This window comes from Thermobia domestica, chromosome 6, assembly GCF_964235325.1.
Source record: "Thermobia domestica chromosome 6, izTheDome1.hap1.1, whole genome shotgun sequence".
Classification (NCBI taxonomy): domain Eukaryota; kingdom Metazoa; phylum Arthropoda; class Insecta; order Zygentoma; family Lepismatidae; genus Thermobia; species Thermobia domestica.
In genome coordinates, this window is record NC_137459.1 from 34575383 (window position 1) to 34647471 (window position 72089).

The 72089-nt window shown below is 35.2% G+C and overlaps 2 protein-coding genes across 2 annotated transcripts; one reads left to right on the forward strand and one right to left on the reverse strand.

The window, feature by feature from the left end:
- Nucleotides 1–11597: 11597 nt before the first annotated feature.
- Nucleotides 11598–36101, reverse strand: LOC145687926 (transmembrane reductase CYB561D2-like). The gene is made up of 2 exons (XM_081761487.1): nucleotides 35889–36101; nucleotides 11598–12419 (listed from the first exon to the last, which is right to left on the reverse strand). The coding sequence occupies exons 1-2, from the start codon at nucleotides 36081–36083 to the stop codon at nucleotides 11916–11918; spliced, it is 699 nt and encodes a 232-aa protein (XP_081617613.1). The 5' UTR covers nucleotides 36084–36101; the 3' UTR covers nucleotides 11598–11915.
- A 10686-nt stretch (nucleotides 36102–46787) lies between these two features.
- Nucleotides 46788–48235, forward strand: LOC145687653 (uncharacterized). The gene is made up of 2 exons (XM_081761113.1): nucleotides 46788–47320; nucleotides 47649–48235. The coding sequence occupies exons 1-2, from the start codon at nucleotides 47250–47252 to the stop codon at nucleotides 47986–47988; spliced, it is 411 nt and encodes a 136-aa protein (XP_081617239.1). The 5' UTR covers nucleotides 46788–47249; the 3' UTR covers nucleotides 47989–48235.
- Nucleotides 48236–72089: the final 23854 nt, after the last annotated feature.

Here is a 72089-nt window from a genome sequence, read left to right on the forward strand (position 1 = left end):
GCAAAGTAAATTGACTCTTATCTATATTGTTACAGATGGGGCTATATATTCCCCTATATTTGAGCATTAGTTCTTTGTAATCTTACTAGAATATATGCAGTTAACAATTAGTTTCAACTTTAATAATAAAATGGTGTCTCATGGAAAAATGCCAGACAGAATGTTGGCCATTAACCCGGAGTGTTCGGGATTACATCATGGTGTGAAATACATTATCAAAAAATATATAGATAAGAGGCAGAAAGGGACCACATTCATGTACAAAAGCATTGCAATTAGTGAACTGAAATTCTTTGGATAGAGATTCTATTCTGCCTTCTTTATAAAGTATAAATGAATCTCTTACACATGACTTCGTCTTCGTAGATTTCCTGTTTACATGATTTTTGGGATTCGTGAGTTTTGTGTCTCTAACCAAGATTCGAGTTTGTATAATAATATCTGTTTATAAACATATATTATCTTTACCTTGGAAGAACGTAAATCACTTACTGTAATGAGAATATTGAGAAGTAACCTCCGTATGACAAATAGCTGCAAATAACTATATAACATATTTATTGCTTTGATATTATTTTCTTAATTTGTATTTAACATTCTCATATATAATGCCGACGCGACGTACTGTAAACACCTATGTCAGATGTTATATTTTAAACATAATAATTACTATGTTCTGCAATGATTACATTTATATATGTATATATACACACAACTGATGTCTTTTAATGTGATTATTTTATATAATTTGTCACGCATTGCGGAAAATAGAATTTCATAAAAAAGCATTGACCCAGATGGGAATCGAACTCTCAACCTTACCATTTGAAATCCAACGGCTTCCCACTGAGCTAACACAAGCACTCTTCGGAACATGGTTCTAGCAATGAAGAGCGACTCTCAAGTTAATTATGACATTCATATCCACTGCAAACGCTGTTTTTGTTCTACTTCGACTTTTATTTTAGTACTCAGGCGATAATTATGTTCTATGTCTTAACTTTGAGCATTCTTTTACATGTGGAAAGATTCCTTTATACTGTTTGTAGACGATCCAAGAAAGCTTGAACAAAAGTCTTGTTCAAGACCATTCAAAACTACTTGATGAAAAAGACGTCAGCACTGACGTCATTTTTGTCTTCAGTTCAATAGTTTCGTTCAAGAAATTTCGTTTCGGTCCTGTTCTAAACAATCCAATTCAAGAGCGTTAATAGCCAATCAGCGCTCGAGTTGAGTGCAGGAAAATACAAAAGAACTATGATGGCGTCGTGACAGAACGGCAGTTGTTGAATAAATATCTTTCCATTACTTTCTTCTATAATTATCTGATGTTCAAAGTGTGCTTATAATAATAAACGAAGTCTAAAATCTGCGCTGGAAGATATTGTTAGTATTTTTGTCGATAATATACACGATTTATGTATATTACAGTGCTTGCAAGCGCATAACAATTGTTTGATTGATTGATCTTGAGTTTTACGTCCCGTTCATCAGCGAGGCTATATGAGACGTGGACCTACTGATTAACGTGGAATCCAAACCACATGAGCTCCCGCCGGGAATCGAACCCGTCTCCCGCGCCAAAGACACGTACGCTAACCGCCTAGCCACGATGGAGCTCCATAACAACTGTTAAATTTTGTGGCAATGATATAAGTATTTATTTGAGAATTTAGTATACAAGAATATCTGGTGTAGATTGAGAAAGAAGAGTCCATCAAATGAAAAACATATATCTGAATTTTCTTGTTTTAATCAAACGTTTTGTACTGTTATTAATCTGGGATAATTAAAAAATAATTGCGTATAGATTCATTATATGCTCGCAAACTGAAGTACCGTGTAAATGATTACATGTTATCCTATTATAAGACTACAATTATTTTATTACGGAATTCACACGTAGTATTTCAGAAGTTATTTCTTAAGATAGGATTTGCTTTCATGCGTGCAGGTGAATTTTACGAGGACTTTCCCGTAAGGTACTACCATGAGCAAAATAAATGACGCGTCTCTTTATTCTGAAGTTTTTTGAAAATATCTCCATTTTCTTTATATGTTCGAAATTTCGGAAGGTTTCCCCAGCAGGACAGGTTAATAACAAACCCGTTTTTAATATTTGTGTTAGATATTAGCTTAAAATAAATAAATTAGAAGCAAAAAACATTAAATCGACAGAAATCTCGAGAATTACCAATTGTGCTAAAGTGGGAAATTTTCAAGAACGCGAGGGAATTCTGCAGTTCAACACGAAGCAGCGACACCTATGTCATTGAGAGAGACGTGGGTTAGATCTACAAACGAAACTTTTAACGAAACATTTCTAATGTGTCTTATTACATGCATTATCAGCGAACTCCAAATATATGAATCTATGCTAAGTATTAACGTATAGATAGAGCAAATAGTGGAAATTACCTATGGAAAAAGACGAATTCTTAGCACAATCGTAATGAAAACTCGTCTTTACCGTAGAACAGGTTCAGTTCACGTAAGAAAACAAGTAGCTCAGTTAATTAAAGCAACTAGTCTGTATGCCGAAGGTATTGGGTTCGAATCCAGATGGAAGTGCCGTTGTAATTTTTATTACTGTGGTTATTTTATTTATTTTTTATGTGGGAAAAAATCAAATTGTAACATATGTGTAAAACTCATGACGATACCAAAAAAAAAATGCCGTTCTCGCACTTGCATTAGTGTCTCTAATTTTTGTTTGCAAACAGTTTCGTAATAATTTCCCCTGTGCTCACTACTCACTACATGCTCACTGGTGCATAACGAATGTTTTCCAGTAAATGTTAATTCTAATTTGGAGAATTTGATAAAGTTTCACAATGTTTCTCGCTTGATAGTCTTCTATCTACTTTTTTGGACACTTTGATAACAGATTTCCCTATTAAATGTTTAATTTCCCCTATATATATTTAATTACAGAAAAGTTTTACATGTATTTGTCTTAAAGTGAAATTGTTTTGAATTTACCACATGAGGTAAATAGCCCGAAGTAGGAGAACTAAAGTAACTGATATTCTACGTAAACGCAACCTATTGTAGAATTATTATGCTTCTTAACTTCAGCAGATAATCTTTACGTTGGTCAGACAGAGAAAAATCCTGTTTTTTCCTCTCCTACGACCACTCATCTTAAAGCTCTACATGTAATGATTCGTGTCACATAATTTCGGCTCTCCAAAGACATTTATTATTATTATTATTATTATTATTATTCCTGAATATGCCACCCTTACATAATGTAACTTTAGATATCTTGGTTTAAAGTGCTTTTTTTAGTAATAATTTGAGCAACCATGTAACAAAATTTAAAATGTATGAGGGGGCACGAACTTTTATTCCCCCCTCTCTTTTCAGCACCGTCCCAACAGAAAGTATATAATTTCTGACAAGCAGAGTAGACAAAATGAATAAGAAATATATTTAAAGTAACCTTTCCTTCTTCGTGAATGGAATATCACGTAACATTTTTTATTCTACTGAAGACGACCCTAGGCCGTTATGGTTAAGTAACAAAAGTTGCTGTGACCAACTGAGTTTCGATTTCTTACGCGAAAGAAGTCTGTTATATTACGAGGCATGCTTTTCATTAGCAAAACTGTTCGAATACGAACATGGCTCAAGAACAGAGACGGAACTGAATTACCACTCGATTGACCTTGAGGCCAAATCACCACAGAGTAGCTATAAACGTAAGTTCAGCATGCATTTCTGTGGAGTTCTGTTCAGTATTCCTATCTGCCAATCACGCTTGTTTGTAAGAGTAATATTTTACAAACCTAACCTTTCGATAGAGCACAATAGCAAAAGAATAAAAGGGAAGGAATTCTTGCCCTTGTAAACGTTGGATACCACCATGTGCAATAAAACTGTCGCGTCTCCTTGAAGTGATATTTTATCGAAAATAACTCTTTTCCCTTTATATATCCGAAGTTTTTGAGGGTTTCAAAATGAGGAAACGTTACTGACAAACAAGGACGCATTTAGGGGTGGGTACAGAGGGGTCCGGACCCCCTCTGAAATCCCAACTTTTCTGTAAATTTAGCCTAATTTTTGGGATTATCTTTTAAAATTTTATTATAATTTATCCTAATATTGAAGTCGGGCTCCTTCCGAAATAAATTACTGTATACGTGCCTGCTGACAATTTTCAATATATTCGTTAAATAATAAAGCAAAATAATTAATTTAGGAGCAAAAAGCTTCAACACGGGCTAACTTTTGTCCACTGCCAATATTAGAAAGGATATTAATAGCAAAAACTGCTAGTCAATGCTGAACCTTGAAACTTCACCCCGAACAGCAAGCCTATTATTGAGAACTACATATGAAACATTTTATCAAAACTTATCTAGCATGAAATTATTATATACACTAAAATGCACTATCCTAAAATGTGTATCTAAACATTGCTCTACGTATCTACGAAGCAATGAAAATGTTTTATCGAAATATTTGGGCAGGAAACTCTAACAGCCAGCCATTTTATTTAAATCGTAATAAACCCTGTAACCGTGCGTTAACGTGAAGACAAAGCTTGGTCCATTGGTAATGTGTTTGAAGAATGAAATTTTAATGTTCGTAGGTTCGAATTTATCCACTCACCAGAACATTTTATTCTTATGTGTAACGATGAAATAAGAAAGAAAAAATGTATAGGCGTTAAGACAAAACTTCAACCAAGTCTGAAGAGAACAATACTAAAATAGTAACACAATGACGTCAACCAAGAATTATTTCATGTAGCGTTTGGACGAAATTACAACTGTCAACAATTGCAGAAGTAAAAACAGGCTGATAGGCGTAATGTAATCTAGACTTCTGAATGCATTTACTTCCTCAAAACTTCCGTCTCGTCATTGGTATGCCGTTAGTCATGGTAAAACCTTTCAATTGGAAGCGAAATGACAAACTAAAACAGTTTTAAATCAATAAATGTCTATGTGTAAAAGTAGGTGTCTCTTATCTGTAGTTCTGAGTTCCTTTTACTTTGAAGTGACAAATGACAATATAATATCTCCCGATAGACGAAAGACAAATCCTAACATAGTCACGGGCGTCTCACGAAGTTCTACCGAATGTTACATTAAAGCACAATAACAACATCGCCGCAATTCCACTGCCTCGACAAATTCGCAAGGCTCCCGTGATCGCTCTCGAGCTCCTAAGACGACGAAATATAGCGATGTTATTCTGCCTTCTGGTAAAACCCGTCCGGATCCACTACTTCCATTGTACTATTATGGACTGTTAATTGACCGAATCAACTCCTCCTATTGTTGCTATACTGTTCATGAATTTACCTCAAGATTTCAAGCACTCCAAAATTTTCTCGCAGAAAGTACTTCGACATTGTGCTCGTGAGAATATCGAATAATACCCCCATGCCGTAAGCGTCGGTGGACCACCGATAGGCAACTAACGACCGACATTTCATCAAAGGTTACCGACGATCCGCATGCCCCCCTTTCATTTTAAAAATTATACCACCAGCGGCAGAGACGTGACGAAACGCCAATGAACCACAAAATTACTCAATCAAAATACGTTAAATTGCCTATATGCCTGATTTGTTTACATTAAGATGAGTCTAAAAAAACACTTAAAAAACGTACCCAGGAGCGGGCACGAACCACCAACCTTATAATTACTAGCCGCGTGATTTTCCGACTTCGACACGTAGGCGATAAAGAAAACTTCGCTTATAGAGGGATAAATCGTTGAGGTATTTTTAATTTGGCCAATCAGAGTGCTCCTTTAACCGTGTAGATTCGACGATAACCACATGCGATCAGGTAAAATGCGTTCACCATGTAATTTTACAAAGAAATGACGCGCACCCATTTACTTTATTTCATATTCTCCCATATTCACTTTCTACTGATCGGCGACAGTTCCCATCTACATTCATACAATTATACGCACTCATCTCAAGATTTTCCCCTACATTATGTAGGAGGGGTTACTCTTGACCCCCAGTGCTCACTCTAAGAACAATTCGTCAGGAAAAAAATATATATAATAATAACGGCATGCACATGACTGGCGATAGTTCGTGTTAGTCCCTTCGCGACGAATCGAAGGAGCGCGGACCAAAATGAAGTCTTCGCTGCTACACGGTGGTAACTTCAACACCCCGACTCTAGATATATCTTTCGACTCGACGAAACTCTGCCGCCAATGGCACACTAGCGGCAATCCTTCGACGCATCGCTATATCGCCGATCGACATTTACCGGCAAGTAGGCCACTAGCTGTTGGCGAAGTTTAGGGCATGGGGACCTACATAAAAGGCATCATTTTGAAAATTAAGATATCCTACACTTTATAACCATCTCTGTTTTAAAATAGGTAGAACATCCTTCGGTCCAATTACCCCAATGCAAAAGCTAAAATCATCCTCAGCAAAAATTCAACTACCTCTACGACGAACTCTTCTTCCCTCAGTTGTCATTTGTGGAGTCGATCATTGGCACTCATTTGAAAATCTGGATGATCAACCATCATCATTTAACATTGATATGTATAAAGAATTCCACATAAAGGTTTGTGATGTATTAAGTTCATTGTATAATTTAGTCAAATATTGAACTACGTAAAAGTGTGATTCAACCGTTAATATCGGAAGGAGGCAAACGCGACTTGTGTATAAGCGCTGAAACTTACCGGTTCATTCAAATAAACTGCGTTGACGAGAAAGAAAAGTATGGTAGTTCTTTCTGAATTTTATAAAATTTACATACTCTAATTATCAGACATTGCTCTAGCTCTGTAGCGTATATCCAAGAGCCATATCTAGAAAGTTTAGCACTTTATTGAAAAGGATATGAAGAATTTAAATTTTGTGTTCATTTATAGCAGCATTTTCCAATCTTACTGATGTCGCAGTCCTCTCGTAGCAACTGTTCATTCTCCGCGGCCCCTCATAAAATCACGAATATTTTTTTAACAACAATTTTAGGAATGATCCAAACAATGGATAATAAGATTGCTATCCGGGCCGAGACTTTTAGGAATGATAAAAAAAAGTGCACCAAAAAATTGCGATCTTGGCCAATAACACTAGTCAACAAAGTTTTTGCCACATGAAAGAAGAATGCTGATCTTTAAGGAACTTTGGCTGCTGAATTCGAATCTGTAATCCGTTTTTCTCTATCACGCACAGTTTTCCCGTGACAGATTTTCGGGAAATTTCCCCCAAAATTTCCCTTTTTCTTCATTTTTGTACCTCTAGCTCGGGTACCCTTAGGCATATAAACATACAAATTATATTTTCGGTTAGCTTGATTTATACATAGTAAACCCTATAAGTTTCATCTGAGTCGCATCATTCTTCATTGAGAAATAAGTATATTTCTATAAATATATGCTATGTGTACTGTCCATTTTACCATATACAATAGGTGCAGAAAAATCACATGTAACTTCCACGGGAATCACAATATAAGCAAGGTTTATATTTCATTGGATTTGTAATGAAATATACTTTACAATGATGTATACACCATGTCCGCCATTTTTATAAGAGGGAAATTCTAGAGGGATTTTTCGGGAAATTCCCTAAAAAGTAGATTTTTGCCTCATGTTACTCTTCATATAGTGATACGGAAACGGGAATTGCGCCAGATTAATCCTATTGAAAAACTGATCTTTAACTCCAAAAGTATACAACAAAATTCTTAGTTTCCACGCCTTTTAAACGTTATTCAAGATAGTAAACAAAAAAATAATATTGACCTACAAAAACAAATAACTCACAATGGATCAAATGCACAACTGCTTTACAAAGTATGAAAATAAAACATTTGTACTTACAATTAATTCTTCCCTTTGTAGTGCCAGTCACTTTCTCTAACTAAAAACCAGCAGTAGTCGCCCATCATATGAGGATCCCATTTACCTTGATAACGTTGCTCCATTTTTTGAATGTCCTGATGGAATCGTTCCCCTTGTTCGTCACTTACAGCTCCTAAATTCTCGGGGAAAAATTCCAAGTGGGAATGAAGAAAGTGAATTTTCAGGGACATTCTACATCCTAACCTTTGATAGTTATCCAAAAGCTCTTGAACCAATTGACGGTAATTTTCTGCCTTATGATTTCCCAAAAATCCATACACCACTTTACTGAAAGCTCTCCAGGCGGATAAATCATCATTATTTAACTTTGTCTCAAAGATGTCCATTAATAGTTTCCGAATTTGGGGCCCGACGAATATCCCCCCTTTTACTTTCGCGTCACTAAGTTTTGGAAACTGACTACTAAGGTACGCAAAACCTCCATTCTTGTCCATGGCCTTAAGAAAGTTTTTCATTAAGCCTATTTTTATATGTAAAGGCGGCAGCAGAATTTTTTCTGAATTAACTAAGGGAGAGTTCTTAACATTGTGTTTCCCTGGCATATATGTTTCTCTTGGGGACCATTCTTTTTGGACGTAGTGTGATTCAGTTGCCCTACTGTCCCACAAGCAAACAAAACAACAGTATTTCGTAAATCCTCCCTGAAGCCCCAGTAATATAGCAATGACCTTTAAATCACCACAAATTTGCCAATAGTACTTGTTATAATGTATCACAGCTGAAAACACAAACAAACTTTCATAAGTTTCCTTCATATCTACGGAATATGCCATTGGAATTGATGGTTTAGTGTTCCCATTATGTAGCAAAACGGCCTTAAGGCTTGTTTTAGAGGAGTCGATAAACAACCTCCATTCTTCAGGGATGTGTTGGAAACCTAGTGCATCCATTAAACCATCTATATTTGTCCATGCACAGAGGGAATTTTGCATTATATAGTAACCTGAAAATTGTTCATGTCGGTTTCTGAAAATTGAAATTCTGGGGGTAGGAGCCAGTAAATTCCATTCTTGAAGTCTCGATCCGAGCAACTCAGCTTGTTGCTTACTCAGATTTAGATCCCTCACTAAGTCATTCAGTCTGGACTGGTTAACAAGAAGAGGTGTGTTTTTGGTTGGGCTATAGATTGGATCAAAGGAAGTTGATGGTTCGGGCAACTCATCTACTTGCTCTTCTGCTGGAGAAGATTCTTCTGACTGTGCGTATGGATCAGGGATTGGGAGTTCAGGTCCATGTGGTATGGGTTTTAGAGCGGATGAAACATTTGGGTACTCAATATTAAATTTTGTTCGTTTAGAATGACCCCAAATTTTTGTTAGACAGAAATAACAGTCTTCAGCATGACTGGTTGGTTCTCGCCAGACCATTGGCACCGCAAAAGGCAGAGCTCGAGTTTTATCGCCACTTTTCCACTTAATAAGAGTAGAATAGCATGTTACACAGCACACATGGGGAGCTCACACTTTGGCTTGATCACCCACATGACACCTAAAATAGCTATAGTAAGCTTGTTTTAACGTTTCTCTTAATGCACGGCGCTTACTTTTCACAGTATATTTTCCACACACGTAACACAAAGTGTTCGGTGAGTTTATACACGCACGCCGCGATCTCTTCATAGCGGAGAAAGAAAACAAACACGCACACGCACTTACGACCACTTGTCACAGGTAAATCCAAATTAAAACTAAACCTACAATATTCATGCAGTTATACAATATTTCCTTATCTATTTGCCATGGACCTGACAATTTATCAGTAGAGTCCGATTTTGCGCAGCTTTATTGCATCAGCTAAACACGTGTTGTACAGCTGTATCAATGCAATCACATGGCATGTGGTAGAAAACCACAGACCTCTTACTCCATATCGTATACTCTCATTTTTCGTATTTGTGCCTGTATGGGTAAATGAAATTGTGTTTATTTCTTTCGGTGCAAAGAACGCAACATCACGTCTTAAAATAAGTAGTACAAACAACATACATGCACCTATATTTATTTCTCTAGAAATAATAATGCGATTGTTCTGAAACTTGCGAGGTTTCTTAAGTATAAATCAAAGTTTTATATGGTGTCATTTTTGTATTTATATTTCAAGGGCCAGTCGTACAAAAATTTGGAAAAAAAGGTATATTTTGAGGGAATTTCTCAGCCCCCTCCCCTTGTCACGCAAAAAACTGTGGGTGATGGAGAAAAACGGATTGCACTTTCGAATTCAGCGACCAAAGTTCCTTTAGGACAGGGGCGTCATTTAAGGGGGGCAGGAGGGGGCAATTGCTCCCCCTAAGAGTTTGAGGAATACTTATACTGTAATCGATTGTCTATTAAAATACTAGTACAAAACATGAAAATCTTATGTCTACAGTGCTCTTGCCCCCCTCAAGCAGTCTGAAATGACGCTCCTGCTTTAGGATCAGATGTTTTCTTCCATGTGGCAAAAACCTTGTTTACTAGTGAGCTATTGATTTATTGAATTGATATAAATCTATATTCTGGCGCAATTCCCGCTTCTGTATCACTATATGAACAGTGACATAAGACAAACAATCTACTTTTTTAGGGAATTTCCCTCTTATAAAAATGGCGGACATGGTGTATACATCATTGTAAAGTATGTTTCATTACAAATCCAATGAAGTATAAACCTTGCTTATATTGTAATTCCCGTGGAAGTTACATGCGGTTTTTCTGCACCTATTGTATATGGTAAAATGGACAGTACACATAGCATATATTTATAGAAATATATTTATTTCTCAATGAAGAATGATGCGACTCAGATGAAACTTACAGGGTTTACTAAGTATAAATCAAGCTAACCGAGAATATAATTTGTATGTTTATATGCCTAAGGGTACCCGAGCTAGAGGTACAAAAATGAAAAGGGAAATTTTGGGGGAAATTTCCCGAAAATCCTGTCACGGGGAAACTGCGTGATAGAGAAAAACGGATTGCAGATTTGAATTCAGCGGCCAAAGTTCCTTTAAGATCAGATGTTTTCTCTCATGTGGCAGAAAAAAAGTTAAAATTTGTTGACTAGTGTAATTAGTTTTTGGATCAAGGTCCACAAAATTTTTCAACGTCCCCTAAATCGAGTTTTCCCATTTTCTACGGAATAAGCACATCATACTGAGTTAAGTGATAGTTTTGGTTTGGCTACACTATATGTAGTTCTCCAGATATAAGACCTACAAGAAAATTTCTGCCTGAAATATATTGGATCTTTTGATTTAAAAAAAAAAAAACTGTACTTTACGTATCATAAAAGTGAAATTATAAATTACAATTTGTACAACGCTAAATGCCGATGACGCTAACTAGGTTAGGTTAGGTTATGACGGCTTATTTATGACGATGCAATACATAAAATGGACATATTCGAAAAAATACCAACATTCCAGTTATACCTAATATTATGAATTCAACATTCATCTAATAGGATGGGTGATGAATCTTTCAGCTTAGGATGGTAATTTTGTTATTTTTTCTTCTACCTTTTGGTATTTATTGTTGAAACCTAATGTACATTAAAAATATCGCAAATATAAGGCACATAAGATAAAGTTTAATGAAAATAAACTGTCCCGCGGACCCCATTTCAATCTCTCGCGGCGTCCCACAGATTGGCGAATATTGGTTTATAGTTTAACGTCCCTTTTTACCACCATATTTTTTACATGGTATATCAATGTTTGGTAGGACTAATACATAAAAAGAGTCAGTGAGTATTTTTTTATATCTTTATTTTCAACAAGTAAGTCAACAATATTTAAGAATCAAGGTAAAACATAGATATTGATAGTATTAAATCTACTTGTAAAAATATACATATAAAAATTAGTTCAGTTATTGCACTTCAATATACACATAAAATATGTTCTAACATTACAATTGAATGCAAAAATATTAGATTTTTAATGTAAATGTAAATGCAAATGTTTGGTCCCTTTGTATAGACTTTAATGCTCTCATAACATAATAGATAACTACAGGAACAAAACAAAATAAACCGAAAGGAACGGAACAACATAGAGCCACGAGATCTTAAGCTTTTGATAATCTTGAAGACAGAGAGCGTACAGGATTTCGTACAGTAAATAAGCCTAACATAATTATAACAACTATACATACAATTCGGATTAATCCAGGAATATTATTCAATGCCCAACTACTACATAAGCCTAATACTAACGTCACATAGGCTAACACAAAAGTAAGCGTGCCGAAAAACATGTGCATTAATTTTACCTGGAATGGTTTCACTATACTTTTAAGAGCTTGTGAATATTTTGCGCATGCGCCACCGATGCTCGCTCCCACAACTAAGCTATTTGTAATAACTCCTATCAGTCCATGCCATGTTGTAAAATGGTCTTTTCCAAGTTGCATTTTGTTAATATATATAGCTCCTCCACCTATCAAGATTGAAGTTAAAGTTATCAATTGAATAATCCAATGGATGTCTATCTTTTGCGACCTTGAAAGCTCGCTTCCCACAATGGCTTCCGGTGATAGAGCTAGTATACCTTGAACCATGAAGAGAACATACTGTAATAAAAGAAAATACATCACGTTATGATATTGAACTACAAACATAGAGAAAATATCTTACAAATCTTGTTCTAGGAAGGTCAACAGGACTCGTGCCAACATTAGCAAGCTATGGAGACAATGGATTGCACACAGCAAGTCTCATTTTGTTGGAAAATATTGTTGTAGGATTAAAAGAATATCACTGAAGGAAGATCTTAATTTTAACTATTGTTGCATGCTTCGTACAGCTATGTGAACAGGATAAATGAGCACTCTACAATATGTAAAAAAATCAATTTTAATAATACTGGAGGAAACCAACGAGCAAAGGGTTTACTTTTATAACAGACTGTTGTATAACATGGATTAAAGGCTTAAATATCAAGGGTAATATACTGTTGCAACTAATTTGTATACTGAGCTCCTCAGAGATGATGTTAAGTGTAATCCAAACCTATCTTCAGTCACTTTAAGTAGATCATCTATATACACTAATCGACGAAGCAGTAAGAACGTACCTGTCGACTTAGGTGGAAGCAAAATCTTTACAGCTGCTCCGTATGGTATAGCTACGATCGATATTAAACGCAAATGGTTTAGAGTTCTAGTTTCTATTTTATTCAGATAAAGGTGCTGTTGTATATCTTGACATCGATGGATAGTCATAATTAGTATCTATCTCCAGCTAGGTTTCAGTCATCATTTTGATTAAGGGCGTGCCCTAAAGGGGGAAGTTTAAAATTAATGCGAAAAATATTGTGTTTCTCGACCCCTTCAAACTAGGAAAATAAAACTCTGTATAAACTTCTCATTACAAATAACCGGACACGTTACCCAGATTTTTTTCTAAATTCCAGTTATAGGGAGGGGGGGGGGCAATTTCTATACTTTGAAATCAACGTTGTCTATTGTTTGTGACCGCATCGTGGGAAATGCTTACCCGTTTGAAATGGATTATGGAACATAGTGAGTACCTTCTTAATGGTTTTTATCATTTCACATTGATTAAAGGGCGTATCCTAAAGGGGATAAGGGAGTTTAAAAATATGTGCGAAAAAATACAAGTAGGTATATCCAGATCCATTCTGATAGGCAAAGAAAAGATTTTACCTTGATAGTCTCAGATGGTAAAATTCAAGACAGAAAAAAACCTATATCTTTTTTTTCTGTTTTGTCCAAAAAGACGTCCTGGGCCGAAATATAGGCCAGTAAAGATGGCGCCTCAGCACCATTTCTCCCGTGCAAATTTCGGTAAAATATTAAAACGCTCTATCTCTGGAAAAGTTCGAGATATTTTGATGATTTTGTTTTATTTGAAAGCTAATAATTTACTGATAAGCATGAGATATGTGTCCAAATTCTCGTGTTATAGCCTTTTGATTTTTTAAATTAATATATATATATATATATATATATATATATATAAAAGCCAATCCCAAAAATGTTGATTTTGTGACAGTTGATCAGTACCATATAGTACTACATGCCTTAAAATGCGAACTCCTACTTTAGAATTAACAGGTTTTATAAACAAATGAAAATTTTGTCATGCATTAAACCAGTTTTCGTTACCACATTCTCACATATTGGTCTCATGAAATCAAAAGTTAGTCTTATTTGACACAGCATTTTAATTCTGCTATTCTAAGTAATAGACATAATGTAATGCTTTCCTGTTGAGCCAACAGAAACTGGAGCATTCAGTCTTTAAATCACGAATTGGAAATGAGCACTGGTGGTAGTGTTGCTGTCTTGCCGGTGGAAATCTATATCCAGCAGCCGATCCACGTTGTAGCAGAAAGTTCACGACGATTTCATTTAACTCATAATCGATATCTATAACCTCTACAAGCTACCACAGTCATACACACAGGCCACAAACATCCCTCTTTGTAGGCTGTGAATCTGAATATTCTTCTGCCATTTCTGAGATTTTAATTGGACGAATGATATTTCTTCTTGCTCTTTAAACTTCGTGCAATGTAAGTTCGCCCATTACTGTGTCCAGACGTATGACTTCTGAATTCGTTTCACAGGGACAGTTTGGTTAGACCATTTTTCTATTTTCTGTTGGCAGATTTCTTCAACTTTCTCTTTCAGCAACAGGACAAAAGCTGTTATGCGTATTACTTCACCACCCTTGTAAATTTCTTGGCATTCTGAATTGCAGCTGCACTTGGGCTGGAAAGATTTTTTGTAGCGTGGTGCTTTAGCAGGCCCTCTACACCATCGCAAGGGTCCTTCCCATGACCACCAGCACTGGAAACCCATTCTACTGGCACAATCGATTTTGCTAATTCAAAGTAACGATTTTTGTATTGGCTAGGGGTACCATCAAAAATAATGATTATCTTTTCTGCCTGTGATTGCAGTTGTTGAGAAATTGTGCGTATTGCCAACAATGCATGAACTGAGTCATGTCCTTTGTCATCACTTATAACAGCAATATTTGTGGTCTTGCTTTGAAAATATGTGACTCCTGTAAAAATTAAAACTTTCTTATTACTCCAATGATAGCCCTGTACTTCTTAAGGCAGAATCAAAGGCCATTTCTGAGCAAAATCACAGTGAAGCACTAAACAGAGCTGTTCAGCTTCTACACATCCCTTTACTTCTGCACTGTGTTGTTGCGATTCCTTCAGATGCTAATATATTACTTCTTTCACTGTCCTTTTTCCAAAGTCGTCAATGAAGGTATCAATGGCAACAGTTTTCTTAATACGTTTATCTTCCTCCCATGTTGCATATGTAGTCTCACAAGAGTCATCTGTTATATTTTCCAGACCAAGTGTCTGTAAGTCGAGTGATCTACTTCCAAGGAGGTCACCACATTCCTAAAACAAACACGCCTCTCGTTATACATCACAGACTACTAACGACTTCACACGTCCAACGAAGATGTCATTTGCACGCTTTCAAGTAAGTTCTTCAAAGTTGCCACGCAAAGTTCAAATTTAACACAATACAAACGGACATCTCTAGGTGGGTTTGGAACCATCTACTTAGGTCGTAGTGCATAAAAGTTTGATATACCAATGTAGACTACTGGATATTCTTATGTACAGCGAAAGTTTCTTTAATACTGCGTGTCACGTAGTTCTTCACATTCACAATTTTTTCTCCTACAACTTTATAGGATAGTATCTTTCTCGTTAGTGCTTTGACGAGAACAGTCCGATTTATCTCTCAGATATAATGACTGTGCAAATTGAAAATGTGCTTCACTCACAGAACGACAATAATGAAGATCCGGTTTTCCAAACACTCCTTTTACAGATCTTACATTTTTTTGTTTTCTCCACCATGTATTTTGTTGCAGATGGAATATGACACAAAATTTGTACCTTTGAAAGATACACTGCGATAATTATTAGAAGTCGTATTTTTTTTACTGTAGGATTGAAACGATTCAGTTGAATTGATATGTGATATAAATTCCCAAAAAGTTACTAAGCTCTTTCGGTTTATCTTCTTCTAAAGATGGAATTTCTATTATGAAGAGTTTAGTCAGTTTTGATCTGGTGTACTCACCTATAGCTGAGAGCTTCCTCGTGGCTAAGCGGTTAGCGTACGCGCCTTTGGCGTGGGAGACCCGGGTTCGATTCCCGGCGGGAGCTCATGTGGTTCGGATTCCACGTTAACCAGTAGGTCCACGTCTCATATAGCCTCGCTGCTGAAAGGGACGCTAAACTAAAATCAATCAACACCTATAGCTGCAGCAATTTCGCTGTGTTTTCTTCATGCATAGAGCTTTACGACTTGGTTTCACTTACCATGTTTTTTAACACGACTAACACAAACCTATTCAGCTGACTGATTCAGGGAATGTAATTCTTCTTCTGCAGATACAGAATCTTCATCATGCACACCACGGAAGATCTCTTCTTGTTCACGTAGTGTCATTGTCGATATTCCGTCAAAGCATTTAAAACACAGAAAGTCATCACTGGTCTTGGACGGAAATTTTTGAATTTTACGTCCCACAGTTATGCCGGTTAGGCTAAAGGAGACGGTGATGATGAGAGATGAATGAAATGGTGGAATGAAGAAAGTGGGAGGAAACGGGAGAACCCCGAGAAAACCCACGCACACGGTGTTTGTCCACCACAAAGTTCACTTGGCGGGAGCAGGGTTTGAACCCGAGACCCCGAGAACCAGAGGTGAACGCTCTACCACTGAGCCACCGCAGCCCCAGGACTTGGACGGAGTACAACTCGACTTTGAAACAGAACCTTGAAATGAGCACTCTTATTCCCAACCTGAAGGTCTGTTTTTTTCACTCACTCTTGTACGGATACACCAATATTCAGTACAGTTCACTCTTCCGTAGGCCCAGTCAGAAGATATTTTAAACTGAGTCCTTTTCACAAGACACCCAACAACTCAAAAAATCAGCAGGATCCTCACGAAAGCTTAGTGGTAGTGTTGACCCACAAACCTGATGAATTGCTCTCTTTGTTTGCTTGTTGACAACTGAACTGTAAATTGTTGTATCCTCCCTTTCATAAACTAGGCCAAATACGCGGAATTATCTGGATGGTTCTAAAAGATTCTGTTACATTCTGGAATAATTTGGATGATGTCACATTGTTCCACAAGACCGTTTATGATTTGGAAGATTCTATGTAAAGAAAATCCAGAAGAACAAAAACATTTCACTTTCCAACTTTGTTTAATTTATGGTTTTCATTTCATCGTGTTCAACACATTGACCTCAGAAAGGATTTTCTACAAAACCATTATGAAAAATTCCAGATTATATATATATATATATATATATATATATATATATATATATATATATATATATATATAGATAGATAGATAGATAGATAGATAGATAGATAGATAGATAGAGATAGATAAAACTTGCGTGTTCTCCTTTCCAGGTTATGTAGAATTTTCGAGGGTTCTGGAATTGGTATTTCTGAGACAAAATAAACAAATAAATAAATAAAATAAACAAAAATAAAAATTTTAAAAAACTGCAATCAAGACTTTAGCCACGGAAGTTTAAACATCAACGTTGTTTATAAAACCTATTAAACTCTACAGCGGAAATGCTCATTTTCAGGGAATGTACTACTGAATAATAGTGATCAACTTTACAAAATCAAATTTTTTGGGACTGACATTTTTGGAAAAAAATAAAAAAAAAATATTTTTGAAAATCAGAAGGCTACAGCACAAAATCTTCGACACACACTTCAAACAAAAAATCATTTGAATCAGTAAATTATTATCTTAATCGTTCCAGAGCTAGTATCTCAAGGACAGTTTTTAAATTTTTTTAAGACAAAACAAACAAACAAACAAACAAAAAAAAGATCTCTTCCCTTGTCCTAAATTTTAATATCTGTTGAATTCAGTAACACCTGAGACTATCAAGGTAAGCCCCTGCCTGAAATGATATGGACTATTCCAATATCTTGTGGGTTGTCATGATTACATTTTCATTGAAATGTCTATCCTAAGGGAGAACGAGGTTCAAATACTTCCGTTAAACGTATTCTCCCAGTGCAAAGGACATGTCTCAATTAGTATCACAAATAAGTTACAATTGAATACATATTTAAACTGGAGCTGAAGCTTTGCATACGTTGAAAGATTGGATTCATTAAAAAAATTGGAGGCTTTAATGGTACATAATCGGAGAAAAAAGAGGGAGAGGCCAAAATTAATACGAGGGTGATTGAGAAAGTAATGCCTCGAAGGTGATACCTTTATTTGTGTTTGACAGATATCACCGCTATATGTATCAGCGGAAGGCTTGTAATGTCAGCTTCAAATGGTGGCACCATTTTTCAACATAGTCCCCATTATGGGCAAAACACTTGTGCGAACGCGAAACAAGGTTTTTCATGCCGGCGACGAATAATTGTGGTGGCTGCTGGCGATGCCATTGCCGAACTGCTGCTTCCACCTCCGCATCACAACTGTAGCGTTAGCCCTTAAATTTGGAAAAGAGCAAAAAGTTGCAGGGCGCAAGATCCGGACTATAGGCAGGATGAGACAGAATGTCAACAACACTGCCAGCAGATGGGCCAACTTTGAAATTTTTTTTTGGCGGAGGAGAGGACGTGTGGTGGGACTCCACCGACTAGTGGGACTGACACTTCGTTTCCGGGTCGTAATGGTGTACCCACGACTCGCTGCCGGCGATGAATGTTCTGGGCGCACAATCTTCCGCAATCAGAAATTCAATGACACCCTCTGTTTCAACCAGACTGGATGCCACTGGATGCCATGAATTGCACCGTTACCCTGGAACGAGAAGACATAGGAAAGTAAAACAAGTGATATTCTATAGCTTAAACATCAGTGCATTAATAATAAATAGTTCAGAATGTTTGCAGTATTATTGGCCAAGTAGTGGGCTTGGAGGCATTACTTTCTAAATCACCCTCGTAAATCATCTCTTAAGATTCCTCAATCACTATCGCAACTTCCACTCTTTTCGTAATACACCCTGTTTCAAAAAGAATATACGTATTTCGAATGCATATATTCATTAAACTTTAAGACATACGAATATGAAATTTTACACACATATTTACGAACCTCTCACGTTCAAATTACAGATGTACAATATATCCTCCATCAGCGACACGAACATTATCACATCGATACTCAAATTCCTCCCATAATCGGGCAAGCATGTCCTACGTCACTGATGTTATGGTAGTACGAATCCGGATCTTCAACTCTTCCAGGTTCTGTGGCAGTGGTGGTATATAAACGTTCTCTTTAACGAAACCTCAGAGGAAGAAGTCACAGAGTTTAAAATCCGGTGACCGTGGAGGACAGCTGAGACATGCTAAGTCGCCAGCTCCTTGACGACCAATCCAACGATTCGATAGTTTCATTCAGATATTCACGCACTTTGCGACTCCAGTGAGGGGGTGTCCCGTCTTGTTGAAAAATGAAGTTGTTTTCGTGCAGCCTCGGAAACAATCAGTTTTGTAACATAGCGATATACTGCTGACTGTTAACCGTGTTTGCATTAAAGAAGAATGGGCCGTAAACAGCTGATCGGGATATCGCACAAAACACATTGACTTTGGGCGAATCTCGTACATGTTCAATGACTGCATGTGGGTTCTGTAGACCCCAAATTCAAACATTTTGTTTATTTACCTGACCACTAACACGGAAAGTCGCTTCATCACTGAACACGATGCGTTGTGCAAAAGTGTTATCATTGTCAATAGCATCCAGAATCTCGTTACAAAATGCCACACGTTTACGTTTGTCATCAGGACGCAGAGCTTGTAAAAGCTGCAACTTGTACGGCTTCATAACCAACCGACGTCTCAAAACACGCCAAATTGTTGTTGTCGGTACTTGTAACTCCCGACTGGCACGACGAGTTGATTTTGAAGGACTACGTTGGAAAGCAGTTGGATTCGTGCAACATTATCTTCAGGAACACGAGGGCGGCCAGAACTCTTTCCTTTACATACACATCCTGTATCTACAAACTGCTGATACCATCTGCGAATGTTCCACCCATTCGGAGGATCAATTTGGTACCTCAATCTGAAACGTCTCTGCACTGTAATCACAGAATTGCACTTCGCAAGCTCGAGAACACAAAATGATTTCTGCTGCGGAGTAGCCATTTTAAACATATGACGGTTACCAAGCAAAACAGAAGACAACTGACATCTAGCGGCTATTAATATAAACTATACTGTGTATTCGTTTCTCCAATAGCCGAGCCGAGGCGCAGCGATCGATAGTTTGGACAAAATAATTCTTCGTAATACCTATATTCTTTTTGAAACAGGGTGTATTCTGTAAACCTTGAAATAACGGCAGCGAGAGCTGATGATAATGTGCTGACCAGACATCATCCAACCAAAAGTCGTGTGGCCAACAATAGCTCTTCGAAGAAATAAGCGCCGCAACCGGTGTCGTTGTCCCGTAATCCAACTCCCTTGGAGGGAGAAATTGAGCTGGTGAACGGCATATACTGTAAAAGTTAATATTACATGATGGCCCAAGCACGCGTCAACTGCACCAGATACAATCCCCCGTCATAGTTTGGAGGCCCACGTTAATAATAAGTCCTGTCTTTCATAATTTCGATGCTACATAATGACTATACAACTACTTTAAATAAAAATAAAATCTTCCTAACACTTGTTATTACTAATCTGTGTTACTTCTGACAATACGTCCCACGCATAAAATTTGTAATAGAACTACTTCCAAACTATGATATGCATAAGTGCCCGAAGTCTTATAGAACAGTAGGGGGCGCGGTGGCTCAGTGGTAGAGCGTTCACTTCCGATGCTTGCGGTCCCTGGTTCGATCCCAGCTAGCGCCGTGTGAACTTTGTGGTGGACAAACACCGTGCTCGTGGGTTTTCTCGGGGTTCTCCCGTTTCCTCCCACTTTCTTCATTCATTACTCATCATCACCGTCTCCTTTAGCCTAACCGGCATAACCGTAGGACGTCAAAGTCAAAGATTTCATTTCATTTTCATTTTCTTATAGAACTGCTTTGTCCATCTGTCGACAGATATCAGAGCGAAAACGGTAAGAAAGAATGAGATACGGTTTTTTACAATGGATTGAGCATCACGTGAATAGGTCCCATCTCCTCCGTTAACTCTCTATCCAAACCGGAAGTGGTTCAAATTAGTGATTTTCGGCTTCTACGTTTATCGTCATAGAACATAAAATGGTAACAGATAGCGAGAGATTTTTGCAAACGATTCAGCGTCTCAAGGTAACGTAGCATGACCATCCCGCACACGGTAACTAGATCGAAAATGGTTCGAATTTAATATTACTTCCGGTTTCAATACTGATTTTCACACAGTATAAACGGTAAGAGATAAGCGAATCATCTGCATTGCAATAATATTTCATATATTACAATTCTGGATCATCTAGAATGCTTGCATCAAAATGAAATCGTATTAGTATCTTGGATTTCCCTAACAGTTATACTCGAACGACTCTGGTAATGTGAACACAATATGCTATTAATATATTTAAAAGCTTGAATGATGAGGATACAAAAGAACTCAAAAAGCCAAAACAATATGGCCTTCCAGTAGGTTTCGTTCACACTCTTTCCAAGTCTGTCATTCAGACTCCGAAAAATAGCAGAAAAACATAACATAAAAAGCCAGTCTAAAATTTCGTGGGAACATGAAAATGGCATTAAGACAATATAAAGCTAACTATACATCATCAATAGAGCAACCCACAGTATGCTTTATTTTTTTGTTTAATTATGCTTTACTTTTTTTTTTCAAATTATGCTTTATTTTTCATTTCAATCATTGTTTTACATTAATCGTGTAAAATGTATATAATATTTACTATACATTAAATATTCTAAATATCTTGATCTATTTAGTAATATTTTACGCAACCACTTTCTTTCATATTTAATGAACTTTCTACTTAATGCACTGGAAAGAGATATGCTTTACTCCGGTCAGTTTCTTTATCACTTGTGTGTGCCTTAGAGGGACAGAAAGGGAAAATAAAAGATACCACCAAAAAGTACAGAAAGTGCTCAAATTCAAGAATTACACATAACAATATAGTGTGGAGTTCTTCTGTACTATTCATTGTTGGCAGAATGTTTTCTTCTTCTTTTTCTTTTTCCTTTTCTCCACATTAAGGGATTGTACCGAACAATTTACAGAAAATAAGCTCTTCTTTGTTGCACTGTTATGTTCTCAAAGATTTTCCATTGTAAATATATATATATTTTTTAAAAAAATATTAATACAGTGTCTTAAACTTGCAGTTAAATAGAAGAATTTTACCATATATTTTAAATTATGCTTTAAAACTTAGTTGCTACTGGACCCTTAGACAACCACAACCATGTTCTAGGTAACAACCATATATGTAAATTGCTGTTATGCTTTTTGTGCTTTTGGGTTTCCCTAATCATCAATATTCCATCAGATACTGTTGACTATGTTTGTGACTTAATCTCTTGAACCACCCGCTCGATCTCGATCAAATTTTCAACATATATGAGGTTTGGGCGTGGGAGTGTTCTCAGCATTTCACTTTGACGCTAGAAGTTAGGGGAGGGGGAGGAATTATAAAAACATAAATAATAAATAAAGCTTAATAACTCTTCAAAAAAAACGACCAATCTCGAACAAATTTTCAACAGAGATGAAGTTTGTGCCTGGAATATTTTTGTCATTTCACTTTTACGGTGCAAGGTAGGAGAGGGGGAAGGGGAGAAATATATGTAAAAATAAAAAAAAAAAAGAAATAAAAGTGACTGTCTTTGTGACTTCATCACGCTTAAACCACCCGACGGATCTTAATCAAATTTTCAACATAGCCTATATGAAGTTCAGACCTGGGGTGGTTTTTATCATACCACTTTGACGGTAGAACTTAGGGGAGGGGAAGAGATATACAAAATAAATAAAACTTAATAACTCTTGAGCCACCCGACCGATCTCGATACAATTTTTAACATAGATGAAGTTCGAACCTGAGACTGTTTTTCTCGCATCACTTTCACGGTAACTTAAGAGTGGGGGAGAGACATTTAGAAGTTATCGAAAATGACCGATAGTAGTGTTGAATCCATAGTTTTTGAAGTTCCTGAGATTAACAGTAAAACTTCTGATGTTTAGATCCAAATTCAGCCCTGTAACTTGGGAGAGTGGGATATATATATATATATATATATATATATATATATATATATATATATATATATATATAAAATGGTAGAAAATGACAGACATTAGTGCCGAATCTATAGATTTCCAGGTAGCTGAGATGAACAGTAACACTTCTGATACCGTTTAAATCCAAATTCAGCCTCGCAACTTGGGGAAGGGGAGATATGTGAAAATGATCGAAATGACCAATATCAGTGTCGAATTCAAAGTTTTCGGGGTCGCTGCGATGAACAGTGACACTTTCATGTCGTGCCCCGCAACATGGGGATGGAAGGAGGAAATAAAAATAATCGAAAATGACCGATATCAAAGAGCGCTTTAGTAATAGTAGAAAGTGACCGACTAACGAAACATATTACTATTTTTTCTTAATTTAACCCAGCGAAGTGGGCAATTGAGGCTACTATTTCATGAAAGTAAAATTTTAACGTGAAGGATACCAAGTTGTATGCAATTTTTGTTTTGCTTACGTTTGTTCTGAAATAAAACTTGTTCTATTTCTATCCAACATATCATCAAAGAAAACAAAAGTAAATCGTATGCGGTCACGCTAAAATTGAGTATAGCGTGCACATAGGAAGCGATTGAAATTCTTATTGATGCACACAAGCAACATTCTGTTTTATTAACTATAAAACAAAACAATATTATGTCTAAATATCGTGGATACTCCCAAAATTACAAAATTTACAGAAAAATTAATAGGATTAGACTTACAGGTTCATACGTATTTAGTAAACATGAAAGAAAGAATCTGAAAGAAAGAAAATGAAATCTTTCATTTTAACGTCCCACAATTATGCCCTTTACGCTAAGGAAGACTACGGTTAAAACAAGCGAATGGTGATGGAAGAATTGATGGAATGAAAAGTGGGAGGACATGGAAGTACCTACCCATGGATACGATGCTGTCCTCCACAAACTTACTTGACCGGGGGTCGAATCAGCGACTCCACGCACCAGAGGTAAGCGCTCTACCACTGAGGCACCATGGCCCCTCAAAAGAACACATAAGCGAGTACGGAGAGGATAAAGATGCTATCTCAGGGTTACCAAATCAACTTCAAGTAACCATACACCCAGTGCAGGATAGCAATGTTCTTTACCATGCTACGTCAAATATTGAAAAAAAAAAAATGTGTTTGAAGCATATTAGGCTAACAAAACATCCAAAACTGAATATCGATAGAGGAAATCTGGATAGAAATTGGACGGTACGGTATCATTATCAATTACATCAACAAAAACAAAAACATTACCTTAAAAACTTTATTACATAGAGCATATATGTTTTATATACACAATACATTCTGAATACACTAATAAAAAATTTGTGATGTGGGTGTTGATACAGAAATAGGATAATAGACTCTGGATACATTGCACACACTTCGATTAAGATAAGTCGCATTGCGAGTGATTAGTACTGCGAATCGAATTAAGAACATTGATGGTTCTACAACACGAAAATCGCACAAAAAATGGCGGTAAAACTGGCTTTGCACCTCGCCGCCGTCGCTAAATTATTCCTGGCTTTGGGGTCTCCAATAATGAAAACACTTCTCACACAAAAACTATACTCAATAAATGAAACTTATAATTGTGGTTAATTACTCTTTATGTTCCATTATTTAGCAATCGTCTCATTGCTATTCAGTTTTATATATTAAAACAAATAATTTTAAAAAATAAGTCTTTCGAAGGACTTTTACGCACAACTATGAGTGGGAGAGAGATTTTCACACTTGCCACAACTGCATCTATTGATAATAACGTTACTCTGAGTAAATGGAATTAAAATCTCTCTTATAGATTTTTAAAATACACACCGTAAGTAATAACCTTTTCACCGATTTTTCTTTCTAGGTACTGCCTTAAGCCCTAGGTTACTTGTCAAGCTCTTAAAGAGCAAGAGAATATACTTTGTTATTGTATTCTTGCTTAAGAAGCAGATGGACAAGTTTTGACAAGTGAACTGTGCCTCCTTCGTACGTATGTGTCATTTCAGGTTTCCATTCTACGCTCAGACATATACAGGGTGCTCGGAAACAACTTCAAAATCTTTCGAGAGGTGATTCCTAACACCAAGATAAGACAACAAGAATAGATCAACCTGGGTGCAGAAATACTTCCTTTCGGCTTTGCGGCCAGTAATTTTTCGAAGAAAAAAAGTCATAACTCGAGAACGGAATGTCGGATCGAAGTTAGATAAAAAGGGATTTCCATTATTTTTAGTTGTAGATGTCATTATTGAACAACTGGATGAGATGCAGGGGCGGTGCAAGGGTAGCCCTTAAAAAATTAGGAAATTCCTTGGGAATTCTATGAAAAGTAAACACACAAAATGTTTATTAAAGGCAAGAAGAGCACCCCGACCTATGAAAGCCCATGTAAGGCCGAAATTTTGGATGAAAGTTAGTCTCCACACTAAAAAGACTTCCACACATACAGGAGAGGATGTTCGGAGATTACGCCAAACAACTTTGGGAAATGATTAATTACATGAAAACATGAAAATATGGATGCACCAATACGTCATTTCGCAGTTGTAGTCTACCAAAAATTTGACAGAATTGTGCTCAAATGGACCATAGCTTGAGAACAAAGTGTAGGATCATGATCAGGTAAAGATGTCTAGCAATTATTTTGATCCTTAGATTCTAGTGGTGTGCCAGTGGATGGCGGCGCAATGGTTAACATCAAAAACAAGAAGGAAATTTAAAATACCTTCGAAAGGACCACCACTGGTCACTATTGCTTGATAACTGTGAACAGCTTGTGGTGCCTGAAAGCGGAGTGGTAGTTTTGGGAAACGTCTTGTCCATTGATCACGATCAGTCACTACCCTGACTGTTTTCGATTTATCGTGGATGATCAATTTGTACATTAGAAGTGACAATCCAGTGCAGGAATCTTTCTCGATTATTCCCTACACTCAGAAAACCGCGCAATCCTTATATCACACATATGACGCTCCTGAGTCCAATTACATCACCTTATCATTTGCGCCGAGACGCTGAACAACAATAGTATGGTAATATGCCTAACAAGTCTGCGATTGAAGGAAAACACTTTTGCGAGTGTGCTTCTACGAAGCTTCTGAGGAGTTTATGTAACTGAGTTGTGTTACTGGCACTAAACACCACAAACAAAACAGCGTGTTCTCGTTCACCATCTACCACAATACGAAATGTGCAGAATGTCCTAGTTTGAACACGTAAAGAAAATAAACTACCAATTGGGCGGTGTTATGCAAAAACCAGTCAACCCACAAAATTTTAATAAATGAGTTAATCCTGCTGGAGGGTTCGAACATATGTAAGGAACATATTTAAAAATCTTGGTGACGCATTTGCGATCGGTCTGCCATCTATGAAGAGAAAAGTCAACCCACATACGGTAATATCGGGCCGCGGTGGCTCAGTGGTAGAGCGTTCACCTCTGATGCTTTGGGTCCCGGGTTCGATCCCAGCCCCCGCCAAGTGAACTTTGTGGTGGACAAACACTGTGTGCGTGGGTTTTCTCGGGGTTCTCCCGTTTCCTCCCACTGTGTTCATTCCACCATTTTATTCATCACTCATCATCACCGTCTCCTTTAGCCTAACCGGCATAACTTTGGGACGTTTTTTTTTTTTTTTTTTTTTTTTTTTTAACGGTAATATCTTCTTGGGTAGAGAAACCTATAACTGCGATTTCCCCAAAATTGACTCCTTGTCAGTTGAATAGTTGTTGCGTAACACCGCCCAAATGTGTGTTCTCCAAGGTATACCTTCAGGCAACCGTCATATAAACCAGACTGCTTCCTGAGTTACTGGGCATCTTAACCTGTTTTCTGAACATTCAAGAAGTGAGATTCGTACGCACAATCTCAGTCTATCGATTGAATGCATTACAAAAGTGATTTACCAGCAAACGTAATATCATATATTTCAATCTCACCAATCCAATAACATGTAACGTAGAAACCAAACAACTGTATCTATCATGAATTAGAAGGCTGAACTGATAAACATCACAACCCGAGGAACGTAACTTCATTTTCGTAGGTTTACAGGTGAGAGGACAAAAATATTATTTTCTTAGAAAGATGTGTCTTTAATAAGATGGTAATTGAGCTACATTACAACAGATAATCGACAAGAAGAACACATGGCATTACGTTCCATTTACACCAAGTGGAGCTTTCAAAATTATGTCCGAACATGAAGAAAAAGAAAACCGCATTTTTGGAGTTACGTTCCTCTGGCTCTTATGCGACGATATGTAACCCAAGGAAGCAATGTAAAGGAAAATACCACACGAATACATACGTGTACTCGTAATTTTGGAAAGGAAGAAAAATGTATTTTGAGGGTCCTAATAAAAGTCACGGCAGAAGGAAAACGAGGGATGGAAACAAAAATATTGTGATACTAAAGAAGATTCAACTACCCTTAATGTTTAGATGAAGGAGGTTGGCGAGAAACTGAGATGCGTAAAGGCTTCACAACTTTCCCTGAAAGTAATTACACAATTCCTGATGATGATGATTAAGGAAACGAAAATAAATAACTTATTCAAACTGTTAAGAGAATACGAAAGCTCCTGGTGAAAAATACAGTATCTCCTCTGATACTACTGTTGAATGCAATATATACAAAGGAAATTAACATTTAGATAGTATAATTAAATCTAATATTGCATAAGCTAGAGGTTACGAGCACTTGTTTCGCAATCAGGAGTCCTGGTTCAACTTCCACGGCCAGCCACTACCTTTTTCAGAGCTTTTTATTCCATCACCCTCAGTAACGGGATTGTGATATAGGCACTGGCAAACTTCGTTTCCTAGCATTCTTGACTGTTAAAGATTCAAGTTTCACATTTTAAAAATTATTATTTTTCCATTTTCCTATAGTAAAAAAATAAGGAAAAAAAAAAAAGAAAAACCCAACAGGCACTTACGGAGGAATTTATTTCGCGAGCCACATTTAATATGATAAATTATTCCAAAATCTCTAAAATTACCCCTGAAATTCGACTAATTTTACATAAAAGCAAGGACTAAGATGAATCTCGCAGAAATTGGAATACAAAGTAAAAACTGGATCCAGTTGGCTAAGGACGGAAATCAATGGAGAGCTCTTGTGAAAGCTGTACTGAATCTCCAGGTTCCATAGGCCGTAAGAAGGGATGTCGGGGAGGGGTATTCCGGACCACCAGGGACTGCCCCTTACCTACGTCCCTAGTTATGAAGACGTTCAAACCACATAGCTCGAGACTCCGTTCAAAGAAATCTTTAAGCAATGCGTTCCCTGAATCAAGTGCACTTTTAAAATAAACTAGCTCAACCTGTGCTCTCTACACAATGCATCATTCACATATAAGCATGAGTCTCCTTGTCATTCCCCACATCTGTACATGTCCCTTTACAGACACAAGTGAAAGACGTCTTGATAAAAATCGGCAAGGGGTACAATAAAAGGGAGAGTTTTTTTTTTCGTTTATTTTTTTAATATCATGTACCGTTTGCAAGATTTGAGCCTACTTCCGGTTGGAGTTTCTAATTCATGTGTAATCAGTGTTTTCTTCCTTGTTGCATGCAGTACGTAATACATAAATACATTACATATACCATTAAATTATAAAGTGCGTGATATATGATGTTCATTTGTCAAAGATTCATGTCAGACTGGAGAAATGGTTATCCCTCGTTTTCAATTATAGTTTGGCCATGGAACAAACGTCTGAGAGATATACAACCACTATATACAAAAGTGTGGTTTTGAAATGTATAACTCGTAGGATATACTGCTTTATTTATTTTTTTTTTTTTTAATTTCAACACTTCCAGTGTATCCGTAAAAAATGTAATAAAAAAATAAGGGCCATGTATTTTAAATATTGAATTAAATCTGGACAATATACACAGAATTTGGAATCGACCAGCGTAAACGGTACGTTTCTAGCACTTGTGGTTTTCAATATCTCATTGTCGAAAGGTTTGGAGACAAACATATAAACTTTTCTTTGGAGAAAAACATATAAACGTAGCAGGTTAATATATAGATTCTGACTCTGCATTCTCAGACCTACGATTAGCGTAAGGAAGTTGAATTATTCGACCTTGTAGCTTGATGGTTCTTAAGTTTTATATTTCCTTCGGAGTGACCCTAAACTACGAAACTGTGCAGATTAAACAAGAGCAAGAACAAATCTATATCTATATATATATAAAATACTCATTTCTCCGTAAAAGGTATCCTCATATCTTCTTCCCTTTTCTTTTGTTAGATCATGTCGATACATCACTTGGAACAACTAAACTTGAGATACGCCACAAAAACTATTTTTAAATAATTATAGTTCTGGGTCATTCATTCCATGTCAAATCACCTAGAGCACTGTGCTTCAATGTCTCAAGATTCTATAAAAATCTTTCTCATACATAAATACCAATGAAAGTATGCTAAATCAATTGTTTCCGATTTTTCTGAATGAGAAATGGACCGAGGAGAATTTTTTGAAAAATGTTAATTTGGGCCAATTTAACTTTTCAATACTCAGCCTCATGGAACTAAAAATACCATAACTTCCTTATTTTTGAAGTTACTTGGCTCATCCAGGTGTCAAATGAAAGCTAAATATTTGCTCTTTCAGAAGATCCTAAGGAACTTTGCAAAAGGTTACCCTGTTAAACATTAATGGTCATACAAAACCAATTTTAGTTTTTTTTTTTTCTTTTTTTTTAATAAAAAGGGTGGATTTTGTATTTTTGTAATTATTATTTTTTTGGTATTTTACATGTACGGAAATATAGTTTTATGTTTTGTTACAAATTGTGTCATTGCTCATAAGTTACAACTATGAAACTTTGGAAACTGTTTTTATAGAATCATTTTAGCACATACACGATATGGTTAAAATATAAAAAGGGTGCTTTCGGAAGTTTCGTATTTGTTTTATTATTATTATTATTATTATTATTTTACATGTAGGGAAATATACAGTTTTAGGTTGTTGACAAATTATTCCATTAAGTTACAACTGTCAAACTTCGAAACTTTTTCAAATAATCATTTTACAGAACTTAGCGATATACATAAAGAACTCTTGAAAGTAAGAAGTAAGTGTCCAAATATTGAAAACATGTATCACACACGCTCTTTACTCTCAAATTTTTGAATGTTTTCAGAAACTGTGGTGCCACCCATTTAACACACATTCAAAGGTTGTACGTAAAGGTCTCAATACAGTTTCTTTTTCATTTTATAAAACAATATCACGCGTACATTGAACTGATGCCTGGTAAAAAGAAAAACTCTGCATATCCAGAAGGAAGTCTGTGGTGAAAAGAGAAACCAGTCATGAATATGACAAAGAAAATGGAAGTAACTCTGCAGAAACTGATTATGAGCCTGATTCATCTTTTGATCTTGAGAAACTGAGTGAAAGTTGGAAGTTGAATGATTGTTCACCATTGAAAGTTACAGAAAAAACGAAGAGTGATGAAAGAGCAGCTTACTTAAGGAATAAAGCCCAGCGTGTAGCTGAAACGTTTACTACACTGTCAAGGAACGCCCTAACTATTGAAAATCTATCAAGTTCTGAAAGTAGTGATAAAAACTGTGCGAAATCCTGTGGTGACTGCACTACACTAATGAAAAATTGAGAGATAAATATGCAGTGAGTAGCATCAATGAAAACGTGCAAATACTGACACTTGTCCCAGAATCATGGACCATATAAAAAACAGTCAGTTTCTTTGGAGCTACAGAACATTTGGTTTAAAAAGCTAAAACTACAGGAGGATGGCGTTCTAGGAAAGAAAAATATGAAGAAGAAGCACATGCTAAGTGAAGATGTTGTGAGGAGAGTCGAAGAACTTTATTATGACGATGAAATAAGCAGAATTTCATCTAACACAAAGGACTATGTGTCAGTTCCAGATGAAAATGGAAAACGAGAATTAAAAACTAAAAGACTAATACTACACAACATAAAAGATGTTTATGTTGAATACAAGAAGAATCCAGAAGATAAAATTGGATTCTCAAAGTTTTGTGAATTGCGCCCACAAGAGTGTCTAACTGTAAACAGTCGTGGCATTCATTCAGTATGTATCTGCACTTATCATCAAGATGTTAAACTTATGATGCACAATATTAATCTGACAATTCCTTGCCAAGAGATACTTCAGAAACTAGTATGTGACATATCCTCTGAAGAATATATGCTTTACTGTTCTGATCCATCTTTGCTCTATGATTATCTAATGCAGTTAAAATATTTTGAATTCAGAGACAATATTGAATTCAAACAATGACTCCGTACTGATAGATCAACATTAGAAACATTAAACAAATCAGTAGATGACTTTGTCGATACGCCACATTACAAAAGCACAAAGCCGTCACCTTAAGTATCGGTATATAAAAACAACTTATATGACAAAACCTGCTTGATTCTCTCGGACTTCGCAGAAAATTATACCTGTGTCCTTCAAGGTGCTGCCCAGGGTTTTTGCTGGCACAATATACAAGCAACATTACACTCATTTGTGATTTATTACAGAGCAAGTAAAGAAGTTTTAAACAAGTTTTTTTTTTTTCTTTCTTTTCTTTTTAATAGTGACTGTCCCACTTACGATACTAACACGTTTTTCACTTTCCAAAAACAAATGTTACTATATCTCAAAGAATTACTACCACATATCAAACACATTATTTCAGTGATGGCAGTTCTGCACAATATAAGAATTACAAAAACTTTATAAATTTATGTAGTCATGAAGATGACCACGGAATCACAGCTGAATGGCATTTCTTTGGTATCAACCATGAAAAAAATGAATGTGAAGGTGCGGGCAGAACTGCAAAAAGGCTAGCAACAAGGGCAACTCTACAAAAAACCACAGAAGGACTAATTCTTAGCCATCAAGATTTATTTAACTTTGCCAAAGAAAACATCAGAGGTATTCAAGTACTTTTAGACCTACATCAGATATTGCATCCAGCAAAGAATTTCTACAGGAACACAACACGCAAATTGTATTGTATTGTATTATATTTATTTTGTACGGAACAATGGAAAATCATTATTTTAGACCACTTAACAGAATAGCATTGCTTGTAAAACGAATTTCTGATTCTAACATATGTTTTAAGGCATCTCTTGGAGTCCCAAGAAGAGTTGCTGCATATAACATCAGAAAAATATTATGCAGTCATTTACAACAATGTGGTGGATAGGGAAAGCAGTTAAGGTTAGTGAAACAGAGAGAGACGTCAGACTGCAATTCATGAATCGCACTGGGCCTTCTACATTCTACTGGCCAGAACATAGAAACTTTTGTTGGGCACCTTTTGAAAACTTAATCAGGGAAGTTTCTGTTCCATCTCTTACAAGCCAATCAGTCCGGACTTACGCTATTGAAAGCAAAATTACAAAACACATCACACCATCAGTGAAATAATTAGCGGTGAAATATAGGACACAAAATTTTCTATGTAAATCTCTGTAATTCTGAGACATATTACCAGTATGTATGCTTATTGTTTTCATCTATATACATTAGTGAATTATTTCTTATTTTTCTTGATACGTTTTGTAATAATCACTCAACCCCTTATACTGCTAGGCCTACATTTTTCATTCATGAAACCACAAAATTATTACAAAAAAGTTCTTTTTTTTTTTACCACACCAAGTAAATGCAAAATAGTCCTATAAAAAGTTACAAAAGTTTGATAGTTATGTTGTAACCAACGGTACAATTGGGAAAAAAGAAAGGCATAGTTAAAGTACAAAACATTATTAATATTATGGTAATAAGAAAAATACACAGTATACCAGTTTTATTTTTAACCAAACCTAATATTTACTAAGATGATTATTTGAAAAAGTGTCAAAGTGTGACAGTTGTAACTTAACGCAATAATCTGTCGAGACACTAAAACTGTATATTTCCGTACATGTGAAATACAAAAAATAATAATTACGAAATTTCCAAACGCACCTTTTTATACTGACACATAATCATAGTCAACGTCTTGAGAATAAAATCAGAAAAATGAACACACTGCTGAACAAGACTGCACTTATTTAATATAAAAACACATTTACACGTGACGTTTCAATCTTCTAGCCAAGATCCTCATGAGTTTACGTCTGATGAGGATCTTGGCTAGAAGATCGAAACGTCACATGTAAATGTGTTTTTATATTAAATAAGTGCAGTCTTGTTCAGCAGTGTGTTTATTTTTCACCCTTTTTATATTTTAACCATATCGTGTACCTGCTAAAATGATTCTATGAAAACAGTTTCAAAAGTTTCATAGTTGTAAGTTATGAGGAATGACACAATTTGTAACAAAACCTAAAACTCAATATTTCCGTACAGTAAAATAAAATATTATTATTATTATTATTAAAAAATACAGAAAACACCCTTTTCATTTTTAACCGTATCATGTACGTGCAAAGATGAATGTATAAAAAAAATTCAAAGGTTTCCGAGTTGTAACTTTTCAGCAATGGCTTTTTTTTTTTTTTTATTTATTTTTTTTTTTTTTTTAAATGATTTGTATGCCCATTGATGTTTGAAAGTGTATCCTTCTGCAAAGCTTTTAGTATCTTCTGAAAGAGCAAATATTTAGCTTTCCTTTGACACCTGGATGAACCCTTAAAAAATAAGGGAGTTATGGTAATTTTAGTTTTATGATGCTGAGTATCGGAAAGTGAAATTGGCACCAAATTCACACTTTCCAAAAATTTCTCCCTGGCCCATTTCTCATCCAAAAAATCGGAAAAAAATAATTTAGCATAATTTCATTGGTATTTATGTATGAAAAAATTTTCAATAGAATCTGAGAACTTGAAGCACGGTCATGGTTTAATATTAGGTGATTTGACATGGAATGACCCTTCTCCGAATAATAATATCCTAATACCCTACAGTCTTATTTTTTTAGTGTCCGCCCAACAGCTACATACAGCTTTATATGCTACATTTACACGGCATTAAACTTACATATGAGAAAAACAAGCACCAAACTGTGCTAGATAATCACTATAAGCTAGCATTGCACCTACTGTAGGTGAAGTCAAGGCGAAGATGATGGGCCAGTGCAGGGATATGTATATAATATATTCATCAATAACGGTGGGTACGGGGCAAGGTTCTAGAACACAGGTTCCCCTTCCCATTTAGCTGTAATAAAAAACAAAAAACAACGTGCCCTGCGGGGCTCTAACTCGCCTTCACTCGCTGACGCTCGCTCTGCAATACCATATGAATTCAATATTAAACTTTGATACAGAAAGGAATCAACCTACCTATATGGGAGGACATGTTCTACAACCTTCCTTAAGTACGATACCCTTATATCGAGAAAGATGGGCGAAAACACGTACCAAACCTGCATCACTACAAGCTACATAAGAGTTCCTTAGCCTTTTAGGTGAATAGAAAAATAGCGTTAAAAGGTGTAGTTTATGCTGTACAATTATCAAAGTATAACGGGATTAACATAGTTCCTTTGTTATTCAACAGATTAGGGATTATTTCCCATAGATGTTAACTAGAACTACTAGCGAATGGAGAAATGGATTATTGGAACGTTTCAATTCAAAATTACTCTTTTGCAACGTCGTCCGTAAGACGCATACACACCGTAGCTGCCGCGCCCGCTTCTGTTGGAGGCGCTGCTGCCTTGACTCGGCTAGATGTAATTCGTGTTTCTTAGTGGGAACTAAGATTGGCTTGTTTTTTTGCACTGTGATTTTTACAGCTCATACCTGACACTGTATTTACACTTATAATGGTTAAGCCCCCCTAAAGTAAATCCTACACCAAAGGCACCTAGGAATGCAACTGCCTAGGAAGAAATAATTTATAAAGTACTATAGGAGTGCGTTTGGGTTAAGTTTAGAGTTGCCCCTCCGTTTTCTTTAAAAAATTAGCAAAACTTACAGGAGAAATGAGGTAAGAAATGATGATCTGGAGTTCTCATGTGGTATTTAGGTGTGTAAATTTGACAGTAGAGTTATGGGATGGCATTTAGTATCTTCCCCAACTCGTTTCATGGTTCCAGAACCAAGTACCTTGTTTTTGGCTAAATTGCGATAAAGGTAGAAGTACAAGGGCTCTGGGAGGTTCTAACTCCCTTCGCTAGCTGTCCCTAGTGAGTTATATTTTGTAAAGTAAGTAACACACTGTAAATCTTATATGTGCAAGATTGGGGGAGATACTAATATCAGCGGAGTTGTGTTTAATACGAGAAACTATATGTCGAATTGGGTACTATTTGCGAAGCTCGAAATGTTTCGATGATTGAAGAGCATGGTAGTCGTATAGGATGGCGAATCAGTGCCTTGAATGTGATATTTCCGCATTGAGTTTTACAGAATTATATAAGAATAATGTAGAGAATCTATTAAATTTTTGAAAGCCACGGATTACTGAATTAAAGTTATAATGACGCTTCTATGAGAACCGGTTCCAGTCACAGTTCTAATCTAACTAAAGTCTTATCGGGTAACTTAACCTAACCTAAACTAATATAACAATTTTTAATATTTTAACAGCTTTTTTGCAGGTTTGAAACTGGAGGGGCAAGTCTAAACTTAACCTGTGCGTTTAAACAAAGTACATAAATCGTGTGGTTCACATCTGCGGTAACTAAGGAAAAAATTGTCCCTGTATTCTTACTCTGTCCAAAATACATACTTTTAGTTTTTTTTTCAGAACCGGTAACAACAGGAAAAACATGACGAAGCACATGAGACGTTATCAACAAGATCATTATAAACTTAAACTTACTCCGATTGTCATACAAGCTGGATGCCATGAAAACAGGTCATGTCCTATATTGCTGACATACAAAATGTATCCAACTAAACATAATGATGCAACAAGTAACCCATTTCTTAAAGTAGACATTGTGCTGGAAATATTCGAAAGAGGTGAACGAGGTTTGTTTACGTTTTTAACAGCGGGATCACATGTGTTGACCATTTTACAGAGTTGCCACTAAAGAATTTTCATTTAGCACTAAATCAAATATTAAAAAACCACTAAACGTTATATCAGTGGCGGATCTAGAAGATAAAAGCTGGGGGCAGCCAGAACCTAGAATATGATAGGTATGACTTAAAAAAAATACAGTAAACCCCGTTAACACGAATGCCGAGGGATAGGAAAATCAAGATTTTATATAAAGAGATTCGTGTTAACCGAACGAACCAAATTTTATTTTTGGAATACGGTTTTGTTTTCATTCATACGCACTACAAAATATTAGTATAGAGACTACAGTATACAGACCACACACACTCACTACAGTATATTTGTATACAGACTACAGTATACAGACCATACATACGCACAACAGTATATTATGCATGTTGTCATAAAAAAAAACACTATAGTACACTCATGTCCAAAATTATTGTCGCATGTCTGAAAATATGTTGTTGTAGGAATATAATTTGATAACGAATTCACCCGGTATTTCTTATAATGTTAGTAGGGACCTATGTGTATAATCGGCGAAGACATGTATGTGGCAAATTTCGTGTCAAAAGAGCAGTAAATAAGAACAATAAAACGAAAATAAAACTTTCTTGTCCATTTAGCAATATTTTGTTTTAATACTCATTCTAATTTTCGTATTTATAATTCTTTTCCTATGAAATTTACCACAAATATACATTTCCCGATTATACGCATAGTATCAGTATTAAAGGTACCTTGCAAAATCATTATCAAATTATGTTCTTACAAGAAGACAGTTATAGATACACGACAATCATTTTGGACATGGATTCGAAAGTTACAACTCAAAACATCGCTGTTAATTAAGGGGAAAAAACTTGGTGTCAAGAGTTTTCAGAAAGCTGCACACTTTTACGATCCCAAGGTTGTAAAACAGTAGTTTGGATCCTAATAAAATAGAAAGTGTTATGTAGAAACAATAGTCAAAAGAATTCAAACATAAATTGTCAACGTAAATTGTTGAAAATAAGTGATGGAAGTAGTATTAGTGGATGTTGTTGCAGCATTTAGATATGAGGAAGTTTAACACCCTGCTTGAACATCGAGGCTAATGTTATGTGAAACTACAGTTTAAATATCTCTCTTCAGGTATTTCTTTATAATTATATTCTTTCACGAGCCACTAATATGCATTACAGATTGTCGAGTTTAAACCGGGAACGGTCGAGTATTGATTTGTGACACGAGCGGTCGACAGGAGAGCGCGGCGCTCACTTACAATAAAATCGTCTCTATAGCCGTGTATGACTTTATGTGGGATTTATTTTGAACACATTTCTATATGTTGACATTATGTGATATTATTATTATTATTATTATTATTATTATTATTATTATTATTATTATTATTATTATTATTATTATTATTTTCGTGATCGCAAATAAAATTATAATGCGTTTATATAAAACCATTTCTTATTATAAGTTATATCTATTTTTATTATCAAAGTTTTTTTATGAAATCAATTTCTGTTATTCCACAAACAATACAATTAGTTGATTATCATTAGCACATAAATTATATTTTATTATCATTATCACATAAGGATTATTTATTTATTTATATACAACACAACAGGCTTAGTGCCCAGTTATAGTGTTGTGTACATACAATAAATGTTACATACATAAAATTCTTAATTATTTCTATAGAGAATTTCTTGTTTTAAATATGATCGGAACCTGTTTCCTGATAAACTAAATACATCCACTTTATCAAACTTATTTACAATGTCATTATATAACGTACACAGCCTCCACATAGAGGATTTATTTAATATATTGCTTCTAGCTTTCGCGCAATAAAATGTACCTGTATTCTCTACTCTGGTTTTGCAAGTGGGAATCCGCAGTGATATTTTCCAGACCAACTCCATACAATCAATCTTATTATTTAATAACTTGTATAAGAATAACAAGTCTAACATCCATCTTCTTTTTTTCTAAAGTTTGAAAATTAAAATTGTTTACTAGATCATTGTAGGAAAAATATTTGGGATAAAAACTAGTTTTTTTGTATGTAAGCATTTTCAAGAATTTCGTTTGAATGCTTTCTATTTCTTGAGAGTATATTTTATTATTGGAAGTCCATATAGTAGAATAATATTCTAATTTTGATCTAACATATGTAAAATAAAGTCTTGCTAGCGTTGTCTCACTGAAAAAGTCTTGCCCTATTCTCTACATTAAACCTAAGTTTCTATATGCGCTGTTTGTTATCATATTTATGTGTTGATTGAAATTTAATTCAGGATCAAAAATAACACCTAAATCTTTAACAGTACTTGGCCTAGACAGTTTGGTTTCTTTCAGTGTATAGTCAAAGGTGATGGGATTTCTTTTTCTCGTAAAAGAAAGGAATTTACACTTAGATACATTTATTATTAATTTGTTGTCATCGCACCATGTTTGAACTCGCTTTAGGTCTTGTTGTAGTTGGATGCAGTCTTCAGTTGAATTAATTCTAGAATATAATTTGAGATCATCAGCGAATAGGAGAATCTCAGAGTTTTCAATAAAAAGCAGAATATCATTAATAAGTAGGAGAAATAACAGAGGACCCAGATGAGATCCTTGGGGAACCTCAGACAGAGTAGCAAACTTTTCAGTGATATGACCCTTGTATAGAACAGATTGTTTCCAATTGCATAAATATGACACAATATATTCAATTGCAGACTTTGTAAAGTTTAGGCTTGCTAATTTCGCCACTAAAACATCATGATCCACGACATCGAATGCCTTACTGAAGTCTGTATAAATAACGTCTACCTGGCCGCCTTTGTCTAACTCCGTTGCTATAAAATTTGTTACAATTGCTAGGTTTGTTGCAGTAGATCTATTGCCTAAAAAACCATGTTGATGTATGGATTTAGCTGGTTTAACGTGATTCAGAATTCATGCATATAAAATACTCTCAAGAATTTTGGCAAAATGAGATAATATAACTATAGGTCCGAAGTTTTGTATTTCGTTTTTATTTTCAGACTTTGATACTGGACACACTAAACTTTCTTTCCATTTGTCCGGAAAAGTGCCTGTTCTTATGGATATATTGAGTATAGTATGGAGTGAATACTTGAATATATCAATACAGCTTTTGACAACATAGGGAGGAATGACATCAGGTCCACATGTCACTTTTGGTATAAGTGACTTTACAGCCAATTAAATTTCTTGAAGTTGTATTTCTCCAAGTTGATAGTTGTCCAACAGGCTACTGCATTTCGTCTTGCTAGAAACTAAACTATCTACGTCGTATTTTGCTGAAACATTACTATAAACAGATTGAAAGAAATGTGCAAAGTCCTGAGCAATCTCACTGTCATAATTAGAGACCGGATGTTTAGGCACTAAAAACCTGAAAAATAGGCAGGCAAATAGGCACTAAAAATTTTAAAAATAGGCAGTTAAATAGGCACTAAAATGTAACTCGAAATAATGAAGATAAATACTCAATATAATTTTAAAAAAAATTGATTCAAGTCATAGATAATGTTCAAAGAATATAGAAACATATTTCTTTGTTAATATCTTCTTTATTGTATATATAAAAACGAAGCTTGTTATGCATTCCATATATACTGGGAGAACCTGAAAGATGTGCACATACGTCAAGAGGTGATTCATGACATCAAAAGAAGACAAAAAGTCCTCTTGCATGTTGTCGAACTCCACGTCGTGTAGGAATGACAGGCGGGCGAAATTTGAATCCAAAATCAAATCCTGACAATTGGAACGAGACATAAAGGTATGCACATACTTCGGGAGCTGATTCGAGACATTCAAGAGGACTTTTCATGTCACGAATCACCTCTCGAAGTATGCGCACATCTTTCGGTTTCATTCCAATTGTCAGGATTCGATTTTCGATTCCAAGTTGGCACTCTGTCACTCGTACATGACACGAAATTAGACCAAATACACGGGGACTGTTTGTCTTTTTTGATATCACTAATCACTTCCCGAAGTATGTACACATCTTTGAAGTTCACTCTGTATATCTATATATATTGCAACGTATCAGGTGCTTGTGTTTACAAACACCTGATGTACACATATGTGTGTGTGTTATTTATGTTATATAAATTACATTTTTCCCAATGTAGGCTTAAATTGAAGAAAATGCATAGAATAGGCAACATTAGGCACTAAACCATTTATTTAGGCAGTAAAGGTCGAAATAGGCAAAATAGGCAAAATAAAATTGCCTCAAATCGAAACTATAACCCCCCATATAAACTTTAAAACGTTATTTTTGATCATATCTTGAATATTAAAGAATAGGCATTTTGCCTAACATCCGGTCTCTAGTCATAATGTATTTCTTTTACACTGTAAGTCAAGGAAACTGATGACATATGTTTAGTTTTGCTTTTAACAAAACTCCAAAGTTGGCCCGGGTCATTACGAATAGAAAGTTCAGATTCTAAAATGAATGTCTTATACGCAAGTGATATATCGGTCTTTATCTGTTTACGTAACTCATGAATTTTTTCACGATGATATAGACTTGCAGTTATCCCACTTTTCCATTCTTTATGATGATATGATATGGATTTTATTTTTTAAAATTATACTATAAGCGAACCAGCTCGGATAATTTGCATTAACATATTTCTTACGGGGATTACACATGCAAAATGCATCATTAATCATGTTGTAAAAGTTGGATAGAACACTATTGATATCATTTGTTTGCGATTATATTTTCTAAAAAGATATTTACATAATTAGAGCGAGTTTTCAGTATATGCTCTTCATATGTTCATGCTATTCATATTTTGAGTTGGAAATTTCTAATGAAATTAAAAATATAAATATCTTAGTGCAAATACTCTACTTATGTCTCTTGATACATACAGTGGATATTTCAAAAAGACACTGTTCTACCCCATGTCTTGCTATCATCCATTACACTTCCAGCAGATGCCGACAGTGTGTTTCCCACAGATTGGCACTTCACAGCTAGCATGCGTATAGCTGTTTTTCCCTGTTTTTCGCAAGCCATACCTGGATCTGCTCCTTCTTATTGTCCATGATCTCAGAAAAATCACTCACGCCGTCGGTCGACACGTGAGCATGGCGCTCACAAATTACGCATAGTCACGTTTATAAAGTCAGTTCTACTCCAACAGAAGAGAATGAAAAGGTTACATTTGGCTCTCTCACACACACAAGACACATCAAGAGACAGCTAGACAGCGTCTCAGGTCTGTGACCCAATTAGGGCGGCTTTGAAACGAATACATAAACCAGGGTGAGCGCTGCGCTCACCAGTCGACCGTTCCCGGGTTAACATTTTACCCAGTTAGTTTACTGGATATTAGAGAAAAAAATATCTAACCGTTGGCCCGCGAACACGTGATGTGTGGCCCGCGCATTCATACGTACTTTTTATACATAATTTTCTGTTTATTACGTTATTTTGTATGGAAGGTTTGTTTTTGTGAAATGTAGAAAAAGAAAACTTAAAAGTGTAAAAAAAAACCTTTGTTTACATTAAAGTGAGTCTAAAAAACACAAAAAAGTACCCAGGGGTGGGCGCGAATCACCAACCTTATGGTCCGTAAGCGCGTGTTTTTTCGACCTCGCCCGGTAGGCAATGAAGGAGACGTCGCATGTAGAAGAATAAATCGTTGGGGTCATTTTAATTTGGCCAAAGAAAGTGCTCCTTTAACCGTGTATATTCGATGATAACCGTTTGAGATTATATAAAATGCGTTCGCCATGTAATTTTATCATAAAATTACGCGCATTTATTTATTTATTTCTAATCAACCAGAAACTGTCCATGTACTAAGTATCGCACATTTGGCAAGAAGGTCCTTTAAATCTCATTCTGCATACTAGGAACTCATGTGACAGAATTCTAAAGTAGGGCTCCCGAATCCTTAGTCTGTAAGATCCGTACTTGGAACCTTATAAGTTTGCACTTGAATTGGACTTCTAAGTTCTCATATGTTGTATACTTGGAAGGAGCAAAAATAATTAAAATTGAACGCTTCTGGGAGGTTTTGTCAATACTTTAAATATCAATCAAACTATTTGAATAGTAGTGCAGTAATCAAACGCTCTTATAACTTAGCTGATTGTTTTAAATTCTTTTCTGTGTCGTTATTCTCATCAAGCCCGATACGGTAAACCGAATATTTAACTCACAAGCCAAGAAAAATCAAATAATTTAGATTTTTATTCGCGTGTATTAGCAACGAAGTCATGTGACTTAATTATTTCTCTTACATTGTATGGCTTTATATTATTTGTTTGTATTTGCAATAATTGTGAAATTGCATAGGTGGTGTAGTGTATAATATATTTAGGGTATTTACGATATTTAGGGTGTATACCAAATTTACTGTATACTATATTTTGTTGCTACAAAATAATATTATTTATTGCGTACTTTAAAGCCTATGAATCTCACAAGGAAACCCTTGAGTGCGAGGTCGCAAGTGCAATCTCTAGTAAGGCTCATTTGAAAGTGTAGTATGAACAATGATGACAGGAAAAATATTAGCTGCTAATGACTCACCATGTCCATCAAGAAGGCGACAGAAAATAGTGTCCGAGAGGTGCAGAGATCAACCTTCTATGGGATGTATGTATTACACTTCACAAAATGCACATCATCGACATTAACGGAGTGTTCAAAACAAACCACTAACTTGCACAATGAACACCGAATGGAAAATGACGTGCCACAGTGATCAAAAACGTTCGCATAATCAAGATCGAAGGCGAACTTCTTGGGAATTACAAACCGTTCAGGACGTTCAGCTAGGTATCCACTTTTAAAGAATACATATAGAATAATGTTGGTATAACGAGGAGATCAGATGCACGAGGTATAACGAGGAGGAGGAATATGATGGCACCCGTTACACCAATATATATATATACCTTCAACAGAGAAAAAATCTACAATTACAGAAGGCTCTTACTATCTATTACATACATTAAAGGAACAATTACTAGATTAGTAAGTGATAAAAATTAAAAAAAGAAAAAATATAGTATTAAAAAGAAAAATGAAAATACAAATACCCCCCAAAAAAACACAAAAACACAAAAATGGCAAGAAATATTCTTCTCAGATACACAAAGTTAGATAATAGATACCGCTATAAACAACAGTTATGGTTTATGCTTCTGAATATTTCCAGATACACATATTGAAGTACATACCCTACAGGTATTAGGTTTTATATGAATACATACACACATAAATACACGCACATATACTTGAAAGCAAGAAGACATAAATACATAGATAAAGTCCATAATTACAACTATATTTATTTTATCCTGAACTATTATTCAATAAAAATTTATTTTTGATTAATTTTATAAACACTTGCTGGTTAAGATTAAGGTCAAATTCTTCTACACTTTGTGCTATATTATTATACAGCTTACACATTCTGACCAATAGTGAATTATTGTATGTATTTGTTTAGGATGTTTTATACCACAACAGATTTCTTGTTCTTAACGTTCTGTCACTGATATTAAATTTAATGTATTGTAAAAATTCACTATTATCAAATATACCACTTACTATTTTGTGTAGACATATTTCTTGTGCAATGATACATCTAGCAGAAATTTTAATATAATTAAATTCACTTAACAAATTAGAGTAAGATATTCTATTTACCAGAGCAGACTGTCCTGTTTTCTTATAATATAAGTACCTTAGGAATCTTTTTTGTGTTGCTTCTATCTGATTTTCTTGAGTTTTACATTTAGCTGCCCAGATCACTGACGCATATTCCAATTTTGGCAGTACTAGAGTTTTAAAAAGAGTTCCAATGACATTTACGTTTGTAAACAGTTTAGTGCTTCTGATCTGTCTATCTATCTATCTATCTATCTATCTATCTATCTATCTATCTATCTATCTATATATATATATATATATATATATATATATATATATATATATATATATATATATATGTGTGTGTGTGTGTGTGAGTGTGTGTGTGTGTGTGTGTGTGGAGATGGCCCCCATGTTTAATCCCCGCTCCGACCCTTTATGTCCCACTCCGCCTCTTCTCGCTGCTACGCGGTGGTAACTTCAATACCCCGACTCTAGGTATCTGTTTCGACTCGACGAAACCATGCCGTCGCTAGCAAACTTGAGCCAATCCTTCGACGTGTCGCTATATCGATTACGAAATTTACCGGTAAGTGTGCCACTAGGTGTTGGCGACGTTTAAGGCATGGGGATTGGCTTGGGGACAACCCAAGGAGAGCTAAAGTAGTTTTGGAATGAATAACATTTGTGTTACTAATGTCCATTATGGGAAAAATGAATGTTAAAACAAGGATATTTTCAAATTTGCTAGTTCTCCATATAAATGCAAATGTAGTAAAGTTTAAATTCATATTAACAACGTTTTTTAAAAAAAATGAGAATATATTTACAACTACAGAACCTTAGTTTTTGGTGTGTAACTTTTACAAAATCGTCGACAAGTTTTTAAAAAAGGTATTTTTGGAAGGGCACTGCTTTTATTTTTTCAATTGTGGCCCGCAACATGATGCCCAACTGGGCAAGTGGGCCCGATGGGTTCAAAACAACGTTAGGCATCCCTAACCTAGAGAGAGACCATATTAATTACATTTTTTTAGTTTTAGACACACACACACACACACACACACACACACACACATATATATATATATATATATATATATATATATATATATATATATATATATATATATATATATATATATACCAGGGTTGGCTGGTTTAAACCAAAAAACAAAAAAATGTTCGTAAAAGTGTAAGTGTTTGTAAAATCTTGATGAACACACATTTGTGGGTTATCACGTTTCACTCCCGTATATTATTCGTATTATATTCAGACCTAAATTCCCCATTCATTACTCAAAAAGATTATACTACAAAAGCACTTCTTTTTACAAGTTTATTTTGTGATTTTTTTTTGTAGTTGTTATTATTGTTATGTAATTGCAATCGAAGAAAAATTCTAAATATTGTTTCGTTCCAATGTTTACTATTGATAAAATACATCGAAAATGCCGTACTTTTTGTGTGTGTGTTGGGGGGGAGGGGTCATACAGACCCCACGAGAGGCATTTAGCGAAATAAGTATCTTTGCTATCTATTTATGTATAAATGAGTTTGAGCCAAAGTGGACTCAAATAATTCGTATCTTTATTACTTTTCTTATTGATATGCAGATTAAGTCGGTGTATTTCTTTAATTTGGACCAATAAAAATCGTTGTTAACTAACTTGAACTAAATTAGTTCTTCTGTACTCCGTAGTAGTTTGAAATTGTTCATATGTAATTCTGTGTAATGGTTTCACTTGTATCTTTTTGTCCTCCTGAAATGACTCTTGACAGTTATATTAAGAAGCATGTAAAGATCAGTATGACTTTTTATTATTATTATTATTATTATTATTATCAGGATTCGTGAGTGAATGAGTCGGTAGACGTATCGCATTTGTGGCCAATTAGTCCTGGTTCTGAGTTCAAATGGAGGACAATTTCTCTCGGATGTAACTCGAGAAGCGGTTTTTATTCCGCTTTAAGCTTATGTGACCCCTTCCAGCATAACCCGGTTATTGCATAATAACATCAAGGCGAAACAAACTTATTTCTGTCCATATATGATATGAATATATAGGGCAAATCATTTAAACCATAAAAACCTGGTTTAAACAAATATATATATATATATATATATATATATATATATATATATATATATATATATATATATATATATATATATATATATATATATAAAAGGGTGTATCTTAAATGATGGGTCAAACTTCAAGAGATGATGGAGAACGACAAATGAAGTGATTTAAGATCAGAAGTTGTTATCCGAAAATGCGTCAGCACTGAGGGTGCACCGACATTGCGCAAATTTTCCCACGCTTATCTGTTGACACAGATAAAGCCTTAATGAGCAGGCAACAAAATTGGAAATTGCGAAAAAAATCTTGTGCAACGTTGCCATCATTACCATAAGTATATCGACTAATAAAAACAGTCACCAAAATGCAAGTCGTTTTAACAAAAAAAAAAAAAAAAAATACAAAGTAATGGATAACAATAGCATTTTCAGTCATCTATATTATATGTGTGCAATGGCGTCGTTAGAGAGGGTGACTGGGGAATGTGTCCCAGTCATTCATTTTCCGTATCATATCTAACTGTAAGATTAAAACTGTAAGAATATAGTTATTGAAAGCAAATAGTTTTGAAATACTGTAAGGAAAACAAACATATATAAAATAAACAATATATATAAATATTTCTAGAAGTTCTCTTGAAATATCGTGAACAGACGTTCGAACAGCGGGTTAGAAGTATTTGCAGATGGAACTTTCACTTATGCTCCTAAGCATTTCACACAGTTATATACAATACATGCATATAAAAATGGATATTATCTACCTCTATGTTTTGCATTTTTGCCGAAGAAAGACAAGAATACGTATGTGGCCATGTGGAAGATGATAAGAAACTTAGACAGTAGATTCGACTTGAAAATCATTTACGTTGATTTTGAAACAGCTGCTCACGAAGCCATCAAGAATGTGTTTCCAAATTGTGACATTCGTGGCTGCAGATTCCATTTGGGACAAACATGGTGGCGGAGGATTCAAGCCGACAATGATCTGCGACAAGCATATATGGATCCAAAATCTGAACTAGGTATTATTGATATTATTATGGTCTATTATTCTTTATTATTAATTTAATAATACCATGTGGACTTTGTTTTGTTATATATTAATACAGAATACAGTTGAAAATAGAATCTTATTCTGTTTGACTGAAGAATCTTAATTCAGTCACCATTCTTAAAAGCAAATAAACTGCTGTTCTAATAATGTACGAAATGAAGAAATTATAAAGCCAACAGTAAGATCCATCAATTTCACTACTTTCCCAATGCTTGCTTATTCTAACAAATTATTATTATTATTATTATTATTATTATTATTATTATTATTATTATTATTATTATTATTGCTTTTCTTACAGGTTCATGGATAAAGGCATTTTTTGGGTTGCCATATTTACATCCAACAGAAGTATCAGATGCCTTTACTCAACTAATATCAATGACGCCGGATGATACAGGGCATAAATTTTCCGATTACGTCCTAGAAAACTACATAGAAGACGGTTGCAAGTAAGTAGCTTCCTTTTGAATTTCATCTATAGTAGCACATGCTTCAATAACTCTTAATACTGCAAAAACTGTTGTCCTAGTTTGAACACAACATTAATGGTTGTGCTGATATGGTATTTTCTCTCAATGCAACTTAATTATAGTGAAATTTTCTTCTGTCTTCATGTAAGACGTAGATTAAAATGCAGGTTTTGATAGTTGTAAACAAATTACGGACCAAGACTATAAATATTTCTTGAATCTAGTGTTATAAATGTTTTAGTGTTTTATATAAATTGTCAATAATTGTGTGCATGAACTAAGGATCTTTTTATTTTATTAATTTTAGGTATCCACCTGTCATGTGGGCGTCTATACCATCCACGATGCGTCGGACGACAAATGGACCAGAAGCTTTTCACAGACATTATAATAGTCAATTTTACTTCCCTGCTCCTGATATTCATACGGTGATTTCTGCTTTGTTAGAGATCCAAACGGAAACTGCCATGAAAATAACGTCCATATTAAAAGGAATTTCAAAGGCCCAAAGACCAGCAGAAGTCAAAAGGAGCGAGTTTGTCATGAGGAAGTATGCTGAGTTCAGGAATTCGCAGAGAAACTATGAGAAGGCACGTATGACATTTTTAAAAGCTGTAGGATTTAAATTTCAAGCATTCAAACTGTAAAATGAAATTTTCTGTAAATAAGTATGTTGCTTTGTAAATATTAGAATGCAATAAAATATATCTCATAAAGGAATAGCTTTATACATTTCATTTCGATGCAAAATTTCACACAATTCCTTAAATCCTGTTGTTGGCAACGTCGCGGCGGAAATTTGCGCAATTTCAGCACTTTCTGCTCCTCGTTAATAAGACATAAATTACTTAGATTATCAACGATCTAATCTTTAGAAAAATTTGCGCAATGTCGTTGCACCGAGCACTGAGTTATAGCCCGCCGAAAATGTACCAAAATAGAATAAACATGAATAGAACTAGAGAACGAATTGTTGGAGAAAAGTTGGATCAAAAGAAATAGTGAATTATTTGACCTGGAGATTCGATTCATGTACAAATCGATGAGGAACAGTGGCGGCGCAAGAAGGGGTTCACATAGCAACACTGGTTGGGATCGGAAACATTGGGTAAAACGTACCGGGAGGATGGAAGAGGACACAGAAAGAAATTCGAGAGACGGACTCCTATTTCGGAAATGCAGCAATCCTGAGCTAGAGCCCGCCGAAACTGCGATTGACATACAAACGAACAAGAACGAGAGAACGAATTGTCGGAGAAAGGTCTGGTCAAAAGAAATAGTCCATTATTGGACCTGGAGATTCGATTAAGGTACAAATCGATTAGGAACAGTGTCGGCGCAAGAGAAGAATCATAGAAGTGTACTGTATTACTATCGAAGCGTTAGAAAAAGGGCCACATAACAAAACAGGAGCCGATTTGCCGGCGTCACAAAAGCGGTATAAATTGTTGAAAAATGTGGGATCACAAAGTCCGGATATCACCGAAGGTTGAAAACGATCCTAGGAAGCAGGATCCTTGGAGCAATATATATATATATATATATATATATATATATATATATATATATATATATATATATATGTGTGTGTGTGTGTGTGTGTGTGTGTACTGAATAAACGACAACGGAGTGACGTAGGAGGTCAGGTGCAACAATCGTACATTGCGTGTATTGGTAATGGAGGACGACACATTCTAAGGCTAGACAAGACTGAAAATTATACTGGTAAAAAGAACAAGTACTTACATCCACAGCAGATGAACAAAATGGCGTCCCCTGGTTTCGATGCAGGCAAGGCATCCCTGTAATAAGTTTTGTCTCATCTTCTCGAAGTTGCCTGGTTTCGCACTAATGATATCACAGGCAGCGAGGATTTGTGCAAGGAGGGTTTCTTCGTTCTGTAAAGGTGTGTCGTAGAAGAGATTTTATATAACCCCACAGGAAGAAATCAATTGGGTTCAGATCACGGGATAATGCCGGAAAAGGCATAGGACCCTCTCTTCCGATCCAGCTATGCGGTAGGAATAGTTAAGGCACTGACGAGCAGCTACTCCAAAGTGTGCTGGAGTTCCGTCATGCTGAACCCACACACGTTGACGAACATCAAGAGGTACACCTTCTAATAATTCAGGGAGTGTTTCTTGCACGAACAATGTGTACACTGGTGCAGTTAAGCGAGGTGGTAAGAGATATAGTTCTTTGAGCTTGTTACCGACGATGCCTACCCAGATATTTACGACAAATCTTTGTTTATGGTCCCATAGAGATTTTCGTCGGCCCACACATAACTATTCCGGCTATTGAATACACCCTCTCTCGTAAAACAGGCTTCATCTGTGAAGAGTACTGCGGCGTGAAACTGCGGGTCGTGCAAATGGAGCTGCACTAGCTATTCACTAAAACCACATGGGGTGCAAAGTTTGTAGGACACAGGTCTTGAACTTTCTGTGGATGATAGGGGTATAGTTGTTGTTCACGGAGTACTCGCTAAACATTACTGTGATCAACCCCACTTCATGTGCTAATGCTCTAGTGCTTGTCGAAGGTTGTTCTGTCACACGATCAAGAACCTCTTCTTCAATTTCTGGAGTCCTGCTTGTTCGTCTCCTTCTGCGGTCGTATCGTAATGTGCGCAAGTGTCCCGTTTCCAGTAAACGCCGAAATAGCCACGGAAACATGGAGTACTTTGGATGTCGCTTGTCTGGATACCTGTTTTGATAAAGCCTTTTAGCTGCACGACTGTTTCCATTAGTTAGCCCATACACAAACACCATATCTACAAGTTCTTCAAACGTGAACTCCATTTCCCTCCCACACTAATCCCGCTACCGAACAACAGCACAGACAACGCACAGGTACAGATACTGAGAGACCACCCACGTAATGGAAACACGCCTTCTTCAGTTTAGTGTACGAAACACTCACCTGCCAAAGTATGACGACCATGACCTCCGAGTATTGTAATACAGCGAGCGTACGGCTACAAAGACTCTTGTTATTTCATCTGTTGGTGTTCAGCAAACCACATAGGTAACGTATGATATTCAAGCAAGGATAGATGCTTTTAAGAAGACGAAACGTGTTTTGTTGTGGGTTACTAAATAGGGCTTTTAAGAAAAGATTTAAGCAAGATTGCGTGTAGTAGTAATGGGGTCACCCTGTCTAACTTTGAACTTTGACCCCGACTTTTTTTGTGACATCATAGGTCAAAGGTCAATGACATTGGCCCGGGGTCAATGACCGAGGGGTACTTAGGATCACCCCCTCTAGATTTTGGAAGGGTACCTTGGCCCACACCCTAAATTTTGGCAGGGGTACATAGGATCACCCCCTTAAATTTCGGAAATTGCCAAATTTAAAAATTGGGTATGGTAGCCTAGGACCATAGTATTGGGGGTCTATATCGTTCCCTTTTATGGGTAAAAAATAGCCAAAAATTCAAATTTCGGAGGTTTTTGACTTAATTTATTTCCTTTGATGAGGTCCTATTACCATATGGGCGTATACAGGGGTCTATTGCCTATCATAGGACATGGGTATATTAATGCATCCCTTGAAATTTTTGAGAGGGGTACCTTGGACCAGCCCTTAAATTTTGGAAATTGCAAAATCTAAAAATTGGGTGTGGTAGCTTAGGACCGTAGTAAGTATTTCTATTAGTATTGGGGGTCCACCTCGTTCCCTTTCATGGGTAAAAAATTGCCAAATTTTAGTACAACCACGTGTTTGGTTTCGACCTAAGTTATCCCCTTTGATGAGGTCCTATTACCTTATATGGTTATATGGGTGTATACAGGTGTCCATCCCCTATCGTAAGACGTAGGTAGATTTGTGCACCCCTTTAAATTTTTGGGAGGGGTACCTTGGCCCATTCCTTAAATTTTGGGAATTGCCCAATTTAAACATTTCGTATAATAGTACAGGACCCTAATATAGATCACTAAAAATTTGGTTGGTCCACTTCGTTCCCTTTTAGGGGTACAAAACGGCCAAATTTTAGTACAACTACGTGTTTGGATTTGACCTAAGTTATCCCCTTTGATGAGGTCCTATTACCTTATATGGTTATATGATCATGTATAGGGGTCCATTTCCTATCATAAAACATAGGTACATTGCTGCACCCATTTAAATTTTTTTAGGAGGATACCTTGACCCACCACTTAAATTTTGGAAATTTTCCAATTTAAGCATTCGGTATCATAGTACATGACTTCAACATGTATCATGATAAATTTGGTCCACCTTGTTCCCTTTCATGGGTAAAAAAAAATGCCAAAATATAAACATAAGCAATATGTTGTACCACGTGTTTGGTTTTTGGCCCAATTTATCCCCTTTGACGATGTTTTATTAAATTATATGATTATATGGTCTGTATAGGGGTTAATTTCCTATCATAAGACATCGGTACGTTGATGCACCCCTTAAAAAATTTGGGAGGGGTATCTTGGATCATCCACTCAGTTTTAGAAATTGTTTAATATAAGCATTTGGTATCATAGTATAGGACTTCAATATGTACCACTATAAATTTGGATGGTTCACCTCGTTCCCTTTCATGGGTAAAGAACTACCAAAAATCAAATTTCGGAGGTTATTGACCCCCTTTGATAAGGATTTAGCACGTTCTATGGGTATGTACAGAGGTTTGTTACCTTTATATGTTTATGTTCCTTTCTAAATTTAGGAATTATCAAATAACAAAATTCGGTAACCGTTTTCTAGGATCCATTGTAAATTTTGGTGTCCCTCTTATGGCCAAATATTCAAAATTTAAAGGTTAATGACCTATTTTATCTTTCTGGATACGGCTTTATTATTGAATGTGTACAGGATTTATTACTTTTTCATAAGACACAGGTGTATTTGTGTACCAATCTTAAATTTTGGGAGGGGTACATTTCTTATTGTTAAATTAATAATTGTTCTTAAAATTGGGTGGTATCTCATTCTTTGAGTAAATCATTGTCAAATATGAGTATGGTCACGTGATCTGTTATTGATCTATGATGAGATTAGGAGTCCAGGACATTGGTACATTTAAACTTTGTAGGATAATTTGATAATTGTCAAAATGAAATTACATCATTGGTTTTGATTATTCCCGTCTATGGGTCAAATATAAACGTAAGCAACACGATGTACCATGTGATTGAATAGTGTACAGGGATTCATTTCCTTTTCAAAATTCGTGAAAGTTATCAAATAACACGTTTCTAGAAAACAGTTGGTTTTGCTAAGATAAACAATTGACCTAATTGAGACACTGTGTGCTTCACTGATAAATATGATCGAAACCGTTTATTTGTTAAACGAATAGTTAAAAACCGGATAATGTTTGACAGAACCATGAAACGTGAAATTATTTTAGTTGAAATTTTTGTTTTGAAAATTTTTTCGTTTGAAACTTTTTGTTTAAAAATTTTTGTTTCAAATTTTTGTTTGATTATTTCAAAATTTTTGAAAATTTCTGACATTTTTTCAAAATTTTTATTTGAAAATTTGACATTTTTTTCAAAATTTTGTTAGAAAATTTTTGTCATTTTTTTTCAAAATTTTGTTTGAAAATATTGTTCACAATTTTTGAATTTTTGTTTGAAAATTTTGTTTGAAAATTTTTCGTTTGGTTTTTTTTCCGAAATTTTTTTTTAAATTTTTGTTTAAAATTTTGTCAAATTTTGTTTCAAAATTTTTGATTGTTTTTTTTGTTTCAATTTTTTTAAAAAAATTTTTCGTTAATTTTTTTTCAATTTTTTTTGAAAATTTTTTGCATTAAATTTTTTTCGTTTCAAATCTGAAATTTTTTGGAAATTTTAGTTTCGAGAATTTTGGTTTGAAATTTTCTCTTTTGAAAGTTTTTGTTTGAAAATTTTTGTCTCGAAATTTTTGTTTGAAAAATGTTGGTTTCAAATTTTTAAGTTTATGCACTTATTGAAAAAACCCGGAACTGTTTAGAACAAAAACATCCGGCAACACTGTTTATCATGATGCAATAATACACGTCAGAACATACGGTTCTACTATAAATGAAAAAACACAAATCATTGAAATGGGTCGTTTTATTACACAGCATTGAATAATCAGATACATCCATACCAGATAATGGATCTGTATATTGTCGATACAATGTATTTAGAACTTCTTGCACTAGTTTGTCTTTAGCGTATAATTTTAATTCCAACTGAATTCTTTTAAGGTCTATTGCAATATCAATTGGTAGAATCTCAATGTCCATTTGATCAGAAATAAACTGTTTATCAATACAGGTATGCACCCACGAACGATGTTGACAAGCATCACAACATCTAGATACATGTTGTACAATATGCACAACACATTTCTGAAAATAGTACTTTTTCAGGAATATACTTGTTTTGTTGCACACTTCCATTGCATGTTTTACACACTGGAATACATTGATGAATTTGATCTATTCCGTTTGCGTTAGATACAGCATATTGCGGGCTTCATGCAATGTATTCGTTTTACGTAACAGAACCATTTTCTTCTCGAGGATTGTACGCAACACAACTTCATGATTTGTACCTAATGATTTGACTATGGTCACATTTAGCTCATTATGAAGATAATCATTCATTTGGTCGATTCGTGAACATAATATTTGCCATTCTTCGAAGTTCAGTGGTACACCAAATTCAGTTGTACTCCAAACAAAACTTTCCAACAAAAATTTCAAAACAAAATTTTCAAACATTAACTTTCAACGAAAAATTTCAAACCAAAAGTTTCCAAACTAAAATTTCAAACAAAAAATTTTGTTTTGAAACGAAAAAAATTAAAAAATTTTCAAAACAATGAAAAAATTCACAAAACTTACAAACGAAAAAAATTCAAACAAAATTTTGAAACAAAAAATTCAATCAAAAGTTTTGAAACAAAATTTTACAAAAAATTAAAAAATCAAACAAAAATTTTGAAAAAATAAAAAAATTAAACAAAAATTTCAAACGAAAAATTTTCAAACAAAAATTTCAAACAAAATTTTAAAACAAAAAATTCTCAAACAAAAATTTGAAAAAGATTGAAAAAATTTCAAAAAATTTTGAAAAAAAAATTAAAAAAAATTTGAAATACATTTCAAACAAAAAGTTTCAAACGAAAAGAATTTTCAAACCAAAAAATTCAACTAAAATAATTTCACATTTCACCGGTTAACTGTCAAACATTATTCGGTTTTTAACTATTCGATTAACAAATAAACGGTTTTGATCATATTTATCAGTGAGCACAGTGTTGAACAAAAGTGTTTAAACCAAGATTTTTAAATGTTAAACAAAACTTAAATCTGAATGCAGCAAAGATTTGAAAATCATCAGCGAATCAGATTCCACGAAAGATAGTGATCAGCCAATCAAATTGCATCAACAATGACTTTACTAGTGTCAGATTACATCACCTTGTGATTACATATCAAAGTGTTGTAGAATGTATTGCCTTTCGTTTATAAGTCATAAGATTCAATAAGGTAGCTATCAGATGTCTGAATACTCAAGGTTAATTCAACCACCACCAATGATCTTAGACTATGAGCTTAACTAAAGTTCAAAGTATTGTTTCAAATTTCGCGCCTCACACTAAAATTTTGTTTATCACAATTCCCAAATTTAAAGAATACCTCTCTCGATATACATAAGTCTTAGAATTGATCATATAATTACATGTTGTAGTTAGGTCTCAATTAGGTCAATTGTTTATCTTAGCAGAACCAACTGTTTTCTAGAAACGTGTTATGTGATAACTTTCACGAATTTTGAAAAGGAAATGAATCCCTGTCCGTGTAACGTGGGTTCCTGTCACCACGGCATGGCGCGTCCTCAGGTTGCGGATCGAGGAGAAGGCCTCTAGATATAGAGGTTAGCTGCGAATATACTGAATAAGCAGTCGCGGACAGACGACTAGGAGTGGTCCTCCAGCTTGGGGGTTTGGGTAAGGCTAACACCCTCATCCTGTAAAAAAAGGTACTTGTTCAGAAACATTCACAAAAGCCTCGGACAAGGACTGATAACTTGGCACGACATCAGCAAAAGAAAATGGACATGAGATTTGGAACATGGAATATTAGAAGTCTTTATAGGGCAGGCGCGTTAAAATCTGTAACGAGTGAGTTAGAGAAATACAGGATGGACTTAGTAGGAGTTCAGGAAGTTAGGTGGGAAGGAAATGGATCTGAGAATTCCGGAAATTTTACGTTCTTTTACGGGGAAGGAAATAAAAATCACCAGTTAGGAACAGGGTTTTTCGTTCACAAACGAATATTACCAGCAATTAAACGGGTTGAATTTGTTACTGACAGACTTTCTTTTATTACTCTTAAGGGACGGTGGTGTGATATTATTGTTTTAAATGTACATGCTCCAACTGAAGATAAGGATGACGATATAAAAGACAGTTTTTACGAAGAAGTGGAACGGATATTTGACGGAAGGTAGGACGAGAGGATATTTTCAAACCGATTATAGGGAACGAAAGTTTGCATAAGGAAAGTAATGACAACGGTGTTAGACTCGTGAACTTTGCAACATCCAAAAACCTAATCGTGAAGAGTACAAAATTCCCACATCGCGACGTTCATAAATACACTTGGACATCACCAGACGGAAAAACACATAATCAAATTGATCACGTTTTAGTAGATAGAAGAAGACAATCTAGCATAATTGACGTCCGGTCGTTTAGAGGGGCTGATTGTGACACTGATCACTACCTGGTAGCAGCGATAATACGGGAGAGATTATCGTTGAATAAAGGTAATACTCAATGTCCGAAAACGGAGAGATTTAATTTAAAGAAATTAGAAGAGAGCCAGGTAAGAGAGGAATACCAGATTGAAGTTTCGAATAGATTCTCGGTTTTAGAAGACTCGGAGTGCACTAGTGTTGAGGATACTTGGATTGAAATTAGAGATAGCATTAAAAGTACAGCAATAGAAAAATTGGGACACGCGGAAATACGTAGGAACAAACCATGGTTCGACCAAGAATGCATTAAACTAGCAGAGAAGAGAAAACAGGCAAAATTACAGTGGCTACAAAATCCGAATGAAATAACTACACAAAATTTCGCAGATATCAGGCGGGAAACTTCCAAAACTTTTAGAACAAAGAAACGGGATTTTTTGAAAGCTAAAATTAAGGAACTTGAAGATAATAGTAAAAATAAAAATATTCGGGACATGTATAAGGGGATCAGCGAATTTAAGAAAGGCTATCAACCTCGTGCTTATATATTAAAGAAATCTGACGGAACAGTTCTCACTGATACGGATAGCCTCTTAAATAGATGGAAAGATTTCTTTAACGATTTGCTGAACACGCAGCCAAAAACTAATGTGCGTGGAGAAAAGGAGATACACACCGCAGAACCGTATATTCCAGAACCCAATCGAATAGAAGTGGAAGCCGCTATAAAGAAATTAAAGAAACACAAATCTCCGGGTGTTGATGAAATTCCGGCTGAGTTAATTTTAGCTGGAGGCGAAAAATTGTGGAACAAGATACACAAACTCATTCTCCTTATCTGGAACAAAAAAGAATTGCCACAAGAGTGGAAAGAGTCAATCATTGTTCCAATTCACAAGAAAGGCGACAAAACTGACTGTAATAATTATCGAGGCATTTCTCTTCTGTCAACATCCTATAAAATCCTTTCAAATATTCTGTTAGCAAGATTGACCCCATACGCAGATGAAATTATTGGAGATTATCAGTGCGGATTTAGACGAAATCGATCAACTATCGACCAAATATTTACCATTCGCCAAATACTCGAAAAGAAGTGGGAATATAATACCCCGGTACATCAACTATTTATTGATTTCAGAAAGGCTTACGACTCGGTTAGGAGAGAAACATTATACAACGTTCTTACAGAGCTTGGAATACCGAGAAAGCTAATTAGATTAATTAAGATATGTTTAAGTGAATCCCAAAGTAAAGTCCGGGTAGGAAAATTTTTGTCCACGAGCTTCCACGTCGAAAATGGCCTGAAACAAGGAGATGCGTTGTCGCCATTATTATTTAACTTTGTGCTGGAATACGCCATAAGGAAAATCAAAGATAGCAACCGGGGCCTAGAGTTGAACGGCATTCACCAGGTTATGGCATATGCTGATGATGTAAATTTAATAGGGGATGATAGGAGAACAGTAGAAATAAATGCAGAGATCTTATTAAACGCTTGCAGGGACATGGGTTTAGAAGTAAATGCTGAGAAAACTAAATACATGGAAGTACGTCGGGACCGTAATACGGCAAATTGTGGAGGCGTTAAAATATTAAATAATACTTTTGATAAAGTTGATACTTTCAAATATTTAGGATCAATATTAACAGACGAAAATCATATTCACGAAGAAATTAAATGTCGACTAAAAGCAGGGAATTCGTGTTACTATTCGGTTCAAAATCTCTTGTCGTCGCGAATTCTGTCGAGGAATTTGAAGCTTAAAATATATAAAACGATAATCATGCCTGTTGTTCTGTATGGTTGCGAAACATGGTCGCTTACTCTGAGGGAAGAACATAGACTGAAAGTATTTGAGAACAGGATCCTGAGAAGAATATTCGGACCCAAGAGGAACGAGAATGGGGAATGGCGGAAGCTTCATAACGAGGAACTACATAGTCTATACGGTTTACCCAACATTGTTAGGGTCGTCAAGTCTAGGAGGCTTAGGTGGGCAGGTCATGTAGCTAGAATGGAAGAAAGTAGAAACGCTTTCAAAGTCTTGACTGGTAGACCCATAGGAAAACGACCATTAGGAAGACCTAGGCGCAGATGGGAGGATAATATTAAGATGGATCTCGCAGAGATAGGAATACAAAGTAGAAACTGGATCCAATTAGCTAAGGATAGAAGTCAGTGGAGAGCTTTTGTGAACGCGGCACTGAACCTCCGGGTTTCATAGGCCATAGAGTTAGTTAGTTAGTTAATGAATCCCTGTACACTATTCAATCACATGGTACATCGTGTTGCTTACGTTTATATTTAACCCATAGACGGGAATAATCAAAACCAATGACGTAAATTCATTTTGACAATTATCAAATTATCCTACAAAGTTTAAATGTACCAATGTCCTGGACTCCTAATCTCATCATAGCTAAATAACGGATCACGTGACCATACTCATATTTGACAGTGATTTACCCAAAGAATGAGATACCACCCAATTCTAAGAAAAATTATTAATTTAACAATAAGAAATGTACCCCTCCCAAAATTTAAGATTGGTACACAAATACACCTGTGTCTTATGAAAAAGTAATAAATATTGTACTCATTCAATAATAAAGCCGTATCAGAAAAGATAAAATAGGTCAATAACCTTTACATTTTGAATATTTGGCCATAAGAGGGACACCAAAATTTACAATGAATCCTAGAAAACGTTTACCGAATTTTATTTGATAATTCCAAATTTAAAAGTGAGCATAAACATATAAAGGTAACAAACCTCTGTACATACCCATAGAACGTGCTAAATCCTTATCAAAGGGGGTCAATAACCTCCGAAATTTGATTTTTGGTAGTTTTTTACCCATGAAAGGGAACGAAGTGGACCAACCAAATTTTTAGTGATCTATACTATAATACCAAATGTTTAAATTGGGCAATTTCCAAAAATAAAGGGGTTGCCTAAGGTACCCCCCCAATAATTTAAAGGGGTGCACAAATGTACCTATGTCTTTCGATAGGGAATGGACACCTGTATACGCCCATATAACTATATAAGGTAATAGGACCTCATCCAAGGGTATAAAATGAGCCAAAAACCAAAGACTGGTTGTACTAAAATTTGGCAGTTTTGTACCCCTAAAGGGGAATGAAATGGACCAACCAAATTTTTAGTGATCTATATTATGGTCCTGTACTATTATACCAAATGTGTAAATTGGGCAATTCCCAAAATTTAAGGGGTGGGCCAAGGTACCCCTCCCAAAAATTTCAAGGGTGCATTAATATACCCATCTCTTGTGAAAAGTAATGGACCTTTGTATACGCCCATATAACCGTATAGGGTAATAAGACCTCATCAAAAGAGATAAATTAGGTCAAAAAACTCCGAAATTTGAATTTTTGGCAATTTTTTACCCATGAAAGGGAACGACATAGACCCCCAATACTATGGTCCTAGGCTACCATACCCAATTTTTAAATTTGGCAATTTCCAAAATTTAAGGGGGTGATCCTATGTACCCCTGCCAAAATTTAGGGGGTGGGCCAAGGTACCCTTCCAAAATCTAGAGGGGGTTATCCCAAGTACCCCTCGGTCATTGAGCCCGGGCCAATGTCATTGACCTTTGACCTATGACATCACGAATGTCGGGGTCAAAGTCCAAAGTTAGACAGGCTGACCCCATTACTACTCCTGTGGAGAATTGTACTTGCCACAGCGTCGCGAAAGAGGAATAAAACCCAAGTTGAGGGTACTGAAAGTCATGTCTGTTGATATTTGCAATACAGTAATTGCTGGAATACGGAACTAGGCGAAACCCGGAGACACCAGTAAAACGATGTCATCGAACACGAAACTTTACATGATTTGGGATCACCTTCAGGACTACTGAATTCAGATCTGAGTGCTTTACCACGCAACCACGATGCATCAAAGATGATATTAAAACATAATGTTTACATATCAACAATGTTCGAGCTATGGGGTATAGGGGCTCTCTTGTGGCTAGTAGTCGCCAAGTCAAGTAGATGATGACGCTGATAACTCATCTCCATTTGTACTATTGGTAGCTAGTGCAACCTATTTCGATACTAGTGCAGCCATGTCTTTTGCAAACAAACACCACTATGTGCATCATGTAGTTCGCTCCCGATATTTCAAACGGTTCTACGTACGAGAATTACATCTCAGCTCTCACGTCAGCTATCACTCAGCTCCTACTCAGCAAGCTTCTTTTGACGTTGAGTGCAACACTCGGCTACCGTTTGATTTTCTTGATGAACTAAGCACAGAACAAAACACCTTGGGCCTTCTCACACGTGATTAGTGCCATACTAATGAGTTCGACTAACATATGTTTCATGTAGTACCCTGGCTTTTAGCATGATGCTAATCATACGTCAAAACGACTCTGCATAAGGTCCTTCGCATTTAGCGTTCTAACTAGAGACCCCTACTGATGTTTCCGCCTTTCATTGTCACCGAGAAAGATGTTTCTTGCTGAAGCAGTTATTCCAAAACTGTTTGTACAGACGAAGAATTTCGGTATTGGTTATTTTCACACCCCACCGTGGAAGCGCTTTTCTCTGCGTTTTTGGAGCCGATTTCTTACTAAGAACGTAATACTGAAACAAATCGGCACTTGGTTCCGTTGTTAGAGTATCTATTTTTACTTACATAATTACACACACACACACTTCTAGACATGTAGACCTATGAATATAGGGAAAACAAGAAATACCACAACTTTTATTCTCTTACACAATCACAAGACACCCAAAATTTAATGACTCATTTAATATTTACATAAGCTCAACGTCCCATTCTGCTGCCATATTGTTTCTGTCCAACTAGATTATCATTTGAGTAACACCAAACCACCCGTGAATGAAACAAACTGATTATTTGATGTGAGACCAAAACAAAAACAGAACCCTCCTTATGCAGAGTCGTTTTGACGTATGGTTAGCGTCATACGAAAAGCTTGACTACTGCAGGAAACACATGTTAGTCGAACTCTTTAGTATGACACTAATCACGCCTCAAAACGATTCTGCATAAGGCCAAGCGTGTTTAACGTTCAGCCACAAAATGGTATAAACAAACGATAAGAGTGTGCAAGTTATTTTTAGTGGACTTATTTTTTATTTTCTTCTCAATATACTCCTCATGGGACATCTTTGTTCTCCTCCTCCCCGACTTCTCAACACAATGCATTTTTCGAAATACTTTCTTTTCAATACATTATTTGACATGGATACAAAGAAATAACGAACGATCTGTAGTAAAGTTAGTTCTCAGGAAATTTTGTTTCTGGAGAACTCCTGTGAGTGATTTGCATTTATGTGATTCTTCATCGGAATATGCGACACAAATAATATATATAGAAGACGGAAGAAAATCGTGCATATACTATGTCCTAGATTGTCCTGCACACAATAGTACATATGTTAGAACAACTTCCTAAAATTAAGTATTCTTGTTATTTTAAAAGAAAATGTTTTTCAAGGGACAAGAAAAATGAACCGAGACCTTACTTTCAAACATTATACGAATTCAGTTTAACATTTTGCATAGTTTCATACCAACAATATACGAAAAACAAACACTTCGTGATCTTTGACCATTATGACGATTCTAATTTTAATTTTTGGTTGAAACGAAAACTTGAATAAGTATATGACCATGTTTTCAGTGGCATCTGTCATTGGATTCATGTTGCACTATAAGACGTTGAAAGCGGAACGATATCACAAAGATCAGAGGTGAACTGATAAGGGTCACAAGGTCACAATTTCCCATTTTCCTAATCAAAATATTCTTAGTTTTAATACCGTACCAACTATTTTTTTTAAACATTGCCCTCTTATACTTGTCAATATAACTAAGTAGCTCTATAGCCTATGGAACCCGGAGGTTCAATGCCACGTTCAAAAAAGCTCTCCACTGACTTCTATGCTTAGCCAACTGGATCCATTTTCTACTTTGTATTCATATTTCTGCGAGATCTATCTTGCTATTGTCCTCCCATCTACGCCTAGATCTTCCTAATTATCGTTTTCCGATTGGTCTTCTAGTCAAGACTTTGAAAGCATTTCTACTTTCCTCTATTCTGGCTACATGACCTGCCCACCTCCTAGATTTGATGACCCTAACAATGTTTAGTAAACCGTATACAGTTTGTAATTCGTCGTTATGAAGTTTCCGCCATTCTCCATTTCTGTTCCTCTTGGGTCCGAAAATTCGTCTCAGGATCTTGTTCTCAAATACTTTCAATCTATGTTCTTTCCTCAGAGTAAGTGACCATGTTTCCCAACCATACAGAACAACAGGCATAATTATCGTTTTATGTAATTTAAGCTTCAAATTCCTTGACAGAATTCGTGACGACAAGAGATTTTGAACTTAATAATAACACGATTTCCCTGCTTTTAGTCGATATTTAATGTATTCGTGAATATGATTTTCGTCTGTTAATATTGATCCTAGGGATTTAATAAGACATCTGCATTTCTTTCTATTGTTCTCCTATTATCCCCTATTAAATTTACATCATCAACCTGGTGAACATCGTTGCTATCGGTAGCTTCGATTGCTATCTTTGATTTTCCTTATAGCGTATCCCAGGAAAAAGTTGAATAATAATGGTGACAACGCATCTCCTTGTTTCAGGCCATTCTCGACGTGAAAGCTCGTGGACAAAAGTTTTCCTACTCGGACTTTACTTTGGGATTCATTTAAACATCTTAATTAATCTAATTAGCTTTATTGGTATTCGAAATTCTGTAAGAACGTTGTACAATGTTTCTCTTCTAACCTAGTCGTAAGCCTTTCTAAAATCAATAAATAGTTGATGTACCGGAGTATTGTGTTCCCACTTCTTTCCGAGTATTTAGCGAATGCTAAATATTTGGTTGATAGTTGATCGATTTCGCCTAAATCCCCAGTGATAATCTCCAATAATTTCATCTGCGTATGGGGTCAATCTTGCTCAATTCTTTCCAGCCTTGTGGCAATTCTTCCTTGTTCCAGATAAGAAGAATGAGTCTTTGTACCTTGTTCCACAATTTTTCGCCTCCAGCTAAAATTAACTCAGCCGGAATTTCGTCTACATCCGGAGATTTGTGTTCCTTTAATTTCTTTATAGCGATTTCTACTTCTGTTCGTTTGGGTTCTGGAATATATGGTTCTGCTGTGTGTATCTCCCTTTCTCCACGTATGTTAGTTTTAGGCTGCATTTTAAACAAATCGTCAAAGAAATCTTTCCATCTATTGTAGATGCTATCCGTATCAGTGAGAACTTTTCCGTTACCTTTCTTTAATATATAAGAACGATGTTGATAGTTTTTCTTAAATTCGTTCGTTCCCTTATACATGTCCCGAATTTTTTTAGCACGATGTTGATAGCCTTTCTTAAATTCGTTCGTTCCCTTATACATGTCCCGATTTTTTTTATTTTTTACTATTATCTTCAAGTTCTTTAATTTTAGCTTTAAAAAATCGCATTTCTTTGTCCTAAAAGTTTTGGAAGTTTCACGCCTGATGTCTACGAAATTTTGTGTAGTTATTTCATTTGGATTTTTGTAGCCAGCGTAATTTTGCCTGTTTTCTCTTCTCTGCTAGTTTTATGCATTCCTAGTCGAACCATGGTTTGATCCTATGTATTTCGGAATGTCTTAATTTTTCTTCTGCTGAAATTTTAATGCTATATCTAATTTCAATCCAGGTATCCTCAACACTAGTGCACTCCGAATCTTCTAAAGCCGAGAATCTATTCGAAACTTCAATCTGATATTCTTCTCTTACCTGGCTTTCTTCCAATTTCTTTAAATTAAATCTTTCCTTTTTCAGACATTGAATATTTCCTTTATTCAACGGTAATCTCTCTCTTATTATCGCTACTACTAGGTAGTGATCAATGTCACAATCAGCCTCTCTAAACAACCGAAAATCAATTATACTAGACTGTCTTCTTCTATTTACTAAAATGGGCCGCGGTGGCTCAGTGGTAGAGGTTCACATCTGGTGCTTGGAGTCCCGGGTTCGATCCCAACCCACGCCAAGTGAACTTTGTGGTGAACAAGCACAGTGTGCATGGGTTTCTTCGGGGTTCTCCAGTTTCCTCTCAGTTTCTTCATTCCACCATTTCATTCATTACTCATCATCACCGTCTCCTTTAGCCTAACCGACATAACCGTGGGACGTAAAACTCAAAGATTTCATTTATTTCTATCTACTAAAACGTGATCAGTTTGGTTATGTGCTTTTCCGTCTCTTGAGGTCCAAGTGTATTTATGAACGTCGCGATGTGGAAATTTTGTACTATTTACGATAAGGTTTTTGGATGTTGCGAAGTTCACGAGTCTAACACCGTTGTCATTATATTCCTTACATAGACTTTCATTTCCTATAATCGGTTTGAAAATATCATCTCGTCATCTTTGCATTGAAATTCCCTAATGGAATTTTCATATGGTATCGCGGAAGTTGGTCAAATATCCGTTCTACGTCTTCGTAAAAACTGTCTTTTATATCGTCATCCTTATCTTCAGTTGAGGCATGTACATTTAAAACAATAATATCACACCACCGGCCAATTAAGAATAATAAAAGGAAGTCTGTCAGTAACAAATTTAACCCGCTTAATTGCTGATATTATTCGTTTGTGAACGAAAAACCCTGTTCCTAAATGGTGATTTTTAATTCTTTCCCCGTAAAAGAACGTAAAATTTCCAGAATTCACAGTTCCATTTCCTTCTACCTAAATTTCAGAACTCCTACTAGGTTCATCCTGTATTTCTTTAACTCACTCGTTACGGATTTTAACGCGCCTGCGCTATAAAGACTTCTAATATTCCATATTCCAAATCTTATGTCCATTTTCTTTTGCTGATGTCGTGCCAAGTTACCAGTCCCTGTCCGAGGCTTCTGTGAATGTTTCTGAACAATTGCCTTTTCCATAGTACAGTAGCGGAGCCAAGGGAGGGCAGGGGACGCCAGGCCCCCTTGCTCAAATTCTTGGCCCCCTTAGTACCCCCCTCACACAAAGTGATACTACTATAGGTCGACAAACGGTGAGTTCCTAGTGGCCACAAGTGAAACTACTACTAAAATATCTCTCAACAACAGAGTTACCAACTGCAGAATACTGTATGTTGCAATTGTCTGCGTTACGAGTAAAATGATTCCATTCTCATTTTTGTTTGTAATATATCAAGATATAACTCATCGAAATCTGTAAGGTGCATGCATTGACCTCATCACCTGAATGTTCCCTTTAGGCACTGTCTGTCCCTTATCTGGTTATTTCCTTTGTTTTCGACAAAGAACCAGAAAGAAAGAAGCATAATCAGTCGGCATTCTCTTTCGCTTCAATGTTGAAAAGTCATACTAAAATATGAAATGCTTACTTATAAATAGCATACACTGCAGCAAAATATTACACTTGTGTTGGACGAAAGAAGTCTTCGTACACTGCTTATAATTCGTACACTAAGTAATTAACTTCCATTGATTATGGCGACATAGAAAAATGCATAACTCCATTAAATAATTTGATATTATTATTATTATTATTATTATTATTATTATTTTTCCATGACCAGGTTGTATCATTCCGTTATCTGATTTATTTATTTATTTATTTGTTTACCCCAATAGAGTACAAGCTCCAGTTACAAGATGCTTACATAAGATACATTTGTATACGTATTATGCAGAAACACAAACATACAAAAACACGCACAAATACAAAAAAGAAATAAAATGAAAAAATGAAAAAATAGAAAAAATAAACTGAAATATCCATATTATTTGTAAAAATGTAACATCTCGAAAGCTTAAATTTCACTTCCACAAAAACTAAGTAAAAGTAAAATAAAGTTAAAATTAAATAAAAATGAATTTAAAAATTCACTTGATGTTAATAAGAGCCTCACGTAGTTATTTATAACTTAAACATTCTATCAAATCAGTTATACAATATTTTACATTTTATTAACCTTCTCTAATTTCTTCTTGTAATCCATAATATTTTCGCTAAAATCCAAATCTATCTCTTTCCTTATGAAATTATTCTATTGTACTTCGAACACATTCTCATGAGTGGCGAATTTCTATAAGTTTCTGTTCTGGTTATCTCCTAATAAAATAGTTCTCTACTTCTTAAATGATTTTGTTTTACATTGAAACTAATTTTCTCTAAAAAGGATTTGTTTTTTATTATTCCATTTATGACTTTATAAAGAAATAGTTGTTCAAGATATTCTCTCCTGTTGGTTAATGATATAAAGCCAAATTTTTCCAATAGTGTAACATATGGTATTTCATTTTCATAGGCAGACACATTGTATTTTTTAAAATATAAATATCTTAAAAATTTCTTTTGAATTTGTTCAAGCTGTCACTGGAGAAATTTCTGAAATGGATTCCATATAAGAAAGCAATATTCTAATTTTGATCTAACCATAGCATTTTAAATCACAATAATTATGAAAATTATTAAGTTATGAAAATATTTTGAATTTCTAATTACAAACCCTAATCGTTTATACGCATCTTTTATAATATTTCGTATGTGGTCATGACATGTCAAATTAAAATTTATTGTTACTCCCAGGACTCTCATTGAGTATACTCTTGATATAGTATTATCATTAATTGTATATGTGCATCTTTCAGTGTCTGTTTTACTTACATACCTTAAGTAGTAAAACTTTCTGAAATTCAATGGGAGGTCATTATCTACACTCCAATTGAATATAGCATTACATCATCTTGTAGCAGCAACGTATCTTCATGACTATTAATTTCTTTATATATTTTGATATCATCAGCATATAGAAGATATTTTGAACTTTTAATTTTGGTAGTAAGGTCGTCTATAAGCAAGAAAAACAATGGTCCAAATTTGACCCTTGTGGAAATCCTGAGTTTACATCATATTTAAAAGATTCTACATGCTTATATATTACATACTGTTTCCTATTACTAAGATAGGAAGCCACAAAATTTAATATTTGACTAGGCATACCAAAGTTAGAAAGTTTTTGTAATATCATGGTTATATTTATCAAAAGCTTTAGTAAATATTTATATATAGTATCCACCTGTATTTTTCTATGAAATGTATCATACACATCTTGGGTAAAGTTTATCAATTTAGTCAATGTTGATCTACCCGGGTAGAAACGATATTGGTTTCTAGAAACAAAATATTTGATATGATTAAAAATACGTATATATATTTTTTTGCTTTAATATTTTAGCAGGTGCATATATTATGCTTACAGGTCTATAATTTTCTACCTTATTTTCTTCCCCCGACTTATAAATTGGACAAACTCTTATAATTTTCCAGTCTGAGAAATGATTGTGTTTTTAGGATTAGATTGTAAATTGTACACAAAGAATACATCAAAACTTCAGAGCAAGCCTTAAGTACATATGGTGGTATACTATCAGGTCCACTCGCCCTTTTGGGTTTTAATCTTTTTATTGCTGTTTTATATTCTTCTATCTTTGTGGAATGCAACACTAATGAATTATTTACTTGCATTTTGCTAGATTCACATATGTTGTAATATGGTTTGTTCTCAGAATACACTGACCTAAAATATGTTGCAAAACCATCAGCTATATTTTTATCATCATATAAATTCTTATCATTTAATGTCATTGGTTAATTTATAGATGACCTTTCTTTTTTATTTTTAATAAACTTCCAGAATGCCTTTGTATCCCCTATAATATTATCTTCCAATTCCCTTACGTACTCTTTATATGCTTTATTCAGCATTATTTTTTAATCGTTTACGATATTCTTTATACAACATTGTGTTATATTCAGATTACCTTTTGTGTTTTCTATAGTATTCCTTTAGCTTAATCGTGTCCAGTATATCCTTATTGAACCAACAAGGAAATGTTTTACTTGAGTTCGTTTTCCTTTTGGGTACGGCTATCCTAAATGTTCTTTTATTGCTTCACTAAACTGCTCTACAGCTACATCTACATTATCAATTCTCTCCAGAAATAACCAATCCGTTTCAGGAAATATTTCATACATTTTTAAAAAATCCACTATTTGAAAGTTATACCTGTACGCTGAACTATCTTTCGTGTACCGGTAACCATTATTTTCATGAAGGTTTATTTCGATTATTAATGGAGGTTCATCTGGTCGAACTATTGGTGAGTCGTCTTTAGTTACTAAAATATTTTGTCTTATGCTTGTTAAAACTAAATCCAAAGTTCTTCCATTTTTGTTCCTGACATTATTAATCGATCTTAAATTATAAAAATTCATAAAATTATCAAGTGCTCTATAACTTGGTCCTTGAAGCAGTAGATCGCATTCGACACCCGTAATTAAAGGAAGATGAAAATCACCTGCTGTAATAAAATTACTATTATGAAATGCTACACTATTTTCCAATGAATTGTAAAACTAATATATTCCTCTACCTTAGAGCCTGGAATAAAATACACATTGACAATATAATAGTATATTCGTTGAAAATTGACCCGTACAAAAAGATTTTCTAATTTGTCATTTAGCGTATATCTACAGGTATTATATTTGTTTTTATTGCAATTACAACACCTACCCCTCTATCCTTAACACATTTGTTCCGTCTATATACTGTATAGTTATTACTAAATACCTCGCCATTATAAATACTATCATTTAACTATGTTTCTGTTACCAATATATTATCATACTCATTCAAGGACGTATTAGCTAAAGAATCATTTGTTTTTGTCCGTAATCCTCTTACATTCTGGTAATAAATTCTGACTTCATTTGTTTCATACATTTAGTACAACTTCTCAATATCTTCAATTGCTTTTATTACAATTACATTATTGGCATTTTGATTTTTCTTTAATTTAATTGAGCCAGCATGATCCACCCACAAATATGCAAAATTTTATCACGTTTCAATTTCCTAGCTTGGCCAAATAAACTCTTGCCTTAAGGAGTAATGCTATGATTTATAAACACTTCACTAGATGAAAAAACCCATATGCCTTGCATTTAGATTTCTTTTTACCTTCCTCCTTTGCATGAGCCTGTCTTTATCCGTGCACCTCAGAAACTTGACAATAATTTTTTGATAAACTATGCTCTGGTTTGGGAGTTTTTTTTAACCGATGAAACACGTCGATCATTTCATTCTTTATCTCCATCTGTAAGGTCCTACTAATGATTTTACGGTTTCACACACATCTTCATTAACCTTTTCATGTAGCCCGTATATTTCCACTGTATTTCTTCTGCCGTATTGATCTAATTCGTCAAGTTTCACTTGTGTATCTTTCAACTATTTTTAATTGCCAATTTTCTTCCTTTAATGTATCTGTTTTCTCCATGTATTTTTGAATTGTTTCAAATTGTTTTTTTATTAAACTAGCACTCTCATCTAGCTTTTCATGTACAACGTCCAATGATTTTTCTAAATCTCGTTCACTTTTACGGTTTACTTTTTTGAATTCTATAAGATCATTACTTAACATTTGTACAAGTTCGTAAATATCTTGCAATGTTCGACACGCTGTTGAAGGAAATGGTTCGCTCTAAAGGCTAGTACGTCTCTTTTTCGCAAAACTTTTACATCGCCATGTTTCATTTTCCGATTTCATAAAGTGAACATCCTCATCTTTAAGTCGAGTACATTTTATGTGCCATAAGTTAAGGCAGTCACCACATTGAATTATGGAAGTTACAACTTGTCTAAATATGATTTTCATTCACTCTCCGCATGAACTCATTTTTAATCGGTATAAACAGTTTTGATTGCACCCCGTACTGAAACAGATAACAGAATTGGCAGCACCGACAATATCGTTCCTTTTTTGTTTGTTTGCATTGCATCGTTCATGTTCGACTATCAAACTTTTAAGTTTATTCTTTTTTTTTGAGCATTACTAATATATCATATTATATAAATATAATCATTGTTACTTACGAAGTTCTATGCATTCTATATTTAGCAGCCAAATTCACTTAATCACTTCACACAATGTAAATTTAACGGAGCACAATCCACCACTGTTCTATTTTGTAATCAGAGAGATATCAGGAGTTTGTGGGACTGGTCCACAGATATTCCATTCAGTAAGTTCAGTCAGTAAATACCCAAATTTATCGCAGATTTATATTTGTTCTTCTTCGAAGTATGTATTTCTAAGAGAATTAAGCCTTAAACATTTCTGAGAAAATTACAATGTAGGAATTATGCAGAGCAGTAAATCAATGGTGACATGAATTTACAACAGGATATACTAAATAATGCCCCTCTTTCAAATCTAATCTCAAAACTAACAATATTAATTTAGCATCTACCATAGGATAGTAGCGTTCTTACTTCAACTACATTTGAATTTATTTTAAGGCTTTGAAACATCCAAGGCTCAGAGGACAAAAATGAGGGATATCAGTCAATTGTCATAAACATTTCCTAGTGACACCGAGGAAGAATCTTGATAAACTCCTAAGTTGAAATATTTACCCACAAGGAATCGATGGCACCACCTTCCGAATCTTAGGTCGATGTTGTACCGCTGATCTTTGGTCATTCGGTGTGGGTGTGAAGTGTTTGTATGTTTGAATTCACAACAAATTCTAAAAAATTTGAAAAGATAAACAAATGAAAGAATACCGATTGAAATGTCTTTTCTAACATTGTTTCATATTAGGAAAGGGAACACATATTTGATCTTTTTTGCTTCAAAGAGTGTTCACTTTATCATTTTAATAAAGTAAAGTCAAATTCATTACTCAGTTTTAGAGTTCAAGGGTAAAAGTAGCCAAAAATAATTGAACTACGGGCAGATCAAAACAAGAGGTTGCAATCAGGGCAGTTGCCCCGCGCGGCAGCAAACTAATGTTTGTATTAATTGGTGTAGATATAGATGAAGATGCAGTCGTAGATGTAAAAGAAGATGTAGATTGCAAAATTTGACCCGTGCTCCAATTGTCTAGTTTCGTCACTGATTAAGTTACCTTAATTTTAGATCGTGTAATCGGAATTTGAAGAATACATGACGATTACAGGCAATTTACTTTAAAGTGAAATTTAAGTTTCCAGAGCAAGGCTCAAAATTTAAAATGGGCCGAGACGGCAAATCAGTGTCCTGTTGGAGTTCAGATCCTGATTCTGTGCCACGTTTGTCTCTTAAGAACATTTGTCCTTGTCCTTCACTTTTTACTTTATTTTATTATTATTATTATTATTATTATTATTATTACAATTTATCTACCAAACAACTATTTGTGTTATTATGCAGTATTAAAACAGATCTGGAACTTATGATATATATTTTCTTCCATCATTCCATCCGGAAAATTAGTGTGATCTGTACAAGAGGGAACATTTTCGGGTTGCTAAAATTTAGATGACCGATACCATGCTTTAACTTTGAGCTTCGCATTATCTCAAGTAGATGCAGACATGTCGGGAGGTTTAATTCTTGAAGATTCACTATTATCTATTACAGGCAAACTGATAGGAAACTCCCCTCCCTCCAACCATTCTCCAATACAGAGGGGAAAAGCAAGCCGTTGACCTTCACAGGGAGGGAAGCTTTTCTACTAAACAGAATCGTGTATATTCTAAATTCATACGACAATACGCTCGCACCTAATGTTAAGAAAGCACTGCTGTTCCTTTTAGCCATCAACCCCGAGTAACAAACAATTACTGTTCTTAATTTTTGTTTTTAAGGAAAGTTTTCTTTCAATTTATGTATTAAAGTTTTGGCTTTAGTCCTATTAATTAAATTGCATTTCCAGAAATAAGAACTAATTCGTTATAAAGTTAATTTCCATCACTGTTTCACTTAAGAATCGGGAGAGAAAACAAACCAATCCTGTCCACATTCTGTCTTTATTTACAATTTCAAGGAAGGTAATCTTCTGGTTGTCTAATTATCGAGTACTCAGACCATCGACCTGTGCAAGTATTGTATGAATTTAGCGTGTGTGGCGACCACATTACATATAGTGTCGTTTGAAATAAATGCATATTAAATTGTATTTTGTAT

Bases quoted from the DNA above. Each gene is read 5' to 3' on its own strand.
- LOC145687926 (XM_081761487.1), bottom strand. From the start codon at position 36,083: ATGGTCAACACATGTGATCCCGCTGTTAAAAACGTAAACAAACCTCGT. The intron at 12,420-35,888 runs GTAAGTTTAAGT...CTTTTATTACAG, and splicing joins CAGCTTGTATGACAATCGGA to TATGTTCTCTTCATGGTTCA.
- LOC145687653 (XM_081761113.1), top strand. From the start codon at position 47,250: ATGACGCCGGATGATACAGGGCATAAATTTTCCGATTACGTCCTAGAA. The intron at 47,321-47,648 runs GTAAGTAGCTTC...TATTAATTTTAG, and splicing joins TACATAGAAGACGGTTGCAA to GTATCCACCTGTCATGTGGG.